This window comes from Dipodomys spectabilis, unplaced genomic scaffold, assembly GCF_019054845.1.
Source record: "Dipodomys spectabilis isolate Male_0828 unplaced genomic scaffold, ASM1905484v1 ptg000140l, whole genome shotgun sequence".
NCBI classification, from domain to species: Eukaryota; Metazoa; Chordata; class Mammalia; order Rodentia; family Heteromyidae; genus Dipodomys; species Dipodomys spectabilis.
This window is the reverse complement of record NW_024870817.1, coordinates 11,220,765-11,292,853: the sequence shown is the minus strand read 5'-3', so window position 1 is coordinate 11,292,853 and position 72,089 is coordinate 11,220,765.

Sequence of the window (72,089 nt, the reverse complement as noted above, 5' to 3'; positions counted from 1 at the left end):
TTTATGGCATATACAATGAATTCTTGACTGCATTTTCCTCCCTGAATAGACAGAACAAATAAGAATAGGAAAGGATAATTCATATTATGTATCAATGACAAATAAAACTATAGTTACAGGAGATACCTCTGTACCTCTTTCAGAATGACTGTGAAACCTAGTAAAATGGAAATATCAATTAGGAGTAACAATATGGAGCAAAAGTTTTCTGGTTGAATGTAAAACTCTTACTTAAAAGAATATTTTCGCAGTTTCTTGCAAAGATAAACATAATCTTACTTTGCAATTGTGCCTTTAGGTCTTTACATAATAAATCTGAAAGCATGTATCTATCGAAAAACCTGAACATAACTGCTTATAGTTCTATATTTATTCTCATCTGAAAATTAAAGCAACGGGCTGGGAAGGTGGCTCAGTGGTAGAGTGCTTGCCTTCCATGCATGAGGCCCTGGGTTCAATTCCTCAGCACCACATAAGCAAAAAGTCAGAAGTGGCGCTGTGGCTCCAGTGGTAGAGCGCTAGCCTTGAGCTGAAGAGCTGAGGGACAGTGCCCAGGCCCAGAGCTCAGGCCCCACGACTGGACCCTCCCCAAAAAAATGAAAATTAAAGCAATTCAGATGTCCTCAAAAAATTATTAGAAGCTGGGAACCAGCCAGTTGCTCATGCTTGTAATCCAGGCAACTCAAACCTGAGATCTGAAGATGGTGGTTAAAAGCCAGCCCAGGTAGGAAAGTGTGTAAGACTCTTACCTCCAGTTAACTACCACAAAAGCTGGCAGTAAGGCTGTGGCCCTAATAAGAGGTAGCACCCTAGCCTTATACAAAAGACAAACAAATAAATAAATAAATAAATTAGGGACAGTACACAGGCCTTGAGTTCAAGTCTTAGGACTGGTACAGTAACAAAATAAAATAAACAACAAACAAAAAGATTAATGGAATTAATGGAATACAAACTATGATAAAAAAAAAAACATCTGATGAAATATTACTTAGCAATAAAAAAGCCTGAGCTACGGAGCAACAACAAGACAATAATAAATCTTAATTTCATATTGAATGAAACAATTTCAATCAAGTCAAACTGAAAGTGCTACATTCTGTACAATTCCTTTTATATGACAATCTGGAAAAGAACTCTATGGAGACCAAATGAATGAATTAAGTTAAGAAAAAATGGAAAGTATTCAGCAAAGAGCAAGGCATTATTTGGGAAGCCCAAAAGGAATTGTAACTTAGGCAATGATTTAAAAGTGATTTAGGAGGATAAAAATATTAGGATGAAATACAGAAAAAAGAATATAACTGTATTACATGTCAGATTCAAGGAAGAAGTTCACTAAACAAAGGTAATGCTCATGCTTGGAAATGAGTCATGTCTGTAAGTTCAAGGACATGGAGAACTACAAGTAAATAATGTGCTCTAGTCGATGAAAGTTGTTTCCAGTGGAGATATGCTTTAGTGATTCTGAAAAATTATGCGTGTATATATTGGAATTCAAAGATCAAATATGTAAGTGGCTAATGGTGAGAAGCCAAGCCTCTCACAACTGGAGCAATAACTTATGGTCAACAAAGGAGAAAGGCTCAAATGACACATGTGGTTATTTGTAAGCATGAAAGTCATCAGCATGAACTCTGTGTGGCTTACACAGATACAGATGGTTGCATGTGGATATATTCACAGAGACAGGCCTGTAGTGGTCTTAGTATGCACCCACATATTCCCTTGTCCTGTCATCAGAGGAGATGGCACATCAGAAACAACAAACACAGTTCACAATCAGATCTGGAATTCGAATACAATTCTTCAAATGGGAATATAAGAATCCTTAAAGAAGGAGCTAATTCTAGGCATCAACATCTAGAATTGCCAAAAAGATATTGGAAAAAGAAGGAAAAACAACACAAGACAAAACAAAATGAAAACAAACAAAAAAATTGTGATGGGGTCTATCACAGGGACAGAGGAGCTAATTGAAGGAGCTCCTTATGATCAGTTGGAAAATCTGGGTTAAAAAAGTCAAGTAACATTTGAATAAAACTCCAAGTATTATGTATGAATTCAAAACAATATCAGTAAGTGATTAACAAGGGCAATGGTAAGTGAAGCAACCAGACAAATCTGGACTACAGTGTGTCTCTGATCTGTCCATGTAGCTATTCTGTGCTTAAGGGGTGAAGCATAATTTCCCAGTGCTGAATTATCACAGGCTGAAACTTCCTTTCAGAGTTCATACACTATGGATGGAGAAGAAGAGTAACTAAGAGGAGTGAATTCAGAAGAACATTAAACACATCCTAATTATAGAATATTTTGCAAGATATCTGCCAGGGTACCCCAAGTTAAGACATCAAAAGGAAGAAGTTTGAGAAACCATAAAAGCCATGCAATCTCAAGGAAATATAAATAACTGCAAAATAGCCTCATGGACTGATCCCTAGAACTGAATAAAAAGATGATATATAAAAAGAAACCCAATAGAATTTGAATACAGTAGCGCTTTAGCTATTAATATATCAATATTGGTACTTTTATTGTGACAATAATATACCACTTAAAAACAACAACAACAACAATTCTGTGCTGGGTTTGTTTCTTTTTTTCCACAAATCTCAAACTACATAAAAATAAAATTTTATTTAAAAAATATATTTTGAGTGAATAGGTATATGTCTTTCTGAGATTACATAAGGATAAGAGGATTTTCAAAGTCACTTTCAACTCTGTGTATGTAGTCTATTTTTAAACATAATCATTTTTAACATACACTATAATTCATGATTCAGTTAGCAAATGCTTCAAAGCTTCTCAACAATTCCTAGCATACAGCTTGACCTTTAAGATTTTCATACATTTTGCCATAAGAAAAACTGTTTCCATGTAATGAGCTTGATCTTCTGCCATACAGGCTCCGACTGCGCCTAACAAGGGCTGACAAGCTCAAGCATGCTTTTTCTTTCTTTCTCTGCTTTTTCCTCTCCACCGCCCACTGCCCCACCCAGTTGACTCCACTAGCCCATTGCTTCCTGAGACTCCATGGTAGAGGAATATATATATATATATAAACTTCCCCCGCAACAAGCATGGTAGAGAGCCTGGGAAAACATTATGTGAAGATCACTGGGCTGGAATACTTGGGTCTTTCCTGTTTCCCTGAGAAAACAACCCTATAGGTTTTGGCAGAGACAATTGTGTCTTTAGGTTTCAGCAATAGAATTCATGGGAACAACTGAAGTAGAATAACTTATCACTGAAATGTGTCTAGTCTCCAGTTATCTCATTTGTTAAATGATAAACCTTGAAATCATACCTCACTTCATCTCCTAATGAGAACAAACCCTCAGGTAAGGCCCAAGTAAGGTGTTTATCACAGATCCAACTAGGCAAGGTCAGTATGATCCAGGTGCTAAATTACTCCCATAGGAGGCAGGTGCTGAACTGCTCCCAGAGTGGCAGACTCCCGGAGCTAAATGTCCTTATATCCATAGCCTCTGTTCTCTCTCTCAATGGGGACAAAGAGAGGTCACAATAGGCCCCTGGAGGCAAGAGTGGGAAAAAGACGTGTGCAGCCTTTCTCTGGCAGACAAATATTCATTTTTACGAGTTGGAAGCCTCCGGCTCCCTCCCTTGAATCAGAAGCTGAGGCAGCTCAGGCTGCTGCAGGATGTATTTGCCTTTCCCTGCACATTATTATTTTATTGTTATTATGCTCATTCCTTCCTAACTGTGATCCAATGAGCAGAATTATTTTATTTACTCTGATTTTTTGGATGCTTGAATATATTACTTCAATATAGTTTATAATCCCTATAATGGCATATAATGGTTATACTTTAGACATTTAAAAGCAATTGGGCACATTCAATATGTGCATGACATATAACTTTATAATGCCCTATCTCTTTCTGTATTAAATGTTTCATGTTAATAAATTCTGGCCTATTTTGTGTGTTTCATATTCGTGTGTAAAAACTCATAAAAATAATAATAACTGGCATGAATTTTTCTGGTAAACGTAGAGTGTGAAAATGTAATTGAGAATAGTTGGTAGCAGAAGCAAAGGTCTATAATTGAGGAAATCAAGTAGAACATAAAGACACCCTAAAATTCAGTTTCAATATGATTTTGACCAGATCCCAAAATAACATTTTGGCAATCGATCTGAATAAAAACTCTTCCTAGCATCAAGCAATGCAATATACTCTACTTATGGCCAAGAGTCGTTTGCACACAGATGAATCATCCTCTCTCTGACCCAGACTCCTGACAAAGAACAATTTTCATTGTAAACTAATTTTTATAATGTCCTAGTTTCAATGTCATTTGTGTTGCTAACATAGTGTTTTTCCAAAATGCTGGCTTTCCCTTGCAGAAGCTTATACGGCCTGTCTCTGACAAATCTTAAGAGGATTAATAACCACATACGATGGAGCATGATGACATGACATCATCCTCAAAGGTGACCCAGGGCCAGGCAGAGCCCACATCCCAGCATAGCAATAGTAATGTTGACTGGTGCAGCTGCTCTTATTGTCCTGTCAGACAAGTGTGAGATGATGGAGGAAATGCATGCTGGTGGTCAGGAAAAGCGCTAATCAGCCTTGGAAGTGTTGATGACGTGGTTAGATTTTGCTCTTTTTAATTTTTATTTTTTCAAAAGAGATGTTTGATTCTCTGCACACGTAGATTAACAGTAGAGTGTGAAACTGAAGGAGAAGGCCTTTAAATAAACCTGCCAGCAGGGTTTCAGGAATTTAATAAGCATAATTCCAGTAGCTTTGGGCTTAATCCTTTGTGCCTGCACAAGTTAATCCTTTATTTTTGTGCTGGACATTATATAGCAGCGTTTCTCTCTGGACTCTCATTATTTATACTCATATAAATACATAGTTCTGTTACTCTAGTGTTAGGCTGACTCATTTTTGAACATTTTTAAATAAGTTTTCTTATTGTGAAAACAGTGTACAGAGGGGTTACAATCACATGAGCAAGGTAATGAGTACATTTCTTATCAAGCATTGTTGCCTCCTCCTTTGTTTTTCCCCTACCATCCCTTCCCCCCCATCTTCACAACTACATTCCAAACATTTTAATCAATTTTCTCCTTAGATAATAGCCAACTTTAGTCTATATTTTATTTCTAACTCAGAATTTTCTCTCTGTATTGGAACCATTCAATTTCTCATTTTTATTTGTACATGGAACAACGTACAAATCAATACTAAGTGATGCTATACCAATTACTTATTAGAAGTCAGTGGTAAAAACAGTAGTTAACTCTCAGGACTTCTTCAACAATGTTTATCCTGGTAGGTTACAAGAATTTAATGTTCAGGGAAATAATATGACCTTACCTGGACTTTTAGAACTATTATAGCTAAAAACTCTCTGGGTAAATTGTGGACTCGTCACTCTTCAATAGTTTATCTTCAATGTGTTATTAATTGTTTTAATGGTACATTTTCTGTTAAAAAAAAAGGTATCTTATACTGCCTTTGGAATATTTGGAGTCAAAGGATAAATGTAAGACAAGGGAAATCTCCTGGACTAAGGAAGCCATTAATAGATTATATACATCTTCATTTATTCAAGCTTTCACCCTGCTGTGTTGGATATTATCAAGCAATAAAGTCAGGAAATTAAAAGGTCTGGCGCATAACTCAAAAGGTATATTACTTGCCTAGCAAACACAATCTCTGAGTTCAAACTCCACTAGCAGTAAAACAGTAACAACAATCACAATAACAAAAAGAACAGAAAAAAGAAAGTAAATAGCTACCAAGATACAACCTGCTAAATGAAAAAAAAATAACCTCTTCACCAGGATTTATATTTTAAAAAACTCCTATACCTAATAATAATAATAATAATTCAAATAAATTGAATATATACGTCTCAAAAGGAGTACAAATGGCCAATAATCACATCAAAAACTATTCAACATCTTTAGTCATCAGGGAAATGTAAAACAAAGTTTCATTGAGATGCCACCTCAATGTCAGATGGCAATCATCAAAAAACAAAAACAACAAATAGTGCAGTAAAAAATTCAATGTGTAGCCTACAAAATTAAGAAAATTGAGGAAAGGCTTAGGTTGGGAGGGTGAGTGACAATGCTGAATGTTGACATTAATGAAGATGCATTTTATTTGTAAACTACTTTTTTGAATGGAAGCTCATTTGTATGACTAAATACATATAAAGATATATAAAGAAAGAAAAAAGAATATGTATATACTGTTAGTAGAAATGTAAATTATACTAGCTACTAGGTTAATAAGGACGGAGGTTCCTTAAAAAAGATCTGCTTATGAGTCTGCTATGCACTCCTATGCATATACCCAAAAGATAAAATTGTGTTTTGTAGAGAAATGAATGTAACTGGACCATTAGATTAAGCAAAATAAGACAAAAATCAGAAAGACAAATACTGCATTTTTCTCTTAAATGTAAATTCTAGTTTTAAAACAAACATGGAATCAGAATAATTTGAATCAAAAATCTGGATGAGAGAAAAGAGAGTAGTGAGGGAATGTGTATGATCAAAGCATATTATATGTGTGTGAATGTGTCATAATGAAGCAGTGTCTTGTACAAGTAATACATGATATTAAAAGTATAATATAAGTTCTTTATTAATGCTACCAGAATTTGGAAAACTGAATGCATCATCTCTTTCTACCTTCAAACAATACTGTTTTTCATTCCTTTATTTAATGTCCCACCTAGCAAAAGCATGAGTTCCTTTTGAAATGCTTGCCAATATGTACCTACTAAATTCTGTCATCACTACTTCCATTTTCTCCAGACATTTTGTTTTTACTTTCCTTCTTACTGAAGTGTTCTATTTTTAAAATTTTTAAGGTTTCTGTGATATATAGACTCAGTCTCTCACATTTGTAACTTTTTGTTTTGTTCTAATTTTGGAATGATGAGTTGACTAGGCATATAAATTCAGATAAAGTGATAACAACATCAGCAATAAAATGTGTAGGTTATTAGAGAACATTAATCCTCTGCTTTCTGGGGAAAAATTATCTATTTGTACATATTTTATCTTTTCTATTTCCATTTTTTATACAGCTTATCTCTTATATATATTAGTGTTGGGCTTCTACATATCTGTCATGATTTTGATTCACTAGGTCTACAAATTATCTATGTACATGTTCTTCCCTTCAAGAAAACTGTTTCGAACTTACTACTTTGTATTATTTCCTCTTTTTTCATTGTCTTGGTGAGAACAGCTCTGAACATATAATGAACTTTTCTCAATCAGTATCCCAAGTCTCTAATTCTTTTCATACTATATATGTTATTTTTCTCAATGTCTTATTCTGGGTAATTTCCTCACATATATCTTCTAGAACACTAACTTTCTCTTCCATTATATCTAATAACTAATTTGTTAATGTATACAAGTTCAATGTTATTTTTGATGTTGGTCACTTTTAATATATGCTAGATAGGTTGCCTGATATTAGAGTTCTACAATAGGAAGCTCTTGTGGCCCTTTTTGTAGACCTCATCTTTCTATGGCTCTGTCAAAATAAAACCGCAGTTTTAATCTATTAACTTCCTAGTAAATTATGTCTTAGTGTATTTTTTTCCTATAATTAAGTAGAGTAACATTTAGAAATCATGAAATAAAGCAGGTGTCTCTAACTTAATTTCCTACTGGAGTGGTGTAAATAGCATAAACAAGTGGAATTAGCCAATGGAAATCACATCAGATTCAGAACAGAGCCTCCAGTACTAAGTAGGTGCTATTCAACTACAGCCAATTGTCATGTAAAATGTAGATGTATTGTTGCAATATTTTCTAATTTTTTAAGAGAATACCCTATTATTCTGTGAAACATTTCAAAATCTAAGTGATAGAAAGAGATCCATGGCTGAAAAGTTTTAGTGTACTCAGAAGTGGACAGACAGTGTCTGTTAGGCAAATTTGCAAGCATAAATTTAGAAATCAGAAAGGCCATCATCAATATTTTAGCTTTTGGAAGCCAATTTATTTGGTTTATTGAAATATTAGTTTTTTTGTGTAAAATAGAGAATGTACACTGTTGGGAGAATTGAATGAAAAAGGCAGGTAATCTACCTTACATATCACTTAATATATAATGGATATTTAATAAAATTTTCAAAAATCATTGCTTATGGACTAAGGATATTAAATTTCATCCCTATCATCCATTCTAGAAAGATACCTATTAGGTACTTATTAATAACTCAACTCTTAGTTGAATAAATGATTAATACTTGCTGAATAAATTTTAGCTAACAAAAATGGCCATGTGGAGCATATGATAGATTTTAATTAAGTTATCTTGCATTTTGTGAGGCTATTGTAAAACATCAGTAGCTATGAATCAGTTCCCTAAATTTGCCAAGCAATTGCAGAAATAGTTAGACTAATACATGCATTACAGAAAATCAGATTTCAGGATTTTCTACAAGTATGTTGTGTATGGAAATTCCAAGATTAGATTCTGGTCAGGGAGAATAGATAGAAACAGAATTGACAGGGTAGACCATTCTCTTGGACTTACATTTTGATAAGATAATTATATATATATATAATGCAAAGACCAAAGAAGGAAAGTGTGTGTGGTAGGGGAAAAAAGGTTGCAAAGTACAGATTGCACGAAGTAAATACATATTTCCCAGTTTCCAAATTATGCCCTGTTTTTCTAAAGTGTATCCTTTTAAATCCTTCATATGTATGACATAATAGCTACTAAATCTCACAGTTGAAAAATAGGCTGATGGCAGAGTCTTTTAAATCCCATCTTAGCTATGTAGCTGTAGCCTGTAAATTCAGTAGGTTTAGAATTCAAGTATATTTTGAAGCTATTCACTATCTCAGTTTGGCTCTATTTTAAACTGATTTTTATTCATGTGCAAGGACAAAAGACCTCCTGGGCTTCCTTTTAGGTTGAGTAAAGTTGCATGGTTCAATAAAAAGTTCTATATAAAGCTTTATATAGAGCAGGTCAATATTGGAGTGAATTCAGAATGCTTGGGTTATCCAAGGATCACCCTCTATGGTCCTCCTTAGTCTTTTCAGAACGAAACCATTCTCTCAGATCCTTCTGGTATATAGCTTTGCTGAATTGTTTGAGAAGGAGTTGAGCATTTTTATCATACTTGGGCTAATATAAGACCTAAAGTTCATAATTTTAACTTTTTGAGATGCTTATGAGATTTTCTTAGTTTCTAAAAAGTAGTCTGAATAATTAATGAAATCACATATTCAGAACTTTGACCAAAATTTATGTAATTGGCAAAAGTTTTATAATATATACTGCTGTTAAATGAAAACAAGGAATAAATATGTTTTCTGTACCCCATAGCTTCCTTATATGTTTTGCTTCCATCTGTTTGCCTTTTGTTTTTGTTTACATGAAGCTTTACATTTTGCCACCAATATGTTATGTTGTGTTCTGTTAACTTGTAAGCTGAGACATAAAGATAATAAATTACACACATTTACCAACATTTGAGTTGACTGACTAGTGGAATCTGATTTGAAATTGTAACGAAGAAATTTAGTGAGACTACATTCCTACAGGGAAAAATTGGTAATTTCCGAAATGACAAAGATTTAAGGAATGATGATTGCATCACAAGTGAGAACTATGTACACTCACAGCTTCAGTCTAAGTTCCAGAGATTTATTCCCAGTGTTGCCTTTCATTCCTTTCTGTATGAAAAATGACTTCAGCTGGTCAATCTCTGATGATCTGAATTACTTGGAAAATACCCTATATCTTTATTTTAATATAGTCTATAGGAAAAGGGTAACACATGGGGGCCAGTAATAAATAATGATGTTTTAGGAACATAGTAATAATAGACTTTTGTGGTTAGAGATTTATATGAAGCAGCTAGTTCCATATACTAACATGATTTATAAAGTACAATGGGTACATAACTTGATACAAATGTTATTGCAGGACTGGAATTAAGACACAATTTATAAAGCTCCTATGTAGCAAACATTATTTTCTGAGTTCAAACCCCAGCACTGCCAAAAAAAAAAAATTAAAGTGTTGCTGATGTATTCATTCCTATCTTCTGGCTCTTTTGCATCATATTTGTTCTATAGAAGATGACAGTAGCTTCGTCTCTAGGTATGGACCATGTTAACATCGGGTCTCTATTGTAATCTAGGGAGACCATTAATGTGACTCCGCGCAAATGCCCTGGGCAGTAAAGCAAGCAAGGTTTCCCAGAACTGATGCCATCTGACACCTTAGATACATTTTCAATCCTTCCAACTGCATAGTCTTCATCTTTACGTTCTCCTACTGTTCTTCATTTTTACATGATTTGCATACTAAGTATGTTGTATTTATTAAGTAAAAGTCAATTTATATAAGCATGTTTATAACTCTGATCATTTCACTGTGCTGGCCTTGACAGTGCCATTTTAGTTATCTCAAACCATCTCACTGGTAAAGTTCATATTTTATGTCATTTAATATATCAGAATATAAGCGTATGGTAGCTATTAAAAATATGTTTTCAAACTACATTTTCTAGACCCTCCAAGAGATATTGATTCTTAGGTTAGTTTTTGTAACAAACTCAGATTCACTAAAACGCACAGTAAATATACTAAGGACATAGCCCTCAAGGAAGAGAATCTTCAAAAGTGAAAGACACTGGAAAAATTACTAAATACATTCAAAAATGTAGTAATAACCAAATATCTGTGAGTATTCTAAAAACAAGTGAGCCAAAATGGTCTACAATTTTTAAGAATTTTACACAATGAAATGCAAATGTCTAGACAGGGATGATTCACTGAAATCAACAAATATGATTGATTCTTGGGATTACTACTCAGAAACCAGCTTGAATATTATTTTTCTTTTCTTTTCTTTTTTTCTTTCTTTTTTTTTCTTTCTATCAGTCATAGGGCTTATACTCTGGGCCAGGGGCACTGTCCCTCAGTTCTTGAATATTATTTTTTTTACCACTTTTCTTTGTCTAACTCTTGTTAGACAACTCTCATTTGGTACAACTAGAGTTAGTTTTTTATTGCTACTCTGTGACTCTTAGAAAAATCAATCCAAAAAAGAAATTCTGTAGAAGATGTATCTACTTGTTTATCTGATACTCTGCATTCTGAAGATGAAAAAAAGCAAAGAGAATAGGAAAGAGAAAAAAAGAGAAACAGAGGGACACACACAGAGAGGGGGCGGGGAGGGGAGAAGAGATCCAGGAGAAGCAAAGACGAATAAAACTAGTGCATCTGATGATCAAATCACAGTGTTGCTCTTGTTCTAGAATTCCCCTAGAGTTACTTAGGACAAGAATCTGGTCCAGAGATCAAAGCCCAAAAGAACAAAGAAAGTCAGAATGATAAACAGCCCACTAGGAAGAAATTTCAAACAAACACTGACAGTTTGTAGAGTGACTGGGATAAAAATCAGCTGTTCAGACTAATCTCTTGTTTCAAAATAAAGATGGAGCTTGCTGTATCCCTGAGAGTTGGGCACCCTGAAAGTAAAGAGAAGTAGATGCAATTCTTTTTCACCTCATTTTTATTCATAATCAAACCAGATCTTTCCTGTTTTCTTTTTTAAAATATATTTCATTGTAAATAAATAAATAAATAATAAAAAGAGGGGTTACAGTTACATGAGCAGGGTAATTAGTCCATTTCCTATCTAGCATTGTTACTCCCTCCTTTGTTTATTCCTGACCATCTCCTTCTTCCCCACCTCCCCAACTCCTCCCTTCCCTGTCCCCAGCAAATTTGTGAAGTTCATTTTCAACATAGTGTCTTGTACATCTCATTGTTACAATGGGTCATCCTGTATCCTTATTTCAGCATTTTTGTTATTTCCCTTCCCCTCTCCCAATTAGTGAAATGTTTTATCTTTCTTGCTGTTCTTTTTAATGTACTTATAATGTACTATTTTTTTTTGTTGTTGCTTTGTATGTTCTTCCCCCATGGTACAACCCCTGTTGTCTCTGTATTTGATTCCAGTGTCCTGAATCTTGAATATACATTTTTCCTGTATTCTTGACCAGGAATTTTTCTGAAATGAGAGACCAGATCCACAGCCTATTAATAAAAACAATCCCTTTGAGTTTCCTATTTCCTAAGTATCTAAACAACAACAAGAACAACAACAACAACAAATTAACAAGATATAAAATATACTTATAACTCTCAATAGGCAAAGATAATGTGTTCGTTTCTTTTTTTTTTAAATTGGGGTTTGAACTCTGGACCCCATGCTCACTTGGCTATCTGGTGCACTGCCATTTAAGCCATGCCTTGAGCCTAGATTTTTGCTGATTGTTTTAGAGACAGACCCTTGATTTTTCTGCCAACGCTGGTTTTGAACCATAATCCTCTGCATTTAAGCCTCTTGAGTACCTAGGATTCTACGTGTGAGCCACTGGGGACCACATTTTGCTTTATTTTTAAATAACTAACTCAATCTTAAATTTTTCCACCTAAGAATACAAGTTATAGGGTAGACAAATGAAGAGGAAAAGAGAGAAAATGCAGACAAGGTTTCGATGTGAATCCTTGTGAAGCAAAAACATATCTGAAATACATTCATGAACTGCTTTGTTAAATGGCAGCTCCTTTGTACAAATACATAAATATAATTTTAAAAAGAGAATAAGAGTGATGGTGACCTACTCCAATCTAGTAATTAAAACGGTCTTTCATTAAAATATTTTTTTACCAAATCAAGGAGATAATGAAGTCCATAAAAGCTCTAAAACAAAGTTCCAACAAAGAAATTGAAGCCAGCAAATCTGACCAATTAGAAGGAAAGGAAATAAAAAAAACAAAGTTGAGAGTCTTGACAGTAGGTTAGACCATGCATATCAAATCTCTGGGATTAAAGATAGCCTAGACAGTATAGAGAAAGAACAGACAAGTATTCGAGACAAATCCAAGAAATAGGATAGATCCATTCTCAGACAGAAGACACCAGCAGAAGGCCTAATTTAAGGCTAATGAGTATAGAAGGGGCCTAGAGAAAAAAGCTAATGGACTAGGAAACTTATTTAACAGACTCCTAGCAGAGAACTTCTTAAACATCCAAAAGGATAGAACCATTTGGATACAAGAAACCTTTAGAACCCCAAATAGAACAGACCAGAACAGGACATCTCACCATCACATTGTAATCAGCACAAGATCAATAGAGACCAATGAAAGGATGCTTAAAGCTGACAGAGAGAAAAGATCAGTCACTTGTAAAGGAAAACCAATCAGAATAACTACAGATTTCTCAGCAGAGCCCATGAAAGCAAGAAGAACCTGGAAGGATGTATGTCACGCCGTAAAGACAACTATCAACCAAGAATAGTGTGCCTAGCTAAACTCTACTTCATAAGAGAGGGACAAATAAAAACTTCCACAGCAAAAAAAAATTTGAAACAATATATCTCCACCAAATCAGCATTACAAAAAATACTTAATGATGCCTACACATAAAATAAAAAAACAAGAACACAAGAAAGGCAAAAAAAATGGTCCCAAACAGAGAATCTGATAATCATAGTAAGAACCCAGTAGGCACAACCACTAAGAAGGTGGATAATATGGCAGAACTACCAAACACCTCTCAACACTAATTCTCAATATTAATGAACTTAACTCTCCAATTAAATGATATAGATTCTCTAGTTGGATCAAAAGCAAGTTCTTTCTATCTGCTGCCTTCAAGAGACACACCTTCCCCACTAAAACAAACACTTCTTGAAAGTGAAAGGCTAGAATAAAATCTACCAAGCAAATGACCCCCATAAACAGGCTGGAGTTGCAATCCTAATATCAGATAAAATAGACTTCACATTAAAATTATCAAGAAGAGATAAAGAAGGACATTACATCCTAATAAAGGGATCTCTCCTACAGGGTGATATAACAATTCTAAATATGTATACATGAAATACAGGAGCACCCAAATTTATCCAAGAAATACTACTTTCCCTAAAATCACACATAGATCTAAATACATTGATCGTTGATAAATTTAACACACCACTTTCCCTGCTGGGTAGATCAACCCATCAAAAACGCAACAGAGAAATCTCAGATCTAAACAACTGAATATACCCACTAGACTTAACAGGTATCTACAGAATATTGCACCCAGCATCATCAGAATAAATGTTCTTCTCAATAGCACATGGAACATTCTCCAAAATTGACCACATTTTGAGTCCAAAGCAAATCTGTCCAAATTCAGAAACATTGAAATTATTCCCTGCATTCTCTGAGACCACAATGGAATAAAATTAAAATTCACCACCAAAAACAACCAAAGAAAATTCTGTAACACATGGAGACTGAACAACACATTGTTGAATCACCAGTGGGTCATGGAACTACAAATGTTCATGACATTTAACAAAAATGAACATACAAATTACCAGCTCCTCTTGGACACAGCAAAGGCAGTACTCAGAAGAAAATTTATAGCTCTGAGTTCCTACATCAACAAATTGAAGCGATCTTCTCATAAGGCCCTTCCTCTTCCTTCTTATCTGTGTGTTGCTCTGTCTCTTTCAAAATTCTGCTGCTGCTGCTGCTGCTGCTGCTGCTGCTGCTGCTGCTGCTGCTGCTGCTGCTATGCCATTTGAATCTGTCAGGCACCAGAATTATGAGCAAGAGAACTTTAGTAATTACTCAATCCTTGGTGCTTTGTTATCCCAACAAAATTGACTGAGGTATTTTCTGTTTGTTTGTTTAACTGACAGTTTTCTGAAAAAGCTGTAGGATGTTTCTATCATTGAGGAGGTTATACAAGAAGGCCTAGCATGTAGATTAAAGAGGATGATTTGATTTTTCTCTTTCATGAAAAAAATGTATTAAAGGCAAAACCAAAACTGGCTTTTTGTTTTGACTGAGGTATTATAAGGTACAAAAATCTCTACCACAAGAGTATGTTTATTTAGAATATGTTGTCTGTCCATTTATGTCTTTATTTGACAAAATATCCAAAAAAAGTCAGTTTCTTCTTGTGTTTTGAGGAAAGATAAAATTTTGAAAGGAAAAAAAAACACATTTTGGTAAATACAATCAACTCTCTGAATCCAGATCATAATTATTTTTGTCAGTTGTGGGGTTTGAACTCAGGGCCTGGGTGCTGTCCCTGAGCTCTTTTGCTCAAGACTAGCACTCTACCACTTTACTCCACAGCTTCACTTCTGGTTTTCTGGTTGTTAATTGGAGATAAGAGTCTCGTGGATTTTCCTACGTGGACTGGCTTTGAACCACAAATCTCAGAGATCTTAACCCGTTAAGTAGCTAGGATTACAAGTTTGAACCTCCAGCACCTGGCTTCATAATATACTTTTTTCATACTGCAGAAATTATACACTTTCTAGCTAGGGATTAAGAACATATGTTTGACCATGCTAGAGTAAAAAAGAACTTAAAACATAATTTCAATATTATTCTTTTGGGTCTCTATCAATTACAGTGAAGGGAAAGGGAAGACATAGAAAAATGATGAAAGCTCAAAGTTGTGATTCTCAAGCACCTTTCATCCCTACCTCATCAGGGTTAGGCTCAAAGGAAGGGTGGAGTTTTTATCAACTTAATTCTTGGAATCTGAGGATACATGAAATAGGGGTGTGCTATACTGTCATCCTGGAGGATGTTGCTACCCTGACGGGAAGCCTCACAAGAAGCCACTTCAAATATGTCTGTTAAGGGGCAGAAGAATGATAGGCCAGAAGAATGTCTGCATTTCTTAAAGAGAGATTAGGTGGGTCAGGGATTAGGTCTTGGGTCAGAGTACAGAAGTCACCTCACCTGGAGAATTTTGAAACACCCTGAAGGGTATGTACCATCCTAATAAGAGGTTCAAATAGCTGTATCAGCTTCTTGAGTGTCATCATTGCAGAAAGAGTTAATCCTGCCAAACTGTAGCCAACAACTTGCAGGAGTATTATAAGGCTATGAACACCAGAAAGCTCTGCTCTTTCTCTGTCCTGCACAATGTACATCAAGAGGCCTTAATTGAGAGGAGCAGGCATAGCAAGTGGGACTTTACAGGATGGAACCTCGTCTTAAGCAATCCAGAAATAGTTACCTATAAAGGGCATTTTAGAACCAGGTCACTTGGGATGGATGGGGCTGGGATAGATGAGGGAGAAGTATGGAAGGGATCATACTGACCAATGTGCATTATATACTTAAATTGACATGTTGAAATCTCTTGGTACAACTACTTAAAATATTTTGTTCTTTTCTCTCATTTTTTCTTTTTTCTTCCTTTTTTATTTTATTTATTTTGAATTTTATTGACAAGGTGATACACAGAGGGGTTACAGTTACATAAGTAAGGTAGTGTTACATTTTTTGTCTACCTTGTTACTTATTCCCTTATTTTTCTCCCTCATTCCCTCACTTCCAACCCTGCCCCTAAGTTTTACAGATCATTTCCAACATATTCTCTTGTGAGTATTGCTGTTGCATAGGTTCTCCCATTGTCTTTTGTCTCACCATTTTGTTGTTCCACTTCCCTTCCCTTGCTCAGATTAATGTATATACAATACCCAAAATTAAATACAGTGACAAAGGGGATATACCATAAGGGGAAGAACATACAAAAGAAACAAAAAAAATCTCATAGTACATTAAAAACAACAAGAACAAATTAAAACCCCCTGTGTCCATATCTTGGAGTTCATTTCACTTAGCATCATTTTATATGGTCATATGTATATAGCTCTTGGGCTATTCTGCCCATCTGCTAAGATTATCTTAGATGTATGCTAATTATTACAAATAAGGGCGATCATGGGACCTATGTATCTTTAGGTCTGGCTTATTTCACTTAATATAAATTTTTCTAGTCTTTCCATTTCCTTACAAATGGGGCAATGTCATTCTTTCTGATGGAAGCATAGAATTCCATTGTATTTATTGAGATGATCATGTGGTTCTTGACCTTGCTTTTGTTGATGTGATGAATTATATAGATTTGAACCAGCTTTGCATCCCTGGAATGCATCCTGTTTGAGCACAGTGTATGATTATTTTGGTGAATTTTTGAATTGGATTGCCCAGAATTTTGTTAAAAAGTTTTGCATTGATGTTCATCAATGAAATGTGTCTATAGTTCTCTTTCTGTTTGGGAGTGAGGGTTATGTTATGCTGGTTTCATAGAATGAGTGTGGTAGTAAACTTTCACTTTGAATTTCATTGAAGAGTTGGAGAATTGGTGTGAGTTTTCCTTGAAGGCCTTGTAGAATTCAACTGTGAATCCATCTGGTCCTAGGCTTTCTTGGTTGGGAGGTCTCTTATTAATGTTTCTATTGAATGCCTGTTATCAATCTATTTAGTTGTTTAAATCTTGTTGGTAGTTTGAGCATATCAATATTTGCTAGAAATTCTTCCATTTCTTCCAGATTCTCAAATTTTTTAGGTTTGAGAAGTATTCCCTTATAACGTTCTGAATCTTGGTTGTTTATGTGGTGATGTTTCCATTCTAATCTCTGAGTTTATTTGGGTGTGTTCTCTCCTTTTTTGGTAAGATTTGCTAAAAGTCTGTTTATTTTTGTTAATTTTTTCCAAGAATCAACTCTTTGTTTTGTTTATTCTTTCTATGCTTTTTTGGACTTAATTCATTTAATTCTGATTGAATATTAATTATTTCTTTCCATCTACTGGATTGGAGTTTGGCTTGTTGCTCTTTTTCTGTTGTTGTTGTTTTTTTTTATTTTTTGGGTCCAGTCGTGGGGCCTGAACTCTGGGCCTGGGCACTGTCCCTCAGCTCTTCAGCTCAAGGCTAGCGCTCTATCACTTGAGCCACAGTGCCACTTCCGGCTTTTTTCTTTTTGCTTATGTGGTGCTGAGGAATCGAACCCAGGGCCTCATGCATGCAAGGCAAGCACTCTACACTGAGCCACCTTCCCAGCCCTTGTTGCTCTTTTTCAAGGAGCTTCAAGTGTATCATTGATTTGTTGGTTTGAGATCTCTTAATCTATGTACTAGGCCTTCTCGTATAACCCCCTCAATGATAGGAACATTTCTGAGTGATGGTGTCCTACAGATTTTTCACAAAACTGTCAGTTAAACAAACAAACAAAAATACTCAGTCAATTTTGTTGGGATAACAAAGCACCAAGGACTGAGTAATTAGTAAAGTTCCCTTGCTTATGATTCTGGTGCCTGACAGATTCAAATGGCATAGCAGCAGTATTTTGAAAGAGCCAGGGCTACAGCATAACACAGTAGATAAGAAGGAAGGGGAAGGGCCCGATGCAGAAGGGTCTTTTCATAAAAATTTGCTCTGGTAAGAACTATCCAGCCACAATAGACTTGATTCACTCTTGACAAGCTAGACACTCCTCTTAAAGATTGTCTTCTTCATATAAAAATTCCAGAGGTCAACCTTATAGCACATTAAACTTTTTAGCCAAACTACAACTAAATCAGAGCATATCTGCAGCACAGCAAGTTATATCGTCATTGGAGGGACAGCTCCAAAAAAATTGTAATGACAAACAGTGGCAATTATCTGAAAAAAAAATATTTAATATTACCTAGATTATACTTTGGAGTAAGATTTTTGAGCAAATAAGACTGATGTTATAAGGTAGAGATAGTGACTCATGCCTGTGCAGTGATCCCAGATATTCAGGTAGCAGAGATGAAGTTTGAAGCTGACTTAGACAAAAAGTAAAGTCCCTGTCTGACCCACAAGCCAGGCATGACGGCATGTATCTATAATCTAGACTGTCATGGGACCATCTCCTATAATCATTTATTTACTCATTCATTTACTTATTATCAGTCACTGTCCCCAATCTTTTATGCTCAAGATTAGTACACTACCACATTGAGCCACAGCTCCATCTCTGTTTTAATTTTTTATTGTGAAAATATTGTATAAAGGGGTTACAGTTACATGAGCAAGGTAACGAGTACATTTATTATCCAGCATTGTTGCCTCCTCCTTTGTTTTTCCCCTACCATCCCTTCCCTCTCACCTCCTCAGCTACAACCACCCATCCCCTATCCCCCCTCTCCAAAATTGTAAAAATCATTTTCGACATAGCATTTTGTACATCCCATTGTTGCAATGGGTCAATCTGTATCCCTGTTTAAACAATTTGTTTTTTCCCTTCCCCTCCCCAAATTATACCATCATCACATACAGTGAAAACAGGGGTGATACGGTGGGGGAGGGACATACAAAGCAACAAAAACAAACACATGGTACTTTATAAATATGTTAGAAACAATAGCAAGGAAGAAAAAATCATTTGTGTCCCATCATCTTATCTGACCTTTTCTACTTGTCCCAGACATACACTAGTTATTGGTTTTCTGGTGGTTAATTAAGAGTCTCAAAGACTTTCATACCTAGAGCTGACTTTGAACCAGCCAGATCTCAGCCTCCTGAGTTGGTAGGATTACAGGTATGAACCACTAGCAGCTGGAATAATCATTTTTTATTGTTACTATATAGGTGACATACAGGGGATTACATTTCCTTTCATAGCATATCTTCTATTCCCTCACTCTCTCATAATCTCTCTGTTCCATCCACCCAAGAATTGTATAGTTCACTTTCATCAGTGTCCAGTGAGCTCCATTGCTGCATTTTTCCACCCTTTTTTTTCCTTGAGTTCTTTACTCCTACCCCTGACCCTCCTGAACATATACACTTGAATACACATACATAAAGACGACCAAATCATCAAACAGATAAAAATTTTTAAAAATACTGAGAAATCTCTTGTTTCCCTATCTTAGAATTCATTTTGATACATATTATGTTCTATAAATATAAAGAGGCACATAGGAAATGTACATTTGTGTTTCTCTCCTCGAGTATCCTCTTTGGTTTCACTGTGTGTATCTAAAATCTTGTATATTATATCAATTATTTTTAAAAGAAAATAACCATATCTCATTCTTAGGGTATTGTTGTTTCCTGAACTACAGTTTACCTAAGAGAAATAGGGAGACATACATAGAAGGATGGCCCAAGGCCATATAGACACAATTATACATATATACATACATAGTTTTAGTTTTTTCATCTTGCTTTTAGGCTGAAGAGAATCACAAGACTCATGATAACTCAGACTATTAATCGACCACTTGTTATGGAGACCAAACACTGGGAAACTGTGTATTAAAACTGAGCCATGGCCCTCAGTGAAACCTAGATAGTGACATCCACTGATTTAAGTTCAGAAAACAGCCTTGCCTTAACAATAGATCATAGATGTATTTGTTTTCAAATAAATGATTATAGAAGATTATTGCATGCGAGCCAGCAATTAGACAGCACGTGGAAGTCCTGTCAACTTCTTTCCATACTTTCTTTCTTCGAACATGCAAACCAAGAGGCAAGAGTATGAAGGTGAATTGTGGCAGATTGAAAGAATCACAGATGAGCAGGGCCTATGGAGGCAAGGTTGGGGAAGGATAAATCAAAGAGTAATTTCTTTTTTGTGTGTTATTGCTAAAAGTGAATGAAGTACAGGCTCCTGCTTCTTGGGAGAAAAAAACTTTGAAATTGCAAACAGATATTTAATGAGAGTAAGAGGGGGATTTCCAATGTACATATTGGAATGAGGAAAGGTATAAAAAGAAATAGTCTGGGAGCCAAGGACATTTATAATGTCTGGAAAATATTACTTGTATTTCAAAGTAATTACAGAAAAAGTCTTAGAAAAAGTCTTTACTTCTTGTGTGTGTGTGCGCGCGCGTGTGTGTGTGTGTGTGTGTGTATGTGTGTGTGTATTATAAATTATATGATTGTCTTTTCTTTTTTCTCAAATCAGTATCCTGTAATGTTGTGCATGCAATTATGACTTATTGTTGTAACTGGGCTCTGGGTCTAACCAGTCCCTAGCCAGTACTGAATAAACTTGCTTTCCTCGGTGTTCATTCAGAAATCTCAGTGGTGTGGTTAGCTGCATGCTCATAGGAAATGGAGGAAAGATGGCTGGATAGGAAGAATTAAACACGAAGAATATCATGATCTTTCTTCTTATGTCACTTAGTTGTGAACTTGATAATAGTAAGTAACTTCGTTTGAAAGGTAATATTAATCAATGTCACTCATGAAGAAGAGAGTGGAGAATGTAAGAGTAGGCCAATATGAACTCTAAAACCAAGTTAAGTCCCCTTCCCTCCTAAAGTAAAAAATATTATTGGTACCTTGTCATAAACTAAACCAACCAAACATTTATGTTCTTGAGGAAAAATAAGCACATTTATACTTTTGTCTCAAAAACTTGGATATTTCTACTTAGGTAAATAATTGTCAATGAAAATCACTTAAGGAATCCACATACTACTTCCTGCATTCATTTAACAAATACCATTGAACATATACTACTTTCTCTGAGTCCCACTCCATCTCCAAGAAAGGTTTAAAGCCCAAGAGGCAAGAAACCAGATGGGATTCAATCCATCTTTTACATCACTCTTCATGAAAATTCACTAGACTTCATTCTAATTATCTGACCACAGAAAGAGTTCAAACAGAGTTTTGAAGAAGTAAGTTTTCAAAGGAAGAAGAGGCCTTAGAAACATATGCTCTGTTTCTCTCATTTCAGACAAGAAAATTAAGATCAAATAAGCTTAAGTGGGGCATAGTAGTGCACTCCTGTAATCCCAGAATGTAGGGAGGCTAAAGCTGAAGTGAGAAACCCAAGTGAACCTAGACTTCCAAACTTTGCCGAACCTGATTGTTTCCAGCTCCCATCTAGAATGCCTAAATCAGACCAAACATTCACACACTTTTCCATCCTGCTTCTCCTGTTATGAGCGAGCGATGGTCAAATGGGTTTTCTTTAGTTTTACTTTTAGTGAAACTTCTACCAAAGGGGTTTTACAGCTGTGCTTTTAATATGGTAAAAATACTTTCAGCATGATGATGGTTGTCATGGTGGCAGCACAGAATAGACTGGCAAACTTAAAGACTTGTTTTCCTACAGATTCCTACAAAAATATTCATATCACAATGTTTTAAGTATTTGTATTAGGCTTACCATCCTGGAGTAATTTTTTAGAATGTGTCAGTGGATTGAGAATAATTTTAAAGACAAATATGGAAGGTAGTGAAAACTCAGGTCTACATGTAAGAATGTAGTACTGTGTAATAATAATAATAATAATACACATAAAAGCATACACATATATAAATGAAAGAGTGAAATTGGCTGGAGAAACAGAAATGTTTGCTTAGAAATCAATCATACATTTGAAGTTGGGTTCAGTGGCCAAAGAGTGAGCCCATTTGCTGTCAAGAAGAAAAATCATGGCTAAGTGAATACAATTAATCACTGTATTTATGTAACTATCATTTTCCTATGTAAAGAGCTACCCTGGTGAGTGCTATAACACTTGTCAATTAGTTCTAATTAGTATTTTTTGCCTCTTAATGCTTAACTCCACTTTCAATTACAATTGTTTGTGTATTTTAACAACTACTGTACCAGATATAATGGCATGACGCCTGATACATTTGAAGCTTAAACTAAACAGCCACAACAGCCCTGAGCAGGTAGGCAGTGCCATGCTGTTTTCTGGATAAATGTACTGTTTTCTAGACTTGATGGTGATCCAATAAATGGTTGTCTTCATGAAGATAAATTAAACTTATTTTCAAGATTGCTCCAGTAAAAACTAAAAGCTCCATTGCTTTTACAATTTTACAACTCAGCCTTGATTTGGTCATCTCTCTGATTTGAAATGTTCTGCAAACAACTCTAGGAACAGCGGTTTAAAGAAATACCTGAATGAGAAGATGTAGAAAAGTAATTTCATATCTAGTATAGCATATTGTTTCTCATCCATGTTTACACATGTGAATATATTAGCAGTCACTGATGAATACGTAGAGTTGACTATCCTTTGTATGGCTTTCTATATTTTTCTTAGCACCAACATCCAAGTTAGTGAAGGCAAAACAATATTAAATATTATTTTATATTGTTTTATTATCTTTTCTTATTACTTTTAACTGAATGGTGATTTCTCTCTAACTTACTCTGTTTCTATAGAAATTCCCCTGTACCTATAGAGTACTCTTTCAGACCTATAAAAGCTGATGATGAAACAGTGTGTCATAGAGATAATAGTAAATAATGCTCTCTCTTCATTCTCTCATGAATCTTAGAGTGTAGGACGGCCATCCTGTGAGTGAGTCCTGGCCTCCTTGGTGGATATAATCACTCTCATTTCAAGTTGTTCATGGCCCACAACAAAGCCTCATGACAGCTCTGACAGAGGAAAGTAAAACCAACCCTTCTGGTGAGTCCAAAAGATTCCCAAATATTGTTACTCTGTGGAAAAATGAAAGACAAAAAACAAAAAACATCCTTTTGTGGGAATAAAGCCAGAAACACAGTTAATAAAACTGTTTGAAATGGAAACCACAGTTGATATTTAAACTTATTGCTAAAAACCAAAATTTTGGAATAAGGAATTCCAGTATTTTTCCTTCTATATCATCTTGCAAATGCAGAACAATTCTTAGGTTCCAACATGAAAGAGGGAATTAGTAACTCGTGAGGTCTAGTTTTCAAAAAGCCGTCCTAAAAGTATGGTCACCAGTAAGAGATGACCTTGGAAGTTTTTGTTATTTTTTTATAGAAACTCTTTCTACAAAATATTCTATTTCTATAAACTATTTCTTACTTCTCTAATTCCTGACTAAAGAAGTTTAACACCACTACCTCTGGAATGAGAAGTTAAAGAGAAAATAACAATTCCAGTATCTTGAAGTCAAAGTATAATGTCAAGCATGCATTGATGAGGAAACCGAATCAAAGCACCAAAGCCTCAAAAAAATGCATTGAATGGAAAAGCTGATTGATTTCAGCTATTTCAAAGACATTCCTGAATTCAGTTGCACTTTTCTTTGTTCTCACCGTGTTTTCTTTTAAATGTGCATCTAAGAAAGCTCTTCCAATATTTACCCAAGCTTTAAATTTTAATTCAGTTATTGACTTCCTATAAGGTAGAGGTCAAAGACTCATGGAAGAAAGTATAATCTTTACTTCTATAGGAAGTCAAGAAAAGTTAAACACTTAATTTATGAAATAATAGGCAGGATTAAGTGATTATAAGATGACTTAAAAAGTGCCTTTGGTTTTATAGATTATTAACAAACTTAACTATATAGGCAGGATTAAGTGATTATAAGATAACTTAGAAAGTATCTTTGGTTTTATAGACTATTAACAAACTTAACTATAGTTTCTAACTGTGTAGAAGATATACCATCACATGTAACAGCCTTAAAAATAACTGTTTCCTGTGAGGGAGATTTATTCTAAATTATGTTTTGGTTATAAATTACTGTAATAACATTATTAAATTGGTATTTTATATTGGTTTACCCTTTTTGGAGGAAACTTCACAACTTCTATTAAACAGTTTTAATAACTATCATTTATCATATGCTCAGCATATGCTAGATACCATTCTAAGAATTGACAGCCATTTGTTATCACAACTCCATGGAACAAGTTCTAATGTGGTTCAACGAAATCCACCAACCCCAAGAAGCACTTTTGCATTCTGAATCTCTAAAAGAGGAAGAAAGAATCTTGAATTATACTACGCACAACATTTTCTTTTCACTTATCATTTTTATTTACTTAAAAGAAGTTACAATTAGATGTGGTATGTGATGTAGGAATGTGCTTTTCACAGCCAAGCTATGGATCCTGTCACTAAAATCAAGTCTTTGTGTGATTTTACTTACAAGTAGGCTGATTTTTTAACATACAAAAATCTAAGTAATAAAAGCCAAGTCACCAGAGAGAAATGAATAGGTACATGTTGTTTAGGGTAAAAACATAGGAATTTCATTAGGTCAATTTATGAAACGTTTTGTGTATTTAGATTAAAGAACAGAAACAAATTAAACATCTTACAACAATCTGCTATTAACTGAACTCCTGAATCTCAACTTCATTAAAGCATTTGGCTGTTATTAACTGATGAAAGATTTTTGCATATTTCTCAGGTATATTCTACCAAATAAATATTTAAATGCCAATTTCTTGATATAAACACCCTGACATGTTTATTGTTGGTATACAGATATAAATCAGTAGATGCTTTTGCCATGGAAATCAAGAACATTTCTTTTTTTTTTTAATTTAATTTAATTTTTTTTTTGTGAACATACTGTATAGAGGGGTTACAACTACATGGGCAGGATAATGCATACATTTCTTATCAAGCATTGCAGCCTCCTCCTTTGTTTACCCTTCACATCCTTTCCCTACCTCCCCCCTACCTCCCCAACACCCAATCCTCCCCCCTCCCCCGCACCAACGTTGTAAAGCTCGTTTTCTTTTTTTTTTTAATTTATTTTATTTTATTTGTGAACATACTGTACAGAGGGGTTACAATTACATGGGCAGGATAATGTGTACATTTCTTACCAAGCATTGACTTCTCATTGTTGCAACAGGTCCACCTGTATCCTTCAACGACTTGTTTTTCCCCATCTCCTCCACATGTTATACTGACATCAAATATAGTGAAAGTAGGGGTTATACTGTGGGGGAGGGACATACAAAGCAACAAAGAGATAATCTTATAAATGCATTAGAAACAAATGCATGAAATAAAAAAAGCATTAAAGTACATATCTAAGGGTTCATTTTCCTAACATCACATTATCTGACCTTTTCCGCTTGACTCATACATATACTAGATATTGCAAATAAGGGAAACCATGGGACCTATGTTTCTTTGGGCCTGGCTTACTTCACTTAGTATAATTTTTTCCAAGTTTTTCCATATCCTAACAAATGGGGCAGTGTCATTCTTTCTGATGGAGGCATAGAATTCCATTGTGTATATATACCACATTTTCTTGATCCATTCATCTACTGAGGGGCATCTGGGTTGGTTCCATATCTTAGCTACGGTAAATAATGCTGCAATAAACATAGTTGTGCTGGTAGCTTTAGTGTGGTCTTGTTTGTAAACATTTGGGTAAATGCCCAAAAGTGGGATTGCTGGGTCATAGTGGAGCTCTATGTGAAGTCTTTTGAGGAACCTCCATACTGCTTTCCAAAGTTGTTGAACAAGTTTACACTCCCACCAACAATGAAGCAAAGTTCCCTTCTGTCCACATCCCCTCCAGCATCTGTTGTTGTTAGAGTTCTTGATTATAGCCATTCTAACTGGGGTGAGGTGGTATCTCAATGTTGCTTTGATTTGCATTTCTTTTAAGGATAGGGAGGTTGAGCATTTCTTCATGTGTCTATTGGCCCTCCTTCTTTCTTCTTCAGAGAAGTTTCTCTTCAAGTCTTTAGCCCACTTATTTATTGGGCAGTTGTTTCTTTGAGGATTTGTTGTTGGAGGATTTAATTTTTTGAGTTCCAAGTATGGAAATCAAGAACATTTCTACACAAATGTCGGAGTTAACAGCATAATCACACTCCTAAGAACCAAGAATAATGAATTTTTAATACAGACCTGAAACTTGGCTAAATGATTTACAGTGGTAACCCAGTATGTCCTGGTGAACCTACTGTCTGGGAAAGAAAATGAAAACTAATCATTAACTATTGTACCTATTACCCCATGGTCACTTTAAATGTATCAAGGTTTCAGCAATGAGATCACAAAATTTCTGAATCATTAACAGTTGGCTAGCTCAAGCACATAACCTCTTTCTCTTTAACCAAATAGAGCTTTAAGATAGAAAGCATTAACAAGATGTTTGAAAAAAAAAGATGCCTCATCAAAGGCCTAAAGTTGATATAGCTATAACACTGAGTGATTCTTATACTCTTTTAGCTATCATATTATAGATATTTCTCCAAAAGAGTAAAAAGGATAGAGAATAATTCTTATATAAGATTTAACAAAGCATACCAGAGGAAAAAGAATTTAAGACTAACAGCATGGGTGATTTCCCCATCTTATTTATAAGAATTACCCTTTCAAAGATTTACCCTTTCAAAATTTGTGGAAATATAGCTATTTTAAACGAGATCTAACATAATAGAAAGAAAACTACTGAGTGGTAAACCACTGGGCTTTGAATTCTGTATTTCAACTATTTCTACCTGCAATCTGTTTGTTTGTAAAGAAGTCGTCAAGTGTTTATCCAAGCAAAATGAGTAAAGAATTTTTCTTCAGATTCAAATGAGATAATAATAATAATTATGAATTTTTAGCAATCTGCAAGTGCCAGCAGTATCCTAAGTGATTCATATGTACTAGCTATATAATCCTCTTAACTCAATGAGGATTAAGTGAGTTAGTATCTCATTTTATTGACAGGAATCTGCTCTGCGTAAAATATAGCTATTAAGTGGTAAAAGAAGGCATCAGAACCAAGGCTTCTACCCTCCCAACTTATGTACCAGTCCACACCGCATAGCTAGAATGAAAAGACATGAACAAAAGGAAAGCTGTGATGAGCTCACCTTTTCCAAAGGGCTTAAGGTTTGGAACTGTGCCTTAGTCATGTCTGTTTTCTCAAGTATAATGCTATGCTCAATGCATGGAGAATACAGGGGTGAATGTGTTATGAATAGTGGGAGAACAGCATCTGTGCCCTTCTGGGAGACCATCACAACCCTGGGCTCTTAAATGTATTTGTGTTTTATTAAATGCTTTCAGAAAACCTTGTAAGTGCCAAGCCATTATACTTAAGGAGTACTTGGTAAGGGAATTAATAGTGTTTATCCCTCAATTTAATATACCATTGTTTCTGTAAGGTGTTAGAAGTCATTTTCTATTGAATTGTAGTTTGAAATACTTCAGAAATTATTTTTGTAGTATCTTTGTTTGCTTTTATTTATATATTTTTGTTATCTTTGATTTTTTTAAATATAGATTTTTTTTTTACTTATTTCCACTGCTGACTCTCTACAGATATCTGCTGACAAGTAAATCATATTAGGGCCTGTGATTAAAAAAATCAGAAGTATTTATTAAAGCTTTCTAAATTCATGTTAATGATTTAAAAAAGAATGCCACAATTGAATTTTGCTTGGCTTCATTTCTCCTTTTGATTTCTTCCATTATTTCTAGAATAGTAGGGTTTATTATTTTGAGCTAATGAGACCAGCATTGCTAGGATGATCTTTATTTAGAACAGTTAATATTTCGATTTCACTGTTACATCCCACATATATGAAACCTTATGCTCCAAATCCCAAGGGAAATGAGTACTATTCATTATCTTACAAAGCAAAAACAAAAGCTAACAAACAACATGTGTCCTGATATAATGGAGGAGATTGTCAAGCTTCTTTTGCATAGGGCAAAAACACAATTTCCCTGTTATGGATTGTTTTGAGTTTTAAAAATGTTTTCCAAATTTTATTTTATTAAAACATGCGTGCCTTCCACATGACTACTGTATCACTGTGATTGTTTGACTCATAACTTCTTATATAACATCCCATGCTTTCTCCTCTCCTTTTCATTCCCTTTAAATTGTTCTCTTTGCTTTGGGTTCTTACCCATTATCTGGCATATACTAGATTTGCTTAATGCACATTTCTGCCATGTATAAGCATTTTTTTCTGTATCTTTTGGTAATTTCTTTAAAAAGAGTAATAGAAAAGCCAAAATACATGCTACATTTTCCCTGCCTTTCCTGCTGAGCAATTATCTACTTTATAGAATTAACCATAGCATTGTCAGATATAGAACTACTTCAAGTTAAGCCAAATAGTTTTTTCAAGAGATATTTTAAAATGGAGGATATGTTAATTTTCTTCACTATAAAAACCATTTTATTCTTTATGTGTATTCCATAATACCATATTGTATGCCTTAAGTACATGCAGTAAAATTTATTTTTTTTAAAGAGAGCTTAAAGAACTTGGATACATAGGAATATCTTTTTTATCTTTCAATAGCTAGAAAATATCATTCCACTGGGGAAATAATTATTTAAGAACTAGTAACATGTAAACTTCCCCTTTCTTCAGCATTTATTCTCGAGGGTATCTTGATTAGTAACATAAAACAAAAGGTTACTAAACAATTTTCTCAAATTCTTATATTTTACTGCATAGTTGGATTGTGAGTGAAAAATGTGTGCTATGCATTGTTAGGCTAGATTGGAAGTAATGTCATGAAACCATCACAGTTGACATACCTACAGTATTGGTCCTCATGAAGACATCATGAGATTCTGTTACAGCACATGACATCCATAATATGGGTACTTCCAGGGGGAAAAAGTTTCCAACCTCAAAATGATATAATTACAATTCTATAGATTTTAGTAGCACTAGTTTTCTTGATGAAGCATTCAGAATTCTAGTTTCTCCTGGGACTCCATTTTTTCATAAATTAAAATAGATTAAAAATACAAATAGAATATGTGTGTAGAAGGGAGTTACAGATACCATGATTTCTTTGTGGACACTCTACTTTGTCAACATAATAAATTAAAGGAGTTTGATGATGAACAATTAGTGTATTTTACCTTAGCCTACTAGGAGGTACTGCACTGAAAAATAATTTAAGAGAACTTAAAAACTGCAGTGATATTTCAGTCCTTCTTACTCATCATTTAAAATGACCACCTCACAGGCCAAATTTTATTGGGTCTCCAGAAAAGAGATCACACGTCAATGGATGTGGCCTAAGTCCTACACATTAAAACTGTAATTTGGGGGCTGGGAAGGTGCTCAGTGGTAGAGTGTTTGCCTTGCATGCTTCAGGCCCTGTGTTCAATTCCTTGGCACCATATAAGATGAAAAATCTAGAAGTGGCACTGTGGCTCAAGTGGTAGTGAGCTAGCCTTGAACTGATGAGCTGAAAGACAGTACCCAGGCCCAGAGTTCAGGCCCCAAGATCAACAAAACAAAGAAAAAAAACCTGTAATTTGATGATAGAATTTCAAAAGACTGATTTGCATTTTGAGAGTGCTCCAAAGCTGTTTAATAGAAGATCATAAACTATTGTGAAGGAAACATTATGGTTGATTGGCTTATGCCAGTCCTTTCTAGCCTTTCTGTTCAAGATACATTTGCCAGACTGAAAAGATAGGAACCTATGAAATAAGCGGTTGAGTAAACCAAGAATTAGTTCAGCAGAAAATTCACAGAACATAATGTCGGAGACCAGTTCTTCCAGAGGAATTTCTATCAGCAGGAGACAGGATCTCCAATAAGAGCTGGAAATAGTAATGAGAACAATGACACATCAGAGCTTGGCAAAGAAAACCATGATACATGAATGACAGCGTTTCTTTGCTTAGTCTCTTCATTGGCACATTGAGAAGCACTTATGTGCTATATGAAGTTGCTGCCATCAAGAAAAGCAATAATGTTATAAGCTATAAAATAGTGGTTAGTGAGTAAATTAAGAACATAGCGATAATGTTAAAGAAAAGAGAGTATTTCCATTTAGAATCTTCAGAGAAAGACCTATAAAGCAACAGAATTTAAGCTCCTCTTCATAGCTAGACAAGCATAAAGAATGAGGCAATGTCTTAAACATGGTCCAGGTGTGATGATGACCTACAGAAAAATGCAGAAGCAAGAATACCTAAGAGATATTTACTTAGATGTGTGAGAATGTTTTGGTTAGATATGCTACTAGGTTTATGTCCATCAGTCAGTTATTTAATTGCTCCTGGTTCTCTTAATGCCAGAATGAAAACAATAATTAACTTCCTAACTTACTACTGATTTGTTCCTCAACCAAAAATGAATGCTAATAGATAGTAAAGTAAGTTCTATAGGCCATCTCAACCATTCAACAAATCCTTGTTCATTGTTATTTTCACTCTCATCACCGCCAATATATGTTTCCTTCACCCACTTACAGTTGTTTATATTTTTAACACCAACTTGGAGCCTTTTGAGGACAGCTTGTGTCTAATTAACATTTGATTCTCAACATACAGTACAATCCCAGGAGAGAAGTTGATCATAAATGTCTCTTAAATGTTGAACTGACCCCTGGTTCCATGAACCTCTAGCCACATTTTAATTTCATGGATTCTGTTAGTTTACATGGTTTTATTCCCCGTCCTTTTCTTTTCTAGACTTCCCTGGCCTATAGTGCTATAGTGCTATAGTGATTACTTCCTTATCACTGTAGTCTAATTTCCACTAGGTTCTATGCTGTTAATTTCATTATGGAATTTCAGAGGAGGTAGAAATAATAACCTATAGTCAATAATTCATGGTCCTGACTTCTGACCTCCTCCTAGTTTTCATATCACAAGTTAGAGCTACTCAAATGTGTACCCTAAGAAAAATGTCTATTAGTGTACCTAATTAGCATACTCTTCAAGTTCTACTCTTAGTAATTTAGATTTCTACATAAAAATAATTTGTTGCCTATAGGATATAAAATACTATTATGCCTGCTTACATCCTGGAAAAGATCTAGTAACATCCACTTACTCTGGAGGGTTAAGACTAAATTAAAAGATTATTCTCTTCCCTAGCTACTGAGATCACCAGAAAAGATAGCCATGTAAAATACTTTGTCTTTTCTGACTTTAAAAAGTTGACTGCTTGCTACCTTTTTTTATCTGAAGCCTGTAGGCAGATTCTAATTTGGCCCTGCAAAAAAATCTGTTTGGCCCTGGGCTGAGGGAAGATGTTAATTTTCATGACTGTTTTAGAACATATCAAAATTCAGTATGCATTTTTTTCAGGATTTCAAAGCAATATGCTTAAAACATGCAATTTAGAGCTAGAACATATAGAGCATTTTAAAATATTCAGGTTTTACCATGAATCCATCCGGTCTATTATTACAATAAGTAGAATAAGAAGATCTTTTTATCTGATTGTGAATGAAACTCTACATAAGAAAAAGTCTGAAGTTAAATTGTATCTCTTCTGGTCTACAGCAGCTTGTTAGCTTTGGCATTGGAAATTTCATATAGCTGCAAAGAAAGGAATTATTAATTTTAATATGCATTAAGCATTCTTCAATAAGCAATTTTAGAAGATAACAATGTCTAAACTCTAATTTTTACCTTTAACATATTTAAGTGCAACAAAAAAATGAGTAAAAATATGGTTCATAGCACCATGACATTTTGTTAAAAGCGACACATTGAGCAATTCCTTGGCTCTATCCTCAGTATTTCTCCTCTTTTACGTCAAGAAAGATGACTTCTTCTTAAGACTGATAGTAAAGATCATAAAAATAGCCCAATGGAAATGAGTTAAATGAATTTGCAATTCGCCACCTCATAGATGCCAAACATACTTTATTCTCTCAGAATGCTTGATACTGGAGGCTAAATGGCAATGGGGCTACCAACAAACATTAAGTCATCGTTAGCAGAACCACATAAAGTTGTTGAAATTCATTCAATTACTTTCTGCTCATCTCACCCAAAACCTACATATTTCTTTTCATCAGAAATAGAATCAGATAACAAATAATGAATAGCCTTTTATTCAGTTAAAGATTTCATAGAATCATGTAAAAACTTCAGAAATTTCTAGTTTTAGTATGATTGTTTATTTGAATTAATATGATGAGATAAAGGACAAGGGAGGAACCAATACAATAATGATATTCACAAGACAATATGTTGGAAATGATCTATACAGCTTGGGGGTGTTGAGAGGGAGGGAAACTAGGAGAAAAATCAGGGAAAGTTTAACAAATTTGACAAGAAATGTACTTATTACCTTACTTATGTAACTGTAACCTTTCTGTACATCACCTGGACAATTAAAAAACTAAAAAAATTGAAAAAATAAACATATATGGGAAATAACTGTGCTGTAGTAGTTTTAAGGGCTACTTTCATAGGTAGAAATCAGCTGATGGTGGTTTGTACTCCAAGAGTCAGAGACATAAATCCCAGTGTTACTCCTTTTTTTAATATGAAATATCAGTGCCTGTTTTTCAGAAATCCAGTAGATTTCTATCATGTATCTCTTGCAAGGAAGGCAAACGATCCAGAGGCACATTGTTCCTTCCTGGGAACTGATGCCCTACGATTACAATGTGATTTCCTGAGAACCCGAGTACAACAAATGCTTCACCAAGTACACTAGCATCTCATTTAAATGTACAATGTCCTGCCCCAATTGTTAGGAAATGGAAAGGCTTGGAAAAAATTATATTAAGTGAAGTAAGCCAAACCCAAAGAAACATAGGTCCCATGGTTTCCCTTATTTGCTATATCTAGTATATGTCTGAGTCAAGCAGAAAAGGTCAGATAAGGTGATGTTAGGGAAATGAACCCTAAGATATGTATTCAAATGTTTTTTTTTCTTTCATGCATTTGTTTCTAATGCATTTATAAGATTATTTTTTTGTTGCTTTGTATGTCTCTCCCCCACAGTATAACCCATGCTTTCACTGTATTTGATGTTGGTATAATTTGTGGAGGGGAAGGGAAAAACAAGTCGTTTAAATAAGGATACAGGTGGACCCATTGCAACAATGAGAAGTACAAGTTGTTATGTTGAAAACGAACTTTACAACTTGGGTGGGGGGGGGGGGGGCGGGGAGCATTGAGTGGGGCGTGGGGGAAAGATGGGAAGGGATGGGAAGGGGGAAACAAAGGAGGAGGCTATAATGCTTGATAAGAAATGTACTCATTATCTTGCCCATGTAATTGTAACCACTCTGTACAGTATTTTCACAATAAAAAAAATTAAAATTAAAAAAAGAAAAAAAATGTACAATGTCCAATAGTGTAGGTAACAGTAAAGTCCCTTTTAGGAAGAAGCTGAAACTCAAAGATGATAGTCAAATGACCCACAAGAAATAACAGGTAAGCTGATATTCAAACAGCAATCTTGCAACCCCCAAGTCCTTGCTTTTGTATCATTCTACATTGCTTGTTGTCTCTCACAGTGATATGCTCAAAACCTAGAAGAAACCTTAAGTGGTTGAAACAACAGAGGTAAATCTAATAAGGTGAAATTTGAAGAGTTAAGTATATAGAACTAGCAACCAAAAATAGGATGGGGATAAGCAGACTTAGTAAGAGTCTGCTCATGGGAGTTCAGCTAACAGCTACAGAAAGGCACACAAACAAAATACTTAAAAGACATTTAAAAAGCAAAAATCAAATGATGCCACCAATCTGTGACCTCTGAGAAACACAGAAGTAGGAAGGAGCATCTAGAATGCTACCAAAGGAAAAAGAATAGCTCCAGGGAGAGTTATGCAGGAGACTCTGCCAGTAGATGCAAGAGCTTCAGATTGCTTGAGGTCAACCATCAAGGTATCCATGGGATGGACATTGATCCTAAGCACTCAAAACCCTTTTGAAATTTTCTGTGGAACAGCTTTCAAAGTTTATGGTACAAAATCATTATTCTTTGAAAGTGGATTCAGAACTTGCAAACAACAAAATTTGTAGCAGTAATAGCAGAATGCATTTTAGTGATACAATCAACAGTGGTTATAATATCAAATGGCACTGTGCTTATAATCCAGGGTGACAATTTGAGTATGAAAATAGATACCAAAATATTTTTAGCATTAATTTTATCATTAAAAATAAGTCAAGAAAAAACAAACAAATCTCTCTTAAGTGAAAATTTCAAAGAAGAAAATACTGGAATTACTAAGTTTTGGTATACTTATTTTAAAATCCAAATGTTTATTTTTATATGCTATGTCCCAGCATGAAGTTATTTACCAAATACTTTGAAAAACATTTATTTGATTCACTTCCTATTAAAACAAATACAAGAATGTCGTAACAAAATACAACAGACTAGATGATTTAAATAAGAGGAAACTTTTATTTTCTCACAGTTCTACCGGCAAGAAGTCCAAGACCAACCTTCTATTTACCAAGTATAATGGCAAAGCCAGAGCTGGCTTCTCCAGAGTGCTCTGTCTTGGTTTCTTACCAAGTCTTTGAGTTATCCTTTTTTCCTGACATGTACCATCTCTGGTTCTCTTTGATACCAGAAGACACCAGTCATCTTGGGTTAGGACCCAGTATAAAGCCTCATGTTAACTTAATTACTTCTTCATAAGCTCGATCTGTAAATCCAGTTAAATAAGAAAAAGCTGGAGGTTAAAACTCAATCTCTGAATTTGGACAGTCACAATTCACTCCATAACGGTAGTATTCACCAAGTCAGGGAATGTTTTCTGATTTAATGTCAGGTTTATTTAGTTTAAGAATATGAAATATATGTAAATAAAAGCAAATCTCAAAAATATATTGAGACTCATTTTAATCCTTCAGTATTATGCTATCAGAAAACTTTCATTATTTTTGATCCTTCTATGTCATTTTCTAGACACTATTACTCTAATGGAAATAAAAAATGGCTAGATTTGTTAAAGAATCTATTCAAACTTTTTGAAATAGTTCACATTTACTTTGTATTTGCTATGAAGTAGTTGCTCTTATTGGGAAGCTCTGCTTTTCTAAATGTTCTTAATACATTTCAATATATGATTTTACTTACTTCTGTTGTTGTTATTCTTTTTTTTATAATGAAAATCTGAAAGTTGGTAATTTTAAATAACCTTTCCCAAACACATGCTCATTAGTGATAAGGGTTAGATCAAATACTAATCTGCTGAGGTTTTTTGTGTTGCTTTTGTTTTTGTTTTTTGTTTGTTGCTTACCAAATACAAGGTTCTGTGTTTATACCAGCATCTAAAATATCAGTCATTCAAGGCCTACAATGCTCTGTTCTATCAGATGAACTATTTCTATAATTGGGTAAGAAAAGTAAGCACAGTTATGCAAACAAATTCTACTTATATTTACTTATTATCTAAGGCATGTTAGGCACTGAGGTTAGGATGGAAAAAAAAACATAAAATGCAAGAAAACTCAATCTGGTCATCAACAGATAAGCATATAGGACAAATTGCAATGTGATAGTCTACCAGATGCATTTTCAATATGCCTAAAGCAGTGTTTGGTAAGAGTATAAAAAAAGCTTCTGAATGATAAACTAACTTTAACAACAGTTCTTCTGATACCACTTATGAATATCATTTTAAAATTGAAAACAATTCAACAAAAGGCAATAAATCATGCTTGCATGTTCATAATACAGTTCTAGAACATTCTATCTCAGTAAACTTCAACTGAACTGTTTGAGACTTGGCTGAATTGCTTCATCTAATGTTTGCTATAACATTTTTACAACCTGTACTTTCTGATCAATGGTGCTTTGACAATGGAGCTAAGTACACAATAACACTTATCCTCCTATACTTGGAAGCAAAGCCTTATACTTACCAAGCTTAAAGGCAAATGCCAGTGAAACTACTCTGATTTCTATCTGACTATAAGAACAATCATCTTCATCAATATGTAACAGGATAGTCCTAAGCAGTACCCCAAGTATAGGCAATCATATTGTTAACATGATGTTAGTTTTCAAGCAGAGAAGCAGAAATGGATGACACAGTTACTGAAAATACACAGCCCCAATGTAAAATTTTTTCTTCTTGCTTTGGTCTAGCTTCATTGATAATAAGGGAATTAGAATCATTTTAGAGTTGTGTTCAATAAGTGGCGCTGTGGCTCAGGCGGTAGAGTGCTAGCCTTGAGTTGAAGAGTGCAGGGACAGTGCCCAAGCCCAGAGTTCAAGCCCCATGACCAACCAAAATAAATAAATAAATAAATAGAAATAAATAAATAAATAAAAACAAAATACACATTGTGCAGAAGACAAGAAAAGTTTAGAAAATAATCTTGAACATTCTTCAATTCATGGAGAGAATGAAACTTTCACAGAAATTTTGGTTTTTGTATTTTAGCTAAATAATACTTTATAGGGCTCAGGTTTCAGCTAGATGTGTTATTACCCTCACCTATCAAAAGTTTGCTTGCTTTGCTTCTGAGTTAATATATTCAATAGCTATTATTATGGAACAAGTTTCTTTACCCAAAGACTTGAAAACTAGACCATTAGACATAAATTATAATAAACAGAACATGAGATAGGGATATGCAGGTAACAGAAGTCATAAGAATTTTTATTTAAAAAATCACTTTTACAGCTACAACATACATTTATCTGATTTAAGGAAGGGAAGGGGAATAATAAAACGCTGAAACAAGGACAAAGGATGACCCATTGCAACAATGATACTCACAAGACACTATGTAGAAAATAAACTTTACAACTTCAGGGTGGGGAGAGGGATAGTGGGAGAAAAACAAAGGAGTGGGTAACAATGTTCCACAAGAAATGTCCTCATTACATTACTCATATAACTGTGACCCCTCTATATAGCATCTTTCCAAGAAATTTTTTAAAAACCACAAAAAAAAAGCCACAAGACTAGCTGTGCACTGGTGACTCATGCCTGTAATCTACTAAGGAGGCTAAGATTTGAGGATCCCAGTTCAAAGTCAGCCCAGGTTTTAAAGTCTATGAGACAATTACCTCAAATTAACCCCCTGAAAGTCAGAAGTGGAGCTACGGCTTAAGTGGTAGAGTGCTAGCCTTGAGCAAACAAGCTCAGAGACAGCACTCAAGCCATTAGTTTAAGCCCTAGTACTAGCACGCACACACACACACACACACACACACACACACACACTGGAAACTGGAAATGTAATGAGGAGGAAGTTAGTCAAAGACAAGCTCCTCTGTAAAACAATTTGTGGGAAAAATACCTTAAAAGAAGCTGAAGCACAGACATTATCTAGTGATTCAACGAACAGGAGTAATAATAGAAGATCAAAAAGACCCAGCTTTATCTGTTTATTCACAGGTTAAGTGCAATTCTGGCAGCTAGACCGACAGTTAAGTTTGTATTATTTTCTTTATGGCCTCAAGTTTGACCTTAAAAGTTACATAACTGCCTCTAAGTCTCATATAATGGAATTTTTGACTCAACAAACTTCTCTTTTAATTATGACGCCCAGTAGTTCCTCCTTTTCTATTATTTTACATTCTGTAGTTTTAGTTGCTTTACTAAAAGATATTAAAATGGAAATTCTACAATTCACAAAATTTAAATTTCATACAACTCTGAACAGGGTGAGAAAATCTCCTGTCATTCTACTATCCAACTCAGGATGTGAATTAACTCTCCATCCAGAGTATCCACACTTGTATATTGGTCACCTTGAAGTCCTCTCAGTCATCTATCAGTCCTGGTATCAGTGTACTTATATTCAAGTGATTCTTATTTCACTTAATCTGTTTCTAAAGTAGTGATGCTGGGACAAGTCTGCCATGTCCAAAAGAGCTATTCAACATTTCCTTCATATGAAAAGGCAATAATCCTTGGTTTACTAAGGAAAGAAAATAATGCATGCTTAAATCACTGAAAGTTCTGGCAAGAATTAATCCACCGTGAGAAGGAAAATGAGATTTGTCTTAGTTTTCCTGTCATATCTCAAAATGTAAAAGGCATAGCCATAACACTTAGTTAAAATGGAAGACATGTATACAGAGGAGAAATCATAGTTTCAGATGGTTCCATTCTAGCTTCTGTCTCTGGCATCTGCTAGGAGTCATGGAACCTATCTTCCCTGACAAGTAGGGAGACTACTGTACTTCTAAAATGCCTTCAGGATCCTTCCTTCTTTCCTTTCTTCCTTCCTTCCTTCCTTCCTTTCATTCTTTCTTTCTTTTTTGAACTTCACGAGGCCCCAGATCTTCAAGATTTATATAAATGCTGGCATCTTGTCAATATTAAAGAATAAAGCTGAAATACATTTTCTTAAGCGTCAAATTAATTAACGTTGTCTAAAGTGAGAGTAATAAATTTTGATGAGCTTGAAAATCCAGTTGACTTGACTAAACTTTATTTTTACAGATTTGTCAGAAAAAGATTTCATGTATTTATATAATTCCTCTTGGTTCTTGTAAGGAAAAGTGCAAAATGTCATTGTAAGACTATTTCTTGTTTCTTGGTCAAATACAGTTTTTAAGTATTATGTTTATATAGCCATCTGTTATGTTTACATAGCAGAACTCAAAGGCAGAAATATCCCATTTGTCAGAAGCGTGGCCATGCACATAGCCTATTTATTATATAAATTATTTTGTAGTAGATTAGAATCTTTCTCCATAAATGTTCATTAGCTAAAGGCAGAGTTGAGTTTAATGCAAAATGGAGGAGTGGATGACTATTTTTTAAAACCTTGGCTCCTTCGTGCTGTCTTTTGTCTGGGTTGCTTACTACCTGGTATTTTTCATGGTACACTCATCCTGTCCATTTGTCCATTTCATTAGTTCAACAAATGTTTGTGAAGCACTTACCACATGTTGTTGAGTAGCTCAAGGAAGACATTTCGGTGTAGCAATGAAACAGTGATCCTTGGGTTACAGTTCAAGAAAGGAATGAGAAATTAAACAACAAATAGGTAAAACTAAGTAAGAGTTGAGAAGATAATGTAATATAATGAAGATAATATAATGAAGAAAAACAAAAACACAGCATAGCAAATAAGATGAAAGGTTACCACCGAAAATTTGCCTTGGGGTATGGAGAAAGATTTGTGCTTTCAAAAATGGTAATTGAGATCAACTTAAACTAACAAAATGGCTTCTGAGTAAGGAAGTTAGCCCCCAGGAATCTGGAGAAGAGTCCAAGTGAAGGAACGGCCTCCAAATCATTCAGGTTAGGGTAAGTTTGTTATATCTGAGGAACCACTTCATCAGTGTAGCTAAACAAGTGATTGAGAAATAGAGTGATAGAAGAGAATGAGGATGTAAACTAAGCATGAAGATTGAATTCTGAGGACTACTGGAAAGGCTGGATATTAGTTTGTCTTAACTCCTATCACTTAAGGTTTTGTGCTTTGATAAGTCTCAGAGATGAGGAAACTGATAAATTTATTCATTCATCCATTTAATCCCTCACTTTTTCAACATATTTCTGGAGAGCATAAGCATCTTCATAGGCACTAACGATATAAGGGTAGCAAAATAGACATGATTCCTGTCTTCAGGGAGCCTGTAGTATAGGAAGAAAAACGGAATAATCTGAAAATTGTCAAAGTTTTTCTGAAGCTAAAGAACCATAGGGCTCTTTGAGTTGGTCTTGGAGACCATGGGACATTACCCTCCAGAAGGCAAGGTAGTGAGAAATGTAAGACACTTTGTCACAACTGGGTAGATTAGAGAAACTTCTTCAGAGAAGGAGAAGTACACATGTAAATTTCCTGCAACAGGTGGAAAGATCATGATTGCAGGGAATGCAAAAAAGGCAGAGCTGAGGGAGCAGGAGGGGCATGCAATGAGTATGGAGAGCTGGGTAAAGAGGTGGGATTGACTGTGCTGAGACTCAGAGGCTGCATTAAGCAGTTTGTCTTTATCCTTTGCCCCCTGGGAAGCTGTTGAAAGATTTTAAGTCAGGTAGTGACCTGATCAGATTTAAGTTTTAAAGATCACTAATCCATATTGAATATGTATTAATGAGTTTACGTGTCTATCCTCTAGATAATTTGTTTGCATTTAAAAAGAGGACTTCTAGAGCTAATCCTGAACTCAAGGAGGTCCTGGTGGGAATTTTAAATATTATAGCAAGCTGATGAGAGAACACAAGTTGGGTAGGGAGATTACTGAGCAGCCCATCAATAAAGGCAGGGAACAAAGTAGGATTCTGTCTAGTAAGCCTGTAAAATACAGCTTTTGTTAATCCATTTAGATGTTCATGAAGAACAAAATATTGTTTTATTGTGGCTATGAAATCTCTTTCATTTCTTGGATAAGCATTTTGAGATCTGGCTCTCATCAAAGAGAAATTTTCTTAAAGTCACAGAGAATTTTCATATCCGTTCTTCCAACCTAACTTGCTCTAAAAATAGTACAAAGGCAAAGTAATTTGAGTCAAATTGAAAAATGTGGACATCTTAAAGGCTCTCTACACCCTTTGTCTTGTAGATGAGTTTATCTGATTTGAGGAGGGGAAAGGGCTGCAGAGATATGGTGAGATAGAGGGTGAACCAATTCAGCAGTGATACTCACTAGACACTATGTTGAAATGAACTATACAACTTGGAAAGGGAAAGGAAAGGAAAGGAAAAACTGGGAGAAAATGAAGAAGGGGGTGTTCAAAAGAAATGTACTCATTACCTGACTTACGTAACTGTAACCTCTCTGCATATCATCTTTAAAGTAAAAATTTTAAGAAAATAGAAAAAAACATTATGGTACACTTATGTATTCTCAATCCAAAAAAATCCTACTGATCTCTGGGTAAGATCATAAATTCAATCAACAGTCTCCTCTGCAATAACGTTCTCACAATTGTGTGCTGAATCTTCTCACATTAGTTCTTGAAAAAGAAAACCATTTGGAGTATTCCTATGGTTACCAAAGGCACATATTTAATTTATTCAATCACAAACATTTATCAAATATCGACTATATACCAAACAGTCTGATAGGGTAAGATTTCAATATTTTCTTCAACAATTTAAAGTAATGGAGATAACTAATAACTAATAAGTGGTTAAAAACACAGGAAGAAGAGTACTGTGAATCTAAATGTCTTAGAAAACTTTACAAAAATGACATAAGTATCCAGCTCTGATGGACTCAGAAATTTGTCAAACAAATTAGAGTACAATATTACAAGCAGACAGAACTACTTATCTAAAGAGCTTCTTCAAACAGTGCAGGCAACCAAGAACAGGGTATGTGTATGTATACGTCTATACATATCTATACATCTACATGCGCACACACGCGTACTCGCGCGCGCACACACACACACACACATTAAAGAATGTTTAAACTCAAAAGTAGCAGGTCCCAGCTCTTAGAGAAACTTTTATGTTTCCCTTACTTCAAATTTTCTCCATTGGACAATAGAGAAACCCTGATTTTTTATTTTATTAATAAGTTTTTTATTGTGAAAATATCATACAGAGGGGTTACAATTACAATTAATGAGTACATTTCTTATCAAACATTGTTGCCTCCTCCTTTGTTCCCCCCTCCCCCGCCCCACCCGCCAAAGTTGTAAAGTTCGTTTTTTCCATATAACATCTTGTACATCTCATTGTTGCAATGGGTCCTCCTGTATCCCTATTTAAATAACTTGTTTTTTCCCTTCCCCTCCATAAATTATACCACATCAAATATAGTGAAAACAGGGGTTGGACATACAAAGCAACAAAGAAATCATCCTATAAATATGTTAGGAACAATAGCAAGAAAGAAAAACCATTTCAGTCCTTATCTTGGAGTTCATTTTGCCTAACATCAACTTATCTGACCGTTTCTGATTGTCTCAGACATATACTAGTTATTGCAAATAAGGGAAACCATGGGACCTATGTTTCTTTGGGCCTGGCTTACTTCACTTAATATAATGTTGACTATTCTTAGTTTCATATATTGCTGACAATGTATTCATTACATCTGTTGAAGTAAATTAGAATCTATTAGATTGAGATATATCATTGTCATTGTTCTGAAATAAGTAAATAACCATTTATATAACTTCAAACTTACTAACCACTAGACTGTAGAAAAGATTCTCTATTCAACATTAGGACTCTATAATATTTTATTTCTACTAAGGATCAAAAAGGACACTTTCAAATTGTATAAGTTGCTTCCAATTTCCTTTCAGAGAAGAATTTACCAGCTATATATGAAAAAAACTGTCTATAAGAGAAAATTACATGCTGATAACTATTTATGGTATGCTGACAAGAAGTACACATGGAAAGACTACTCAAAAAAGTGATAGAATTTATTTACATATTTAACTTTTTAAATAATGTTATGGCTAGTAATAATAAGCTTTAAACAAAACAGCATCAAGTAGATAGATAACCCAACACATCAAAATTAGAATTAGCTATGAGTCAAATTAGACACAACTAGAGAATTGAGTTATGAAATACCTAGACAATCAAGTAATTTAAAATGTGATGGCAGGAATACCAGTGATACAGTGAAGAAGCATTCAACAAACAGTATACAGTAAACATAAAGAGATAAGAGAATGTCCTGGGGGCGAAGGAATTAAATATAATCAAAGGACATGTTTAACTTCATAGGAGACAGCCAAACCAGAGGTGTATTTTGAATTTCTACCAACACAGTGCAAAGAATTCTACTTCCTCTTCAATTTTTCTAATATTCACTTTCTCAGTATGTTTACTTTAGATATAATATTGTGTATGGTAATTCTTACTCATGTGTTTAACTCACATGACTAATAATGATTGAGTATTTTTTCATGTAGACATTCTTTGGTCAATTTTATTCTAATTTATATTTAATTTTTGTTTACTTATTTGCCTTGTGGTAGTCACTGGGTTTGAGATTAAGGTCTTGATTTCCTTGCTCACATATAATGTTCTACCATCAGGAATTTGAACTCAGAACTTTGCCTTTGCTAAGCAGAAATTTTACTAGTTGAGCCATACCTGCAGCTCTAGTTGTTAATGTATATTTTTGGGACCATTTTTAACCTTATGTAGTATAATGCTGTTTTTTTTCTCTTTGACATTGAGGTAATTTAACACATTTCCAGAATATGTGTGGGTATAAATTCATAAGTTGAACTCCGAAAGTCACAAAAATATGCTATTTCAACCAACTTCAATTTATTGTAGACATTTTCCCTGCATGAGTTTTAACAAAGATATAGCAAGATAGATAAGTAGATAGTTAGATAGATGATAGATAGATAGATAAGATTTTAGTTTTCTCTTCTTATTCCCAAGTCTTATATTTTCTAAGCTTTAGAATGAAATCTTTAAAAAAGACATTAAATCACTGAAAGGAGACGAGATAATATTTTCAAGAAAAAACTCCATGGAATTGTTCTTTTGAAGTGTTATTATATTGTCTCTGTGTGTACTTGGCTCTGCCAACTGTATTCTGAAACCCCTGTCAGCTGCCAGTTCTGGAGAGAAAGAGAGCCAAAAACCATGGGCTTTTTTTTGTTTTGTGTTTTATGTTTTTTTTAAATCTAGTTGTCACCAGACAGTTTGAGGAAAGTCCCTTTAACATCAAAATTACAAAAACAATTAGTACAGGTCCAGAGAAACTATGTTCTTTACATTCTTTGTTTTTGAGTTGAGCAAATTATTTAAAGTAGATTCAAAGAACAAATCTTGTTGTAAATGAGATTATTACAGATTAATTCTTTCATAAACTGGATATTTGCCATAAATCTTTGATAAAATATTGGGTTAAATATATTCCATTTAAATTTCATTTGAAGTGAAATGAGGCAAGCTTAAAACAATAATTCAAAGAATGCCATACTACAAACCAAAATGCTATTTGTATTTCTCTTGTAAATTCAGTATAAAAGCTCTGCCAATCCATGACTAGAGATCCTTGTTCTTGGTAGATCTAGACCAAATTCATCCTAAGCATGCTTGCTTGAATCTGAGCTGCTAAATAGCAAAGGATTTAGTAAATTTTCAGATATATATATATATACACGCATATATATAACTATATATACACACACATATATTTACCTCTCTGTATATGCACACACCTCTCTCTATGTGTGTATATATACATACATATATATGCATATACATATATGTATATTTATATTCCAGAGTATTAGGTCCTTGGAGAGTAAATGACATCCTGATTAACCTCTCTTCAAAAAAGTTAAAGAATATTTACCTAAGAAAATCTGGTTTCAAAAGTTTCAAAATCAGTGACAGACTTTCCATCTTCTGCACCTGTTTACCAATATTCAAATGTTTTTAGACAGAGAGAAGAAATCTAGGGAAGAACAGGAGAAGGAGTGAGGAGAGGAAAACAAAGAAATGAAAGAAGAAAAAGAAAGGAAAACAGGGAGGTTGGGAGGGAGGGAGGGGAAGAAGGAAGGAAGGAAAATGTAAATTAAAATAAGAATGGAAAATGAAATAATTTCTAAAAATACATAAATAACTAAAGGAAGAAATAAATCTGAATTTTTTAGAAGAAGGTGTTCTGTAAATGCAAGTGGATTTAATCAATATGTAAATGATGAGTGTTGTGGTCATTTTTTTATTTTCTTAATTTTAATTTTATTGTCAAGGTGATGTACAGAGGGGTGATACTTACATAAGTAAGGTAGTGAATACATTTATTGTCACACCTGTTACCCCCTCCCTCATTTTTCTCTTACTTTCCCTCCCCCTATTTCACCCCCCCAAGTTGTAAAGATCATATTATCTTGTGAGTATCACTGTTGCATTGATTCCCTCTTTGTCCTTTGTCTCACCATTTTTGTTCCCCTTCCCTTCCCTAATTCAGATAAACATATATGCAATACCCAGTGTACCAAAATCAAATACAGTGACAACAGGGGATATACCATAGGAGGAACACACACACACACACACACACACACACACACACACACACACACAAGAAATTGCATAGTACATTAAAAACAACAATTACAAACAAAAAAAAAAAACTCATGTCCATGTCCTGGAGTTCATTTCACTAAACATCATCCTATATGGTCATATGTACATAACTATTGAGGTATTCTACTCATCTGCTAAAATTATCCTAGATATAAACTAATTATTACAAATAAGGAAAAATAGGAGACCTATGGTTCTTTGGGTCTGGCTTACTTCACTTAATATGAATTTTTCCAAGTCCTTCCATTTCCTTAAAAGTGATCATTCTTGATAACGTATACTTGATAACGTATAAATTGTAACAAAGAAGTAAATATAGATAGAAAACAATACTCTGAAATATAGGCTGTACTGGAAGATGACATGAATGATGTCAAGTAGTTTTCTACTGAATGATTTTTTTTCCGAGTCTTTTCTAAGTTCAAAATTTTCTAAATAATTATTCATAGATTAGTTTAAAATATGTTCATGAGCACAACCCCAGAGGTAGATTTCCTTGGTGGAAAGCCCAACAACTGCTAGTTGTACTTAAGCCTATTATCTGAACAGAGATAATAGTGGTTCAGATTTAATAGTTATACCATGAAGACTAATAGTTAATACAAGTGGAAACCGTATGGCAAGCACAGTGAAGCTCTAATATATTAGTTATATATGATTCAGTAAAGGATTTATCAAGCCATTATGTGTTACTTAAAGAAACAATAAAGTGATCCTCTTTGTGATTATAGACTCTCAAAATGTGTAACTGAGTATGATAATTGAAATCTTTCCATTGTAATTATTTTTTCCCGGGGAAAATTGGTCTCCTATTAGTTTAGGTACATTTATTTCCTTTGTTAGACAAAGGCTCCCAGAAACATGTTTAAAATGAGATCCTAGAACTGCAGAGCTACAGAAATGCACAAGAGGTAAAACTATCCTTAAGTTACCAGGAAAGTCAATCCTCCAGCTCCTGTTAGTGACCTGCAGCTGTTAAATAAAGCCAACTGCTGGGGCCTGGAAGTAAGCAACTTGCTGTGTCTCAGCTCTGGAACACAATCAACAATTTTTTATTGCCAGTAGTGACTCATGGAAGACTAAGAAGACAAACATATTCTCCTAATGAAGTTATATTTCATTCCTGAACAAAAATAAAAATAAAAAGCAAATCCTGTAATGTTTGAGTTACAATCTGGCTACTATTCCTAAAGCTAACATGTTTAAGATGATAAAATTTTTAGTGATAATAAGAAATTGAGACAATATTTTTTATAATTCAGTTCTCTGAAGAGAAGAAACCTCAACATAGCAGAAAACGTAAATTCAACTCTTCCAAATGTTTGTTAATAAAATGTTCAACAAAAATGAAGAGCAAATTCCTCCAAGTCCATGAATGAAGGAAATAATACAGACAATTGGGGAGACTTAGTCCATGCTGTTTGGAAAGAATCGAAGTGTCCTAACAGGGCTATTATCTACTAGGCCAAATTCTTAATTTACCACTAACAAATTTTCAATATTAATCTGTTTACTTCCTTTAACAAGGTCATCCATGAATGAATCAACAATACTAAGGCAAAAAGCATTTTTTTTCCTATTGACTGCTGCAAGAGCTTTCAAAAATACCAATTAATCAATAGTGATCATTGGTACAACAAATGCTCATTCCTTTAGGGATTTGCTTAACCATAGATTTCTCTGGAAGCATCCTCATAATGCAGCATCCCTTTGGATCTTCAGTAACCTCATTAATTGCTGCCCTGTGCTCCCTGTCTACTTTTAATTTCTTCTAGTAATAGAAAATACTTCATAATGGAAGATTTAATTAACTGAGTTTCCAAAAAGCTATTTACAGTGAACTGGGAACATTAGCTTTAATTTTTATTGTCCAAGAATGAAGATACCCTTTTTACAACAGATTAAATGCAGCAGGAAAACAACGTTGTAACCACACTAAAGTGTGGAAACCCACTGGTAAGTCAATTGTGCTGCTGAGAGGACGAAGGCTTTGACAGTTTGATCTGAAGGCAGAGGCGCTGCCTAGAGCGTCTTGTCCTTTCCTTAAGCTTGCCTTGAGTGACCCATAATAGGCCTCATTTCTAGTCACAGGAACTCTCACCTGGTTTGGGGAGACTTCCTACCACCACAAAGAAAGCCTTTGACTGAAAAGTAAAGCTGGAGAGTTCTTTTCATCCTTGCATCTCATCCAAAACATTATCTTGAATACTTTTCAAACAACATATAACTTTTGCAGGACTGCTAAAAATTTGCTTTTTTGTAACCAAGCGCAATTTCGAAGAAAATCTATCTTTGAACAGTGATAAAGAGGGGGCAGGAACAAGCAACATGATCCTGACAAAACAGATATGTCTGGAGGTCAATCAGATACATATTTCTGCAGAAAATTTTATCCACAGCACTTATTCATTTATATTCCTTAAGATTGATCTGCTGAATTTGATTGTTCCTTATTTACCTGACAAACTGACAGGGCTCCCAGTGAGTCACCCTAATCTTGCATTTTACAAACATATATTTAGGGACTGAAGATCTCTTTATAAGTTGAGTCTTTAAAACCTTTATGGAAATTAGCTGCTGACTATTACAGACTAGCTATTTTTCAAAGTGAATATCTTTCACAGTTTTACCTTTTTCTCTCATTTACCAAATGAAATTAGACCACATTATGGACTAATACCTTGTGAATTGCATTTATGAGATCAGAGCCAATTTGAGTTATGAAGGCACATGCACCCAGAAGCACTAAAAGCCCTGTGAAAAGGCAAAGAGGGGCTCAAAGGTTTATAGCACCAAGTAGCTTTTCATCCATAAAAGGCTTGGGTATTTTTTTTCTTCTTTTTGTAATTTGAGCCTGAGTAACACTGACATTCATAGCTATACTGACTTATATCACAAAAATCAGGTCCTCACTGTTGGCCTGCTATGAAGGAGGAAACTAAGCGAAGAACATCAGCCGTGGCTCACCCAACTCTGTAAAAGTGGAAACCATGAACCATGAAGTTAGGAAAGACTAGGAAAAGAAACTTCTTAAAAATTTTAACGTTATTCTTGTAAAAACAAGATTATTTTCACCTCTCTTGTGCCAAAAAATAATTGCAGTAGATCACAAGAATTAAGTTTTCAGAACAAACTCCAGTCCCTAAGTCTTTTGTTGGAAATGGTTAAATATTGTGGCTTTTATTATGTTTTGATCTCTGAACCAACTGCTTTAAGAGTTAACTTTTGAAGAAACGTATTGCGCCCCCAAATAATTCATTACCGATGGTTATTCTGCCTTCACAATTAATCAGGTTTGAAAGTGCTTCACTTGGTGCATTTTGTATTGTTTAAATAAATCTGGAAACACTAACCCTGTCACGTTCAGGGGTCGAGTGTGGGAATGAATTGGTAGACACAGAGGGTAAAATACTTCAAGGCGTATCCCCAAGAGATTTCAATTGGACAGTCAGAATTTATTTTCCAAGCGAAGGGTGTCCCTGTGCAAGTGAGCCCCACGGTGTGTTTTAAGGTCTCCTTAACCTGTCTCGGCAAATTGTATAAATCACAGCAATAAAGTCTTCCTATTCAGCGTGTCAGGGCAAGGGAAAGCTGACCAGCTTCTGACCTCTGATTCTGGGCCCTCACTGACCCTAACTTGGAAGTTCAGTCGGTCAATTGCAGGTCATGGAGGGCGGTCTCAGAGTCTTTTTAATTCTACTTGGACTGCAAGGTTAAATTTATGCACCACAGGTATAAGTTTTCTGGATGTGTTATTCACAGAATCCATACCTCTCTTTCCAAAAGAGAAAAAAAAAGTTAAAAAGATGCAAAGAAGAATGGGGAAAGGAAAAAATAAATTAAAGAAAGCCAAGTTTAAGATGCCATCTTCCTAACCAGGTCCACTTTCGTATATACCAAGTTGGTCGTTTATCAGTGTAATGGATCTACAGACAGCCTTAAACAATTGTCAAACATTCTTTTAAAAGCCATTAGTTTTTCAACTAATATATATCTGTTTTGTGCATTTGCTGAACCCTTCACTTGTCACTGAGAACAGCCTGTTAAACTAAGCAGAGGCCTGATCAGTTTTCAGTGAGCGTTGAGCCTCGGGGTTCACCTGGGTCAGCCACAAGATTTATGAGGCCCAGTGCCAGTATCTGATTGGGACTGTTAGTGCTAAAGAAAGCTGACACTTCCTCCCTTTCCCTCCTCCTCAAGCCTGACACACAAAGTCCGGTGACTTAACTTGTACATTCCCACTAGCTGCCTACAAGGCAGCAAAATTGATGACCTGTACAGACACCAAAGTGGGCATCAATAAAAAAAGATGGATGTGAACAAGTGGAGTGACATGCCTCATTGCTGTGGAGACAAGGAGGGGAGAGAAGAGGTTAAAACAACACTGAAAGTTATTTATATAAGCTTCAAGGACAAGGATTTTGTCACCACTTGCCTAAGGATTTGCTCTTAAACTCTTCCTTTTTCTAGTTTTCTTTCTTGGGGTACACACACATATATATGTATATAAATATACATGTACATATATACATATATATGAGTATGTTTGTCTCTCTGTGTTTGTGTGTATCTCTGTGTGTGTGTGTGTGTGTGTGAAGAACCATTGGTATTTATCGAGATTTTTGTTTGTTGACTTAAATGCAGAAATGCTCTTGTACAAATGAGTGATGTAATAAAACAAGGTGAGAAAAATGGGAAAAAAAAAAACACTTTTAAAGCCCTGATTACTCAAGTATTGCTATTGTGTTTTTAAACTAATAAGAGTGGTCAAAACTTTAAACAGATTACTTGTTGTATATGTGTAATCTGAAACAATTTACTCATTTGGAAGCATCTCCCAAGGAACTGCCTTGACATACTGGAAATTGACCCACAAATTTGGAATACAGGGATTACTTCATGGCTGGACAATGAATGAAAATAACTTCAGTATCAATTGTGTACTGAGTGAATTTCTATTTTAAGATGCTTATGAGGAAAAGCTTTTAGTAGTTTAGCTGGCACTCCAAATTAAATCCAAAACAATTTAAAAAATGAGTAAAAGAATAATTTTAAGATTTCTTCTATTTTATTCTTGATGTGTTTATTTGCCCTTGGGGATGTTTTCTGCAGTCTTCTGTGGTATGTAAATGAGATATAAATCTACAATGTGATCAGTGCAGTTGGGATTGATTTTACATATATATATATATATATATATATATATATATATATATATATATATATATATTCAGCTGTAACAAAAAAAAAGGCAGATTTCCTGGATCACAATGCTTAGAAGTAGTTGTTTATACTAACTCTGCCTTGATTTTGATGTTTCCTTCAGTAAATATTGTCAGATATAGTCTACCATCATATAACAGAAAAAGTACACAAAATAAGTTAGTTTTAATAATTTAATATGTCCTAGATAATAACATCTATTATGTTATCCTAAATGAACTCTTTACACATTCAAAACTAAGACAGTAAGAGTTAATGTGGCCACTGAATATTTAAATTGTTCACTATTTTAGAAATGCTAAAGCAGGGTAAGGTCCATAGTCTAATATCTCTAATTGATTCTATCCATAACAACAAAATAATTCATAAACTTCATAGAGACTTCACTAGTTCATAAGAGCCATCCCATCCAAACCAACGCCCCTGGGAAGTCTACATTCTCTTCTGCTCAGACCTCATTTCAATCACCTCTGCCCTTCATATCTTGTATACAATCAATGACTTCTAAACATGATTGTTTACTGATATTGAGTAATATCTGGGTGACAGTGGCTCACCTCGGTAACCCTAGCGATTCAGGAAACCGAGATCTAAAGGATCAAAATTCAAGGCCAGCCTGAGTCAACAAGTTCACTATACTCCATTTCCAAAATAAACAGCGCAAAACGGCTTGAGAGATGATTCAAGTGGTAGAACTTTACTTTAGCAAGTATTGAATTCAAACCCTACTTCCAATAAAAGGTAGAGTAATATCAGTAGTCTGATTAGCAATCATTTCCATTCTAAAATATCATTTAGTACTCAGCCTCTCAAAGCAGATCTCCTCCAATGCTACTACTTTAGATAATACCAGATAAATTTGAAAAGTGGCAGTAAACCATTCTCTTCCAGTTTCCCACATATTTGTCTTAGAGATACTCATATTTCTAACATACAACTGGATTTTCTCCAAGCTTAGCAGTCTACTCCTTATTATTATAAAGTGAATAAAGTTCCCATGCGGCCTTCAACAAGATTAGAATTAATCTACATAGCCATCATAGCCCTCATCAAGCTCACCTTAAAACATAAAGTAACTACTAGCAGGAGAGTGATATAAATTTATAAAATCCTTAATCTAACATCACATTGAAGAGTGTAAAGGAGCAAGTCTGATTTATCTCCTTTGATGTCAAATATGGTATTATTTGTTATCATCACAATTATAATAACTGCTGTTTTGTACTCAAGAACTTTATCCTCTCTTTGTCTTTATAATGAATACTTGACAGATTTGTGAGTCTTACCTAACATGGCATTTCCATTCAAATTCATATTTAATATATTTAAATGGACTCATCCTGCTCTCTGCTCTCTCTATTGTAGCTGGTCACTATTCTTGTGGAGTATGAACTCTCAGGGGACTTAATCAAAGCACATGGCTCAGTAGTTTAAGACAGGAAAAAAGAAGGCCCAGGTAACAACCTTTACTTTCTCTAGAACTTCTAACAAACTTCCTGAAATACTTTTCTATGATCTCAATTCTCTTCCTACTCATTGAAATGTACAACTGTCATTACAGACAAGGTCCAAAGAGTTAAAAAATCATAGTTTAACTCTTTAGGCCTGTTACTATTGGTGAGGTCATTCCAAAGCTCGTTGGGAGTATAGAAATCAACACTTTCAAGATTCTTAAGAGTCATCCAGATGGGAGAGATTTTGCATCACTTATGGTACTCTGGCTCTTCTGGATCCTTTACCTTTCTGGACACATCTGATCTCTTTTCTTTATTTCCCCAGTATGTTGTCAGCATAGATTTTGAATTAGGGGATCAGGCCGCAATATTTGAAAGGCTTCCTCACACTACTCAGGAGCAAGTCCAGAGTGCTCCCTGTAGATGCCATATATACACCTTTTCTGGGATCCACTGAATGAATTAATTCCAAGGAACTCATGCATATGCACTTGCCTAATACTGATTACTTTTATGTTCTTAAGACAGGCTCTTTAATATGTGAGAAGATTATTGCACACATGGGACTAAAATGACTAGATTCTGCTGGCTAGATAATAAGCCCGCAAGTTTGTGGCAGTGCTCAGGATCAAACTTACATGAAATAGTTTAAGGGCTGACTTTGGCCTGGGAGCTTACAATGGGTATAGAAGGAAAGTTCCTTCTCTAGCACCATGGGTCTGCAAAGTAAAAGGACAGTGTTTTTCCAGCTAAACAGCAAACAATTGTTTAAGGCAAACTATGTCTAGAAGAGATACATTTACAGAAATTTGTTGGAGTCCTTTTATATAATATAAAAAGTTTCGGTAGTTTAGAATCCACGTTATTGTTTTTAAAAGTAAGGGTTCCACCCCCCAAGAATTAATGACATTGAGAAACACAACAAAATAGCTTAAAACAACTTTATGGTTAAGCAAAGAAAGTTTGCCAATTCCCAGATTGTTTTTATTAGTAGTTGTCTCTTCAGGAGGGAGATAGTAAAATGAATTACTCCTCTTTCTCTTTTGTCGATATTGAATGTTATTGTTATTCAGTTCAAAAAGTAAAATGTTATTTTTTCAGTTAAAATATTTTATACAATGAAATAAACTGCTAAAACATTTATAAAGAATGTAGCTTAATAGAGTCACACCAAATGAATCGTCTTGAATTTATTATTATAGATGTCTCAATGGGAAGATTGAGTTGTAATGTTTATATTTCAATTAGTCTCTATTCTATATGAAAATAGAAGCCATATATTTACCATTTCTTTTCTAAATATGAATGATACATACTCTGTATCATATCAATACCAATATATTTCTATCTAGATGCTTCCCCTAAAATAGTCAAATCTTCCAGAAATTGTAACAATTTAGAATATAAACTATACCACTCTGAAGGGCTCTCTGAACTAAAATACCAAGGAAAAAATCCTTTATAACATGTTTCATTCAAATAACATTATTTAATCCGTTTTCTATCAGTAACAAGCAGAATCATTAGTCTAGATTATGACAAATGCTTTTTGCAAAGTGTTAATACTTTTAGTATTTTGTTTACTTCTTACAAAACAAATACATATACACATATATATGTATACACACACACATATGCTCAGTTTCTATGGAGTTGGCATTCCTGGCATATGAGAACAGCTCTCAGGGATAGTGGGGTTAGCCACGCATAACAACGGACTGTTTATTGTGCTTCCATAGCAAGAAAGTCTTTTGTCACAATGATCAAAATCTTTATTTCCACTGAAAACATGTCTCCATAAAACAAGCATTTGCTCCTCAAATTCCTTCTCAAGCTATTTGAACTCTACCAAGTAAAATATTTATTTGGCAAAATTATTGTTTTATAAGGAAAGTACTCTCCAGAGTACATGCAATGGAGGATACCAGATGTCTATTGTTAAAAAGGAAGCAAATTTCAGCTACGTAAAAGAATAAATTGTTGTTATTCATGATTGTTGTGGTAGTGGTGGTCAGGATAATGAAAAGGAGAGGAAGAAGGAAGAAGGAAGAAGGAAAACAGACAGGTGTTGTTTTGGTCTGTCCAAGGTGCTAAAACAAAGTACCACAGACTGAATTACTTAAAAGAAACTGATGTTTATTTCTTACCATTCAAGGGGCTGGGAGCCTGAAATCTGGGGTCCAGCATGGGCAATTCCTGATTAGGGCTCCTTCTAGGACAAAGAGTGCCAAATTCTCTTTGTATAGTCACCTGGTTTCGAAGAGCAAGCTAGCATTCTGAGCTACCATATAAAGACACTAATCCAGTGCACGAAAGATCTATGCTCAGGACCTAAATACCTCTCAAAGTCACCACGAACAAAACCCAACAGATTTGGAATTAGATTTTTTCAATATGAATTTGGGGAAAATACTAATATTCAATCTGTAATGGTCTTTTTTCTTCATGGCTTAAGCCACGATGTCTTTTAATCAATAGTTAGAGTTTCAATTTGAATTTTACCTTTTCTTAGAATTTTTTACTTGTCCATTTGTGAGGTTTGAACAAAGTGAAAGATAAAAGTTAGAAGGTTAACTTAATTGATCCAGAAAAGAGATTCATACAAAATTAGTGGAACAATAGGATGCCCTACTGTTTACATCATCCATGCAATCATCTTCATGATTCACATGGACAATCCTACCTCAATTTAATGATCAGCCTCTCATAATCATTAAGAACTCTGGTGGTTACAACAGCCTTCTTTGCCATGCTGGCATCTAATTTGTATTTTCCCTCCAGACATAGTCAACATTCAAAAGCACAGAAATTTCTCTTTTCTTTTAAATTACTTTCCACTACTTATACTGTTCTGCCATAATAAAAAAAAATCCATATTGCAAACTGTGGATAATACTTTGCATTGTCTACCCCCATGATACCATTTTAAACTATGTTGTGGCTCCCGATTGTGCTGGTACTCATTCAACAAACAAAACTTACACCTCAATAAACAGCGACTCTGCATATTAGATGAGAAAAAGGAGATGCAGTAAAAAGCACAGCTTCCAAAAAATGAAAAAGAAAGAGAGGGAAACCTGCAGTGTAAATTGGAGAATGGGATTTTGCCCCCCATTCTAGAGGGCTACTTCTGTCACCAAGATGTTTCTCATTTCTATGAATTGTTTTTTCTATTAAGAGCTACTGGGGAAATAAAAACATAAGGTAGAGTAAAACTTGCAGGAGATGACAGATGGCTCTTCTTTAATGACTTATAAAACAAAAGTGGCATCTCAAGGTTTACTGTATGTAACACAGAAGGAAAAATCTAAGCAATGTTACATTTTACTAAACATGTCCATGTTGTTTATTTTTTAACACACTATCATTTTAATCTTAAGATCATTGGATATTGACACATTTCTAGGGAACAAATTTATCCATTTGAACGGATTTAAGCTTAATTACAAGTTCATTTCTTCTCTCTAAATTATTATTAAGGAGGAATCTACTTAAGATGGGGCTCCTGTTCAGTAAAAAAAAAAAAAAAAGTGGCAAGTAATTCGAGTATGGTGCAGTAAATAAGGGTGTTTTCTGTAGCCAACTTTATAGTAGGCATTCCATGAGATATTTATCAAAATTAGACAATAAATATGTATCATCATGAAGTTATAGAACTAACTCCAATTATACTACCCTCCAAAAGAAATCACAAAAAAATCTAAGATGAGCTATAATCAATACTGTGGTGAGCATTCACATATATTGACAGAACCATAGAAATGTACAAAACATATTTCACATATATTATATGTATACACACAAATATATAAAAATATACATTCAAACGTGATCATTCATTCTATCCATAGATTAAGTTAATATTATTCTACAAGTTAATTTAAAACTAAATAAATGTATAGTTCTAGACAAAGATTTATGTCATCATTTTAATTACCTACTGCATAGCAGGTCCTTGAGTATATTCAAAATGACTGTACATTTATTATCAGTCTCTCAGTGATGAATTTTCAATTATTTCCAATTTTGTCATTTTAATAATATTGCAACAAAGAATATCTTTTATTTTACCTGACTTGGTACCATTTGGTTTTATCAAGAGAAATATTAACATTTTAAACATTTTGTAATCTACTACTAAACTTACTTGCACAGAGGGAAAACCTAATTTCTATTTCCTTCGCTTTTAAAAGTCTATTTTGCCAGGCAGGTAAAAAGTTATAGTCTGTTATGCAGTACTCTTTATTTCCAATTGACTTACAAATCCTTAAAAATAATTCTTATGTTTTAGAATATGGAAAGGTAATTCAAAGCCTAGGAGAAATATGCATGTACAAATGAGAGGTGGATCTTTAATAATCACAAAAATAAGCTGTCAATCTCATTTGTAATTAGGGAAATGCTAGTCAAAACAATGAAATTTTACTACAGATCTACAATAATGTATAAAATAAAATAAACATAAAACCAAGCACTGGCAAAAAAAAAAAAAAGAAACACAAAGCTTTATCCCTTCAATTGTCACATATCTAATGGTTATTTTCCCCAATTTATAGAGCATCTTTACAATCTCATTTGTGATGAATGTTAATTATTAGACTTTTTAGTTAAGTGATTAGATGTTATTCTATGGCTTCTAGACCACATTATGTATTACGAATTATTCCCAATTGTATTTTCTAAGTCTTCTGTTTACATTTGAGTTAATTTGCTTTTGATGGTCTACATTTAACAAGAGGCTTCATTTCCATGATTAACACATTTTATTGATATTTTACCAATTTTAAAATTAGATGACAATACCTCAATGTAAAGTGGTGGTTTATAATTATTATTACTTTGAAGGTATTTTTTAAACAGACTATTTAAATGATTATTTTTACCCTCAAAAATTCTTCATATTCTGCATAAAATATATAGAAATATATATATTAGAAAATATATTAGAAAAATGTACATTTTTCTAATTTGGGGAGGAGAAGGGAAATAACAAAATGCTGAAATAAGAATACAGGTTGACCAATTGTAACAATGAGATGTACAAGACACTTAAGTTGAAAATGAACTTTACAATTTGGCGGGGGGGGGGGGGGGGGGGGGGGTCCTGAGGAAGGTTGGGGAGGTGTGGGGAGGGAAGAGATGGTAGGAGAAAAACAAAGGAGGAGGTAACAATGCTCAATAGGAAATGTACTCATTACCTTACTCATGTAACTGTAACCCCTCTCTGTACAGTATTTTTACAATAAAAAACATGTAAAAATTCTTCATATTCTACCTTTCTTTTTATGTGTAGACAAGATTTATATCTACACATAATTTAACATCAGGTCCTTGAAAACCTTTTACAGCTAAGGTAATAAGGTAGTCAAATTTTTGTTGAAGATATGGAAGAAATGCCAGGAAAATTTGTAAGACTCGTACCTCTAATTAAACATTAATTAAATAAGGCAGAAGTGGGGCTGGTGGCTCATTGAATAACAACAACAAAGTTCAGGGACACCATCCAGTCTCAGAGTTCAAGCTCCAGCACTCATACAAATAAATAAATAAAAAAGAACTAAATAAGATATGGAAGAAACTTCAGATTCTACTTCTTGGCATATTTGCTCAAGTAAGCTAAGAAACAAACTATTTTCTTTCATCTCATTGTCATTCTTGGACTAATATGAATCTAAAACACAATAATGTTAAAAACAACTTAAAATTCATTGTTATCATGTCTAGGCTTCAGAAAAGTCATAAGGTCCTAGAGTTTGTCAACAGCAAATATTTTATGAAGCTATTCATTCAGAATTTTAATTATAAGGACAAGAGCACCACAATCATATTTTCCTATATACTCCTAAACTTGCATTCAACACTTGAAATGATATTTTTTCAGTTGCTCTAATTCTGTGTGGTCTATTTCATCCAAGGTGAAAGAGGGGCACCTCTCCCTTCCTGTGTCTTTAATGTAATACATAACTTCTGTTAAAGGGTGTAATGATACCTATAATGGACAGTTTACAACTTACAGGACTTCCAGTTTAAATAACAACAGTTGTGTAAACCAACAAGCATTAAAGTTTGGTGAAAGCACCAGTAATTTGTTTATTGCCCTTTCTCAGCTCCTCAATTACAATTGATCACTGCTAAACCATCCAGTGTTCCAGGGTTGCTAATTGTTAGGAAAGTGGGAAATAACTTAATCCTTATAGACATCTTTTAGCCTAGGATTTCTCCCTATAATTCAATGCCATAATCCCACCTAAGCACAGATAAATGGAATCCATACGACTAATAACAAATACACACAAAATTATAAACAATGGAAGTTGAAGGAGCTGTGTTTGGAACAGAGAAAATGTGGTAACTGATTGTATCTGAAAGTGAGCCAATGACAGACAACCAAGAGCACTAGATTACAGCTCTTGACTTGCCAGATCACGTACTTGAATACGACCAATAGGAGTTTAATCAGCACTTAATCTCTTTATCATGTCTAGGGTGTAGATCAACTTTAAGTACTTAACATAATACAAAACCTCTTTAGGCACTTTCACTTCAAAGCCTGGGGTACAATAGTTAGGTATCTCCTAATCTTATTTTTTTCCCCACTAATAGTGCTGAAAAACTGCTTGTAATCATCAATTAAGCAGGTTCTAACTTAGTCTTTCAAGCTTATAAACTTTTTACTTTAAAATTTTGACATAATAAACTTGCATTTTGTTGACAATTTTAAAAATTGAAAAACATAGTCTACATATATATAAAATTGTAGAAAGGGTTTTCTAATCGTCTTTGTAATGTACAATCGAAATTCTGAATTGTTCTTTAAAGAAAGGCTTTCCTTTTTATTTTAAACTTTTATTTCTTGTCCTACTATATAAAACATTAGTGCTACACATATACACAGATACCAAATATATATTTTATATACATACACACACATTCATGTTCAACATGGCTTTTGAAATCTAGCTTGTAATTTTAATATGATATGTGAATGTATGTAGTATCCAACTGGAAAAGTAATACATTAAAATTCAAGGTCAAAAGATCTTTTAAATCTTTTCAATATTGTGTTATAGGTAAAAATCGAGTAACTACTTTGTTCAACTTCTCATTTCTACATTCAAGTTTTCATTTAATCCTCAATGCAATAAGGATTATAAAAAAGATAAAAACAATATTTCCTACATATTCTCTATGAATTAAAACACTTATTTGGTTAGAAGATATTATCCTGAGGATAATATCTACCTTAATTTTAATCTGTATTGGTATTTGATTTCAGATTTCCATAGGAAACTGCAGTCATTTTCTTTTGAAAATTTTAAAATGAAATTACTGACAATCGATAACCAAAGTAATTTTAATACACAAAATTAATATCATGGATCTACAAAAGATTCTTTTTACATTTGGTAGTTTATATATTTTCATAAATATTTCTATTGTTTAAGATACTTATCTATTTTAAGGGTGGTTATATCTAAAGTAACTTATTCTACCTCTATTTTGTGTAATGCATGTTATTTAAAAGATACCAAGAAAAGAAAGTCATTTAACTATTTGGAAAGGTGAGTAAAATCAAAGGATCAACTGATTTCAAGTTAATTCTTCATTAAAAAAATTATCTAACACCAAATATTTAATTTCTTCCATCATTTGATTATTTATTTTTTGCTATTTTTTGAACTTCAAAAGGTTGTACAATGGCATGACAGTTACCTTTTGTTCAATCCAAAATATCATAATATGAGATCCACATTATATTTTTAGCTTATGTAAAATATATTTACTTATCTCTACATTCAATTCTTCGTATTGCTAACAGATATGCTTAGTTAGTTTTATTGGGATATTCCTATTTGAACGAGAGACTTGAGACCAAATAAACAAAAACAAAGGAGGGAAAACATCCTGTCTCCATTTTCTAGAAAGAAAATCAGCAATTTTTATGTTTTAAAGTTTTCTGCATATATCCATAAGTATTACTTTATAATATTTCACATAATGCTGAAAGAAGATACTTAGTAGCTGTACTATAATACTGGTAAATGCCTATACTGGCAAACACATTAAAATATAAAAGATAAATTAGACATATTATAAATTAAACTGAAAAAAGTCATTTTAGATGTATATTAGTTTATTTCAAGAATATAGCTTAAATAAATACATGACAGAATACTTATTCATGTGAATGAAGTTCTACCAATCTTGGAATTACTGATAAGATTCATTAAATTTAAATTTGGAACAATTCTGCATCTCAAACAATGGATAATATCAAACTACATAACAATGTTGGCTAAATAGCACTTAGGCATCAATAGAGAAAAGGAAAATAAAAGTCTATTATTTCTTGACTATGAATGCTTTCTAAAGTAACTCAGATGCTTTCATTTTATTTGAATATTGCTTTTTGTTTCCTCTATTAAGTAGTGCTTAAAAACCACAACTTCAGTCAATCAGTAAACAGGATCATTACTTCTAAGTGTTTCAGATTCTAAATCAAGGGTTTCATTTAATTTTCCTAGCAGAATAATGCATACAGATGAGGATGTCAAATTGCAAATAACCTGTATTAGAATAGCGTTTACAGTGCTTATGGTAAGTAATCAACATTATTGACTTAGCTCAGGGATTTAAAATGCTGAAAAACACTAACATAATAAATTGATTGGAAGAATAGAGAAGTACATGACTGTGTTAAAGATTTTAAATGAAAGTGAAATGCATTATATGATTTTGCAGTTTAAAAGCACATGTACATATATAGATATGTGTGTAGATAGATAATGTGGGCATTATTGATTTAAATTCCCTATTGGGATTAAAGGGAGAATGTTGAGTTTCACTTCAATGGTAATGTTGGTATTCATTATCAAAATGATAAAATACAAATTGGAGGCTCTGTAATACAGATTTAATGCCCCTGCTGAACTTTTTTCCATTAGTAGCTAATGGCTACTCCTGTTTACCTTCTATGACTCCAAATGCTATTCCATCTTTTTCCTGTGATCATCACAGTTCTACAGGAAATGATTTTGCTAAAAATGAAAATATTCTACTTTATTTTAAAAATGATAGAGTTTGCATCTGTAAACATGACTTTAATCTCTGCCTTCTTATGATGTGTCAGCATTCTCAAAGAGAATCTTGTTCTGAGTTTATAAGATAGAAGTTATGAAATTTTTCATAACTTGGAATTGTAAAAAAAGGCATCTTGCAATGATTAAAGTAAAACATTTTTCTTTTGGCATAGTTGACAGCCTTAGCATATCTATGTAAGGTGAGTATTTCATTTCCATTATTAAAACCCTTTTTATCATAATAAACAAATCTGTTCATTGAATTGCTTTTCTATTCTACACAGCAGTGGTTTATTTTTAGGACGACTTTCAACTAGCAAGTTGAATTTATATTAAAGAGAAAAGAGCAAAAACTCTTATTAATTTATTTTAATTAAACCCATTACAATAATCCCTGGGGAGAAAACAATTAAACATTGAATAAGAGACCATAAAAAATCAAGTTCATTTCCTCTTTTCATTTGAGTTCCCTTAGTCATCTCTTTTTCTCAGAACAAAGCCTTTATATTTGTAGTGTTTTATTTAGTGAAATGGCATAATTTAAATGAGGTTATAATACTAATCCTCAGTATTATTGCACATCTACTGTATATCAGACACTATTCTAAGAAGTTAATGGATTCAATTTTTCCGAACAAAGTTACATTGTACAAATTCATAATTATTTTCATTTTACATTAAGAAAGCTTCAAAGGGTGTTCCAATTAAGTGAAAAGACCAACCACTGAATGAAGAAAATATTTTCAAATCTTGTATCATACATGCAAATTGAAACCATATGAGAGGCCACGTCACAGCCACAATTATGATTACACTATGAAAGACAGGCGAGAGTAGAAAGAAACAGGTAGAATGTAGAAAAGTTAAAACCCTCATATACTGCTGATAAAATGAGATGCAATTTTTTGGAACAAAATTTGATTAAAAGGTTATTAAATTCATTAAAAAGAAGACCATTGGAAAACACAAGAACTTCCATTTCCAGTTCTAGGTATATACAAAAAAAGAAATGAAAATTCATGCCCACACAAAACAGACATCCATATTACCATTATTTATTACAGCCAAACTGTGGTTCTGACAAATAGGAAAAATAATGCATTCATTATTCATTATTCCTATTTAACAATAGAAAGAGAATTAAGTGTTGATACTTTCTACCACCTGAATTAACTTTGTAAATATCTTGGTAAGTGAAAAAAAAAATAGACATAAAAGAGCATATTATATGACTTCCTTTAATTGCTAATAATACTCATACAAAGGGATACACAGTTTACATTTTTGCCAAAGAGTTGCAATTATCATCCAATCATGTTTCTTAGTCTAGAAAAAAATGAAAAAATATCAAAATATATGTTATAGTCTTATGGATACTTTCTCCTTTACAGTTAGAATTTTAATGAAGATTTGAAGAACGTTTAGAAGAGATTCATAGAGTATTACCACTAAAGAAGGGAAGAGACTCTCTAGTAACCTATGCAACATAAGAAAATGATTAAAAGAAGTAAAATAATTTCTGGTCACTAGATTCAACAGTGATTAAAACTGAAACCATCATAATCAATTTCACAATAATACAGTAGAAACAATAAGCACTTAGAAAAATACTATGGAGCTGTACATTGCAGCAGCCTTATCTCCTCCCAGCATCACAGTAAGAGAGTTACTATTATCATTGACACTAAATGGAAACAATGTTAGAATTTAGCAAAATTAAATAATATGTCCAAATCATGCAACTGTAAGTGATACATCTGTATTACACCTAATTCTTTCAAATCTATTCTTAAATTTTCTACTCACAGTCAGTTCTGCAACTGTATTTTTTTATTAAAAATAAAAATTGGGGAGCTAACACATTATAGAAACAAGTTATCAGAAACACTCCAACTAAAATTTGAACCATGTAATGAAATATGATCATTAAATCCATGTTTGTTCACATTATATTAATTGTTTTCAGTTCTTGCACTTAAATTTTGTAAGATAAAATATAATTGAAATGTACACTAAAATTTATCATCAGAAAATTGGCCAGAATTTGTACATTAAGAGATATTCAGAACCATCCAAACCTTCAATTCTAAATATACAAAGGCAATAAACTGTTCTCATCCTGATGCATGAATAAAGCAGATTTACCCAAGAAAAATCCACTCATACTAAATAGTGCATAGTTAATTTAATACCTATTCTGAAGTTATTGATTAGACTTTTAACAAAGTGATATAATCAAAACAGTTACTTTGAGCCGGGCGCTGGTGGCTCACGCCTGTAATCCTAGCTACTCAGGAGGCTGAGATCTGAGGATCGTGGTTCAAAGCCAGCCCGGGCAGGAAAGACCGTGAGACTCCTATCTCCAATAAACCACCAGAAAACCGGAAGTGGCGCTGTAGCTCAAGTGGTAGAGCGCTCGCCTTGAGCTGAAGAGCTGAGGGACAGCGCCCAGGCCCAGAGTTCAAGCCCCATGACCGACAAAAAAAAAAAAAAAAACAGTTACTTTGGAGATCCAATGATATGTTCATCATTATTCATAAATGACAATTACCAAAATAGAAAACAATGGTGATGTCTCTGTATGTGTGAGTTACACAACTCACTTAGAATGAGACCTATCTAGATATCACTCTTAAGTGTCAATAGACAGGAACTGGGAAGGTGGCTCAGTGGTAGAGTGCTTCCCTTGCATGCATGAGGCCCTGGGTTTGATTCCTCAGTACCACATAAGCAGAAAAACCCAAAAGTGGCTCTGTGGTTCAAGTGGTAGAGCACTAGCCTTCAGCTGAAGAGCTGGGACAGCGTCAGGGCACAGAGTTCAGGCCCCACAACCAACAAAAAAGAAAAAAAGAAATGCAAATCAAAACAACATTGAGATTCCTCACCCCAGTTAGAACGGCTATAATCAAGAAATCTAACAACAACAGATGCTGGAAGGGATGTGGCCAAAAGGGAACCCTACTGCATTGTTGGGAATGTGAACTTGTTCAACCACTCTGGAATACAGTATGGAGGTGCCTCAAAAGATTACACATAGAGCTCCCTTATGACCCAGCAATTCCACTTTTGGGCATTTACCCAAATGATCACAAACAAGGCCATACTAAAGCTCCCAGCACAACTATGTTTATCGCAGCATTATTTACAATAGCTAAGATATGGAATATGGAACTAACCCAGATGCCCCTCAGATCAAGAAAATGTGATATATGTATATGTATATGTATATATATATATATATATATATATAGGAATTCTATGCCGCCATCAGAAAGAATGACACCACCCCATTTGTTAGGAAATGGAAAATCTTGGGGGGAAATTTTATTAAGTGAAGTAAGCCAGACTCAAAGAAACATAGGTCCCATGGTTTCCCTTGTTTGCAATAACTAGTATATGTCTAGGACAAGCAGAAGAGGTGAAAAGCTATGTACATATAACCATATAACCTGATGCTAAGCGAAATGAATCCCAAGATACGGACGTAAGTGGTTTTATCTTTGTTGCTGTTCTTTCATTGTACTTATAATGTACTATGTGATTTTTTTTTGTTTCTTTGTATGTTCTTCCCCCATGGTACAACCCCTGTTGTCACTATTTGATTCCAGGTGTCTTGCATCTTGTATATACATTTTTCTAATTTGGGGAAGGGAAGGAAAATAACAAAATGCTGAAATAAGGATACAGGACGACCCATTGTAACAACGAAAGAGAGGGAGGAGTTGGGGAGGTGTGGAGGAAACAGATGGTAGGGTAAAAATAAAGGAGGGTGTAACAATGCTTGATAGGAAATAGACTCATTAACTTCATGTAACTGTAACCCTTCTATACAGTATTTTTACGGTAAAAGTATATATTAAGAAAAAAATGCGTCTGGTCCTCTTCTAGGAATTCCATCCTTCAATCTTACTGTGTGAATGTCCAGAGACCTGTATGATTTATCTTTTGCCATCCAGTGTGTTTACTTGCAGATTTATAGGTGCATTTTAGTTACAACAAATGAGGGAAAACATGCAACCTGTCTTTCTTTAGGTCTGGCTTACTTCTCTTTCCTAGTCTTTCCATTTCCTTACCAGTGGGACAATATCATTTTTTTCTGATAGAAGTATAGAATTCTATTGTGTGTGTGTGTGTATAATATTTTTTATCCATTAATCCACTGAGGGGCATCTGGGTAGATTCCATCTCTTGTCTATGGTAAAAAATGCTTCAGTGAACATGGTTGTGCTTGTAGATTTAGTGTGTCCTGATTTGTGGTCAATTGGATAAATCCACTGGAATAGAATTGCGGGGTCATAGGAAAGCTCTATGTTTAGCCTTTTGAGGAACCTCCATACTGCTATCTGTAGTGGATGAACAAGTTTACACTCCCACCAACAGTGCAGTAGAGTTCCCTTTTAGTCACATCACTGTCATCATCTGTTATTGTTAGGTATTTTTGATAATGCCAATCTAACTGAGATGAGGTTAAATCTCAGTGTTGTTTTGATTTACATTTCTTTTGTGGCCAGAAATGTTAAACAATTCTTTTTTTTTTTTTTTTTTGGGTCCAGTCGTGGGGCCTGAACTCTGGGCCTGGGCGCTGTCCTTCAGCTCTTCAGCTCAAGGCTAGCACTCTACCACTTGAGCTACAGTGCCACTTCCGGCTTTTTTCTTTTTGCATATGTGGTGCTGAGGAATCAAACCCAGGGCCTCATGCATGCAAGGCAAGCGCTCTACCACTGAGCCACCTTCCCAGCCCCTAAACAATTCTTTATGTGTCTATTGGCCATTCTTTCTTCTTTTTCTGAGAAGTTTCTGTATTTCTTCAATGCTTGTACTCTGCCTTTATTTCAAAGGTAATTAGTTAATTTCAGTATCATCAGTGGTGTAACAAATATAGTAATTACATGTGACTGGTCATTTATCTAACTGACTTGAAGGTCTTTTTTAACATGTGTATTTCTTCCCTTTGCTAATATGATCATATGATTCCTAAAAAACAGGCACTAGTTGCTGGGAAGGTGGCTCAGTGGTAGAGAGCTTGCCTTGCATGCATAAGGCCCTGGGTTCGATTCCTCAGCACCACATAAGCAAAAAGAAAAGAGCCGGAAGTGGCGCTGAGGCTCAAGTGGTAGAGCACTAGCCTTGAGCTGAAGAGCTGAGGGACAGCGTCCAGGCCGAGAGTTCAGGCGCCATAACCGGACCCAAAAAAAACAGGCACTAAACTTCTCTTGGCTTGTCATCAACATTAAACATGTGCATACTAGAAGAAGTTGCAAACTTTAATGTGCATGACTAGGAAGAAAAACGAGAATGTTCTTTCTGCTAAGGATCATTTTTGCTATTCAAGGTCTTTTATTGTTCCATATGAATTTTTGGATTGCCTCTTCTATTTCCTTGAAGAATGAGGTTGGAATATTGATAGGTATCACATTGAATTTGTAGATATCCTTGGGAAGTATTGTCATTTTCACGATGTTGATCCTTCCAATCCAGGAGCATGGGAGGTTTTGCCACTTTCTAAATTCTGTTTTGATTTCCTTTTTCAGGTTTTTAAAGTTTTCATCATAGAGGTCCTTCACTTCTTTGGTTAAGTTAATTCCTAGGTATTTTATTTTTTGTGGGGCTATTAAAATGCAGTTGCTTTCCTGATTTCAGCCATGCTTTTCTCATTGTTGGCATTCAGAAAAGTCACTGATTTTTGAGGGTTAATTTTATACCCTGCTACTTTGCCAAAGTTTTGAAACAGCTTGAGTAATTTGGGAGTGGAGTCTGTGTGATTCTTTAAATACAAGATCATGTCATCTGCAAAGAGGGAGAGTTTTACTTCATCTTTCCCTATTTGGATCCCTTTTATGTTTGCATCTTGACTTATTGTTGTAGCTAGGCATTCTAATACTAAATTGAAGAGAAGTGGAGAGAGTGGAAATCCTTGTCTTGTTCCTGAATTAAGAGGAAAAAGCTTTAGTTTTTCACCATTAAGTATAATGCTGGCTGTAGCAAGATCAATAGAAAGCCCACGGATTGGGAGAAGATCTTCACTAGCCATACAATAGACAAATATACCTGGAACTCAAAAAATTAAATCCCCCAACAACAAATCCTCAAAGAAACAACTTCCCGGTAAATAAGTGGGCTAAAGACTTACAGAGAAATTTTTCTGAAGAAGAAAGAAGGATGGCCAATAGACAGACACATGAAGAAATGCTCAACCTCCCTAGCCATAAAAAAGTGCAAATCAAAACAACATTGATATTCCACCTCACCCCAGTTAGAATGGCTATAATCAAAAACTCTAATAACAACAGATGCTGGAGGGGAGGTGGACAGAAGGGAACCCTACTGCATTGTTGGTGGGAGTGTAAAGGTGTTCAACCACTTTGGAAAGTAGTATGGAGGTTCCTCAAAAGACTTCACATAGAGCTCCCCTATGACCCAGACATCCCACTTTTGAGTATTTATGCAAATGAGATCACAAACAAGACCATACTAAAGCTACCAGCACAACTATGTTTATTGTAGCATTATTTACCATAGCTAAGATATGGAACCAACCCAGATGCCCTCAGTACATGAATGGATCAAAAAATGTGGTATATATACACGATGGAATTCTATGCCTCCATCAGAAAGAATGACATTGCCCCATTTGTTAGGAAATGGAAAAACTAGGAAAAAATTATATTAAGTGAAGTAAGCCAGGCCCAAAGAAACATAGGTCCCATGGTTTCCCTTATTTGCAATAACTACTATATTTCTGAGACAAGCAGAAACTGTCAGATAGGTTGATGTTAGGCAAAATAAACCCCAAGATAAGGACTCAAATGGTTTTTCTTTCTTGCTATTGTTTCTAACATATTTATAAGAGGATTTCATTGTTGCTTTGTATGTCCCTCCCCCACAGTATAACTCATTTTCACTGTATTTGATGTTGGTATAATTTGGGGAGGGGAGGGGAAAAAAACAAGTTGTTTAAATAGGGATACAGGTGGACCCATTGCAACAATGAGATGTACAAGTTGTTATGTTGAAAAACAAACTTTACAACTGGGGTGGGGGAGCGGAGGGTGGTGGGGGAAATGGGAGGGCAGGGATGGTAAGGGGAAACAAAGGAGGAGGCAACAATGCTTGATAAGAAATGTACTCATTACCTTGCTCATTTAATTGTAACCCCTCTGTAAGGTATTTTCAAAAAAAAAACTTTAAAAAAAAGAATGTTCTTTTTTTCCTTTGGTTCTTTTTATTTCATATCTATCATCCACAGGCCTTCTATGACCTCTCTTCTGGGGTTTTGCCAAGTCCTGATTTGTCATAAGGCTGCAGATTCTTCTATGTTAGGAACTGATGACAGCCGTTTGGGAAGAAAAGTCTCATCTAAATATAATAGGAATATCTTATAACATAATATATTGTAATAAGATAACGACAGTTGAATTATTTTTCCCCTTGAGAAATGTAATCTGACCATTTACATTAGTATTGATAAGGTTTTTATGCTTATAAACCAAGATTCTCAAATCATTGAGAGTTTATCATCCTCTCCTTTACAGTAGATTTTTGGGGTACAGTAGCTTTTAGTTTTTCAATAAGACATTGAACTCTTAGAAATGCTGATGTTCCATCCAAATGGATTTTTTTGAGTTTTTTTGTTTTTTTGTTTTTGTTTTTTTGGTTAGGCATGGGGCTTGAACTCTGGGCTTGGACGCTGTCCCTGTGCTCTTCAGCTCAAGGCAAACACTCTACCGCTTAAGCCACAGTGCTACTTCCAGTTTTCTAGTGGTTTATTAGAGATAAGAGTCTCATGGACTTTCCTGCCCAGGCTGGCTTTGAACCACAATCCTCAGATCTCAGTCTCCTGAGTAGCTAGGATTACAGGAGTGAGCCACCGGCGCCTGGCTTCAAATGGATTTTTTTTTTGAAATAATGAAGTGACTTCTAGATCCATATCATCTCTTTCATATTCTTGTAAGTTTAATTTGGTGATTAACACTTCCATTATATATCTAGAAAGAGAAAAATCTTGTTGGCCCCTTTGGTCTTTCTTTGTTTATTTTTTAAAGTGTTAGGATTTTCAGTCATTTCTGTTGGGATTTGAAACCTAAGTCCTGTGCTTTAGGCTAGACTAGGGATATGCTCCATGAAGCAGCAACTCAAACTCTATTTCTCATTCACATGTTATTGCTGCTGCTGCAGATGCTCAAAAGAGCTATACCTTGGGTGTCTTGCTTTTGATTACAGGCATTTACTTGGGATCATTACCCAAGTAGCTAGAAATTCCCTCCTTGCATATCCTGCAGAATTCTGTAGTAGACACAATCTTGTGTGACCATTGGTTTGAGTTTTCAGTTAATGATGATGGTTTCATTCACCAAGGTGGTGGGTGGGGGTCTTTACATAAGTCCTATTAAGACATGTTGAATGTGCTATTCATCTTTATCTGTTTTGCTTACTACCCTTAAATACTGCAATTCCTAATCTGAAAAGTTTATGTACTATACAGAATTCCATTATACTAGATTAGAGTTTAAAAAAAACAATTCTTAAGAACTTGAGAAGTTCCTGTGATTTCAATTACATTGAAGATTTTGTGTTAGTTCCTAAGAGCAAATTAAGGTAAAAGCAGAGGTATTTAGTAGAGTTTTTGCCTACAGGAATTTTTAATATTGCCTTATTGAAATACCAAAGAGTAAAATGTGAAAAGGCATTATAATTTCAGCATTTGACTGTAACAGCATTCATTTGAAATGCATTTTGTCCATTCTACAAGTTCAGAGTGCTTTGTCCAAATTTGTATAACACTCAGAAAGACCTGAAAACCAAATATATACAGAAAAAAATAAAGCCAAGATTCATGAAATGGAAAAATCTGACTTAAATTAACATGTGATTACTTGCTTATTTAGTATGAATGCTCATGTATTGATTTCACAGACATGTCTGAATTTCTTCTCAGAGTCCCCAATGGTGATATGACATAATACAGGGTATATGAATGCTATTATACACTCCTTGATGTAAAAATATTCAGTTATGAAAATGAACCTGGACCCAATAACTTTAAATAAAAAATCATACACCAATAGATACATATCTGATGTTAGTACTAAGGAATTATGCCTAGATTGTAGATATAGACAAATCAATACTACTGAAATAACAAGAAAATATGAAAACTGAGCCTATACTCATCACTATATTGTTAAAAATAAAATTGATGATCTCATAGACAAGCAGAGTAGGGTATTAGCTGAATGTGTTCAGGCACATCTAAAAATGAAATGTATGTGGCCATAAAAGGAATTCTACTATCGAATATTTGGTGTAATAGAAGGCATTCACAGTTCAATATTGAGAGAAACAAGTTACCAATAACTTGAATAAATAAAAGTTTTATAAACATATACATACATATATACATATATATATACATAAATGAATGTGAGCAAGCATGCTGTAGACTAATGGCTATAGTGTTTTTTTCCTACCTTTTGGGCTTTCTTTAGTTTCTTTTTAACATAATTTTTGCTTCTATATCTTTTAAGCATTTCTTTCATTTGTCAGGAAATCCTAACAAATCCAAACACATCATTTAAAGGAAAACAGGTGATAACTGAGCCTTGAAAGCTCTTTCCCTGATGTTTTCATGAAGTTTGGGCAGTGTTCATTCTGTGAGAGAAGCTCATTTCATGGAAAGGGAAATCCATGAAGAAATTTGAGCACTTATAGCTGTTCTTTGGATACAAATATGATGTCACTGACTTTTTTACGACAGGGAAATGTCAGTATTTCTTTCTGGCTACAATTACTCAGCTGGGGAAATGGACCAAAGACAACTTAGACTAAGTCCTATGGATGACATTTTTTTTCACTTCCTATTGTATACAGTGAGGCAGTATCACACAGTCCTAAACACCCATTCTCTCAACTTCTATATGCAAATGTTATTTTCAAATAGGAATGTAAGTATTGCCTCTCTCAGCACATTGTTTTTGGCATTATCTTTGTACTTATAAAACAATCTTTTAATAAATAAAGAAAACTCATTTGATTGAAGTGATATAAAACATTTTTTTCCATTAAGGACAACCATCTATCTTAGAGGTTTAGGGAATCCACATAATTAAACTTTGAATACCTAGCAGTATAAATAGTGATCTGAATTGTCCAAACTAATTCCCAGTTTCCAGAAAATTAATTACATATGAAGGTTAATTCTTTGTGAATTGAGAGTTTGTGGCATATGTTAGTATCAACATAAATATTTCTTAGATATCAACAAGACATCCAACAAAATGTCTTGACCTGTCCTTGGAAAAATGTAATATTCTATTGGGCAAAATCAAATATTCATGGACATTACACAAAAACTCATAACAACATATTTCACCAGATTTTATAGTCTGCCTGTGACTAATGCCAGTTATCTATAAATAATTTTAAATAAGAATATAGTTGTTTGCTGGGGTTTCAAGACGCATGATGCATGGAGAGTCAGGAATGAGATGGAATAGTAATAGATGGAATAGAAATTGTAGGATGCTGGCAGAGATGTGGCCAAAAGGCAACCCTACTACACCTTTGGTGAGAATATAAACTGTTTCAACCACTCTGGACAGCAGTATTGAGGTTCCTTACGAGACTAAAAATAGAATCTCCTATGATCCAGTAATCCCACTCCTGGCATTTATCCAAATGACCACAAACAAGGCCACACTAAAGCTATGTTCATTGCAGTATTATGTACCATAGCTAAGATATGGAACCAACCCAGGTATACCTCTTTGGCTGAATGGATCAAGAAAATGTGGGGGATATATACATACTGGAATTCTATGCTTCCATTAGAAAGAATGGCATCACTGTTTTCATAAGGAAATGGAAAGACTTGGAAAAAAGCATATTAAGTGAAATAAGCCAGACCCAAAGAAACCTAGAGTACATGGTTTCCTTCATTTGTAATAATTAGTATATGTGTAGGATAGTCCTAGCAGAGAATCACAATAGATCAATTGCTATGTACATATGACCATATAAAATGATGCTAGTTAAAATGAACACCACGATATGGATATGAGAGAGTTTTT